The sequence below is a fragment of the Adiantum capillus-veneris genome, chromosome 22, assembly GCF_014529385.1.
Source record: "Adiantum capillus-veneris isolate H3 chromosome 22, ASM1452938v2, whole genome shotgun sequence".
Classification (NCBI taxonomy): Eukaryota; Viridiplantae; Streptophyta; class Polypodiopsida; order Polypodiales; family Pteridaceae; genus Adiantum; species Adiantum capillus-veneris.
Window position 1 is genome coordinate 105,947,275 of NC_140952.1, and position 72,089 is coordinate 106,019,363.

Consider the following 72,089-nt stretch of genomic DNA (forward strand, 5'->3'; position numbering starts at 1 on the left):
TGACCATGATAGGTTTTACATGGGGGTTTGATTCCAAGGTCCACCACTTGTCCAAGCTAACTCTATTGAATAATAGAGAGAAGCAAAGGTCCACCACTTGTCCAAGCTAGGGTCCATTGAAACATGGAGAGAAGGATGCTCCACCATTTTTCCAAGATAGGCTCCATTGAAACATGAAGAGAAGCAAGATGCACGATGTCTCCAAGATGCTAGGCTCCATCAAAATACCTTAAACCCACGATATTTCGTAGATGGGGGGTTTACTTTCAAGGTCCACCACTTTTCCAAGCTATTATCGCTAGTAGCATGGTTTGGTCTCAAGATTCACCACTTTTCCACTCTATGTCATTATATGAAGAATATCTGGGTGTTAAGGTCCACCACTTGTCCAACCTATAAGGCTATATCTTAAATGATATTGTTTTTGACCACTTGGAATGTGCATGATATGTTTTACATGGGGTTTTGTTCCAAGGTCCACCACTTGTCCAAGCTAGATCTATTACATATATATTATACATACAATATTCAACTAGATTCCCTACCTATCATGTCCAGTAGCATGGATGCTCTAGCTTGAAGGTCCATTACTTGTCCAACCTATACTCTCTTATGTAAGGGAGATCTCGCTATAAATTCAAAACCTTCCCGCCTAAATTTAAAATATCCCTCCCAAATCTTAAATATCCCGCCTAAGTTTTAAAATATCCCGCCCAAATTTTAAAATTCAAACTTTTTTATAAAAATTTAAATTTTACTACTTAAATTTAAAATATTCCACGCGAAATTGATTTTAAATTCAAGTTTACCACAAAAAGATATCATTATACCACCTAAATTCAAATATGCAAACCTCAAATCATTATATTGTACATAAATTCAAACAAATTCAAATTAACAAGCCTAAACTGATATTAGTTTGCATAGATATGAATTTATCACACCTAAATTATGTCACCATGTTAGAGAGAGTGGTTAGAGAATTTGAACAAGGTCCACCACTTGTCCAACCTAGATACCAAGAAGGATTGAGTGTACAAGGTATTGTTTGGAGGTCCTTATAGTCCACTGGTCTCAAGGTCCACCACTTGTGGTAAGGGTCACCAAAAAGTGTATATATTCATCCAAAGAAATACACGTATTTTTGGTCTACATGTCCTAGTTTAAACCATTTATGTCCATTAGGTGTATCACTAAACAACACTACTATTTTTGAGAAACAGAAGTTACAATCATATCTACAAATGGATTAGAGGAAAATCAGCTCAGCATACATCCAGAACTCGCTACAAGAATCGACTTTAACAGATCACGCAAGTAAGTCTTCCATTCAATTTTACTAGTATTACAATGTGTTAGTTATTTGTGATATTTATGTATGTATATATACTATGTGTGCATATCGTAATTAAGTGTAATTGTGTATCTGCATTATGTATGAGTATTACAATGAAATAACACAAATATACATACATGCACATAGATAACACAGACGCACACATACATGAGCATGTATTTTCAAGAGAGAGATAGCAAGATACAGAGATAGATAGAGAGAGAGAGAGAGAGAGAGATAAATACCTGTTTTTTAGAGAGAGGAGAGAGAAAGATAATAAATTTCACTGTGTTTATGTATGTGGAAGAGAGGAAGACGATGTATGGAAATATGTGCACGTATTTTCAAGAGAGAGACAACAAGATAACAGATTTCATTGTGGTTATGTATGTGGAAGTGAGGAAGACGATGTGTGGGAATATGTGCATGTATTTTCAAGAGAGAGACAGCAAGATAACAGATTTCACTGTGGTTATGTATGTGGAAGAGAGGAAGACGATGTGTGGGAATATGTGTATGTGTGCGGGGATACTTTTAAACTATGTATCTCTGTATTTTGACGAGAGAGTGTGTGTGCAAGAAGAGTTACAGAGAACCATCTTCTCTATATGGAGAAAGACAGAGAGTGAGAGAGAGAGAGAGAAATACCTGTTTTTTCTCTATTCGTGAGGTGTGCAATGTCTCCTGAGAAGACTGCCCGATCCTGCCCTTCTGGAAAGCGTTGTGTACGCTGCTGTTTCTTTATCTTGTGCGCGAACTTTCAATCCTGTGCACTCCACCTGTGTGTTGTGTACGATGCCGAGCTTGCTCCTCTACGCGCGCGTATACTCCAACTGTGTGCGATCCGTGTGCGCTTTCTATGTGTTTGCTGCTCGCCTGCTTTCTCTGTGTGCGTTGCTCGTGCAGTCTCTGTGTGCCTAATCTTGATAGGGTTTATTAGAATGCCACATATGCTACAAGTCCATGTTTTATCATAGGATTAAAAAAAACAAAAGCAATATAAAAAATTAACCAATTCACACGGCCAAAATTAAAGAAATCATGGTTGAAAATATGAAAAACATGCGTAACTCTATACTAGGAATTCACTTAAAAAAAAAAAAATCTTTGGGCGCTGCCCCTCGACCCGCCCCTTGACCCCGCCCGGGGCGCTGCCCCGGACCCCGCCCAGAACAATATCCCAAAATCAACCTCCCAAGCCCCGCCATCGAGAGCGCTATATTCCACATCCCCATCAAGAGCGCTACCCCCAAACCTCACGTGGAAGCGCTGCCTTGTCACCCCATTGTGGCATTGCCCTAAGACCCCGCATCTGGAGTGCTAAATGGGAACATTCTTCATTAGTGAAATTTTGAACATAAATTATATTAGCATATACTTAAATATAATAAAAATATTAACATATTAGCTATACTACTAATTTACTATAGCAGTTCTAGATTATGTCCCATACTATATTTAAGGTGCCAAAGGTTTGGCCTTATGGTCCTAGATTTAGCCAAGTGGTCAACACATATAGGACCAAGTGCACACTGTGCCACAAAACTTGGCCACCACTTCACTTGCCAAAGTTTAGGCCACATGGTCAATCCTAAGTTTCCAATGTTCTTATTATGTCACCTTTTGCCTCGTGGAAAACCTAGGCTTGTTTTCACATACTCAGGCACTTCAAGCCACAATAAATTGTCATTACTCTTCGGCAACCCTTTTGTTCAAGTCTTTGAAAAAACATTGTTTAAGGCCACCCTAAACCATTTTCATTTAGGGGTGTCTAAAACTAGCTTTTTGGCAATTCGAGAAGAAAATGGTCAAAGTTTTATACTTAGTTTTAACCACTTGACCAATTCAAATATTGGAAAGCAAGGTCTTGTAATACTTTTCTTTGGACATCACACATTAAAACTAGGTCCCTCACTTGTCCAAGCTATGCTCTAATACAATAAAGGGCTTTTGGTTTCAAGATGCACCACTTTCCCAACCTTGATTCCATTAAAGAAGCTAGCTCTACTTAGACATTTAATAGCAAGGTCCTGCAGCAGTTCAGATTGAACATTTTCCATGGCAGCTAGGTCCACCACTTATCTAAGCTATGCTCTAATAGAGTAAGGGGGTTTTGGTTTCAAGATCCACCACTTGTCCAAACTTGATTTGGGAAGCAAGGTCCTATAATAGTTTGCTTTGGACATTCACCATTACAACTAAGTCCACCACTTCTCCAAGCTATGTTCTAATACACTAAGGAGGTTTTGGTTTCAAGGAGAACCTTTTGTACGACTTTGTTTTTGGAAGTAATTTCTTTACATAGTTCACCTTGGACCTTGGACATTGGATACTACAACTAAGCCCACCACTTGTCCAAGATATCCTCTATATATAGACAAAGGGTTTGGGTTTCAAGATTCACCACTTTTCCAACCTTTCTTCCATTAAAGAAAGGAGGGGCATTATAACTAAGTCCACCACTTGTCCAAGCTATGCTCTGATATAGAAAGGGGATTTTGGTTTCAAGGTCCACCACGTGTTCAACCTTGCAAGACTCAAGGGATACTTGGACATTGGAAAGCATAGTCCTATAGTAGTTGATAGGTGGCAGTGGGTATTACAACTAGGTCCAACCTATGCTCTCATATAGCAAAGAGGCTTTGCTTTCAAGGTCCACCACTTGTCCAACCTTGCTTCCATTAAAGAAATGAGGGGCTACGTAAACATTGGCAAGCAAGGTAGCAAGGTCCTAAGGTGTTTCACCTTGGATATTGGGCATTATAACTAGGTCCACCACTTGTCCAAGCTATGCTCTGATAAAGAAAGGGGATTTTCGTTTCAAGGTCCACCATGTGTTCAACCTTTCTAATATAGAAAGGGGATTTTCGTTTCAAGGTCCACCACGTGTTCAACCTTGAAAGACTCAAGGGATACTTGGACATTGGAAAGCATAGTCCTATAGTAGTTGATAGGTGGTAGTGGGTATTAAAACTAGGTCCAACCTATGCTCTAATATAGCAAAGAGGCTTTGGTTTCAAGGTCCACCACTTGTCCAACCTTACTTCCATTAAAGAAATGAGGGGCTACGTAAACATTGGCAAGCAAGGTAGCAAAGTCCTAAGGTATTTCACCTTGGATATTGGGCATTATAACTAGGTCCACCACTTGTCCAAGCTATGCTCTGATATAGAAAGGGGATTTTTGTTTCAAGGTCCACCACGTGTTCAACCTTGAAAGACTCAAGGGATACTTGGACATTGGAAAGCATAGTCCTATAGTAGTTGATAGGTGGCAGTGTGTATTACAACTAGGTCCACCACTTGTCCAACCTATGCTCTCATATAGCAAAGAGGATTTGATTTCAAGGTCCACCACTTGTCCAACCTTGCTTCCATTAATATAGCAAGGAGGATTTGGTCTCAAGGTTCACCACTTGTCCAACCTATGCAAACCTTTTTCATGTTGTAGCATGATTTTTTGTTTGAAGAGTATTTTTCTATAACTATGGATTTAACAATGTAATCTTTTTACTTACAGGATGGACTTCGAATCTGGGGAGAAAGTACATATGATACTTGACAATGAAATCGTTGGTATTGGTTGTGTGTGTAGAACAGATCCAGATTCCACTTGTGGTGGTACAAAGATAGGGCTGGGAAATGTCTCCATACTAGTGGAGGAATGCCTGAAGGATGTGGTCCTACCTTTTCCTACAATGGATACTTCATCTCTCCAAGGCTCATTATGGAGTGCTGTTCGATGGTCAAAGCTTCTTTTGCAATCTTTTGTATTAAATGGGAACTTAATTGATCCACACGAAAGCTACAATGGTGATGAAGAACATGATCATTCCGATCCTCTAGTTACAGATGCAATACCTATGACAAGCCCAGAATTTGAAGCAATGATTCGAGAGTCTTGGAGAAATCAGAGGGTCCTTTTAAAAGATGACACAATGATGCAAACCATGAATGAAGGGACCATCTTATATGTATTTTCACATGATTATGTCAACTTTCAGGAACTTGGTCCTGATTGTGTGGGTGTGGGTATTGAAAGAGAAAATGCAAGCATTGATGATGTGGTTGAAGTGGGTAGCATCACTTTGCTAAAGTGGCCCATCAAGCAGACAACAATGTTGAATGGGATCCCATTACAACGCTTTGTTCCTGTTGATGGCATGCATGCTACATATGAGGATGTATCCAACGATGGCAATGTTGGAAAAAAACTTGATGGGAGTAATGTTGTCCAGTTGTCAAGGAAGAGACGATACACTTTCATGAACAGGACTCAAAAATCAAAATCAGCACCAGCTTCGACTTTTTACCTTTCAAACAAATCAATTCAAAGGGTATCATGCATTGATTGTTGTGCACAAAAATGCTGCCAATTTGCAGATCGTGATATGGTGACAAGGTTACGACAACAATTTTGGGGAGAGTCTCAAAAATCACGCACTAATTATGTTTATGATGTTCTTTCTATATGTTATCAGAAAGATGAGAAGTCACGATACCAATTCAGGCTAAATGGCTCTATTGTTTGTTGTAGAGCATGGTATGAGCTACATGGAATACCAAAGACATCATTTTATCGATACAAGGAGAACTTTGAAAATGGTGTGCGCCAATATGTACATGGGAACACATGTACATTGAGAAGGGGACTTCAACATACTAGTTTAGCAAGAGCACTACTAAATGAGTTTGTGGAAAACAACTCTGAGAAGATGCCACATAGAAGTAGAACACTGCTAGATGGCTCAAGAGAGACTCAATTGGTGATTCCATCAACATACAAACAAGTGGATATTTTATGTGAAATCAACACGACACTTGACCAAATGGGCTATGAGAAGAAGCTATCCCAATCTTCTTTTGGTAGAATTTGGAACAAAGAGTACCCACATGTCACTTTAACAAAGACGAGTGAGTTCTCTAAGTGCAATATTTGTAGCTCAATCAAGGCAAGGTTAGAAGCTAAACCTTCTCTTGAAGAGAGAGCTCTTCTCTTGAGGGAGAGAGAAGTTCACATGGCACAACAAAAGAGTTGCAGAAGCCTATATTATGCATGGCGCACGTATTCAGAAACTCAACCACAAAAATATGTATGCATAATCCATGATAAGATGGTTCAAAAGAAGACTGCCATTCCTAGATTACGCATTGTTCCCAAGGGTGTGGATTCAGGATATAATCTGCAGGTGGCATTGATTGGCATGATCACTCATGGACATGGAGAAGGTCATTACGGACACTTTGTCTTGAATGGTTTGTGGCCAGATGATCCAAATCTTACAATTGGCTCAATTGCTAATTGTTTACATAACCTCGAGAGAATAGATAAGCATCCTCTTGGTGATCTAGTAACAAATGGACTTCCAAGGAGCAATATTTCACTACTACATGCTTTGAACTCAAGGGATGCTTTGGACTACCATAACTTGAGTGATGGAAAAGAGCCCATTGTGCAGTCGTCAGAAATTGCAGAAGAGGAATTGGGGTCAACATTTCGCAGATTGTCAGAGAACTTGTTGCTACAATTGGATAATTGTGCAGGGGAAAACAAAAATCGATACTTATTTGCCTATTTGTCAATGCTTGTTGCAAGGGGTGTTTTCAAAACCATCCAGCTGGGATTTTTAATGGTTGGGCATACACATGAGGACATAGACGCCATGTTTAGTAGGTTTTCAGAGAAGTTGAGAGTTACACAAACCTATACTTTGCCACATTTGATGGATACATTACGAAACAGCTCATCTTCATCTCCAGCTCCATTTTTTCTCACAAAGATCCCCGATTTCAAGAAATATTGTGATGGCTATCTTTGTGATGGACAAGACATACTTGTTGGACATTCCAAACCGCTTCAGTTCAGGTTCTTTATGCAGGACGAGACACCAATGATGCAATATAAGGCACATGTAGGTGTATCAAGTTGGAGTGGAAGTATTCGCCTTTGGAAAATAGACGCAGAAGGCAAGCCAATGTTACCACATGGAGATCCACCTCTAGTACAAATGGCGGAGTATGTCAAGGTCCACGAAGAAGTCATTTTGGGGCTAAAGAACTATATAAAATTTTGGAAAAATTTAGGGAATGGTTCAAGTATTCCGCGATATTATAGACCCGTGATAGATTATTGGAGTAAGGTAATTGAAGAGATTGGAAAAGCAATCATATCAGAGGGAGTCTTGTATGAAATGTTTTGGCCAAAAACTCAAGAATATTCTCACCTACAAAGCACTACAATGAATTTGCAACAAGGAGCAGAAAGATTCCTAGGCCTTGAAGAGTTGAACGATCATTTTTGTGGGCCTCAACGAGATAGGCCAAGGGAAGAGTTTGACCCTATGTCTGATGTGCACCAAGGTGACTTTCTTATGCTTGTTCCGAGTGACACAGAAATCTATCCAGTGTGGCTTACAATGGCTTTATCTGACATTGATAATGAGCCTACATCACCAAACTACAGAAAACTCTTGATTCAATAGTGGGCACCTTGCGCGAGAAAAAGTGGGATGACAGATACTCAAGCTTACAGTAATTGTTGGAAGGGTTATTGGGCTGTCAACTATATAAGGACCCACAAGTTTGGGAAACTATAGATGCAATTGTTTGGTCCTGGAGACCCAACAAAGAAGGACCATTTTCTAGAATAAAGATTCCAGAAAGACATGCTCTAAAAGCCAAAGAAGGCCTCACTCGTGCACATCAGCCACACTTGGATCAAAGTTCAGATATGGTATCAAATGTGGAGTAGAATTATGTGGAGCTTCTATTGTGACTATACTAGTCAATTTGTAAACAAAATCTTTTTTGTATCTTCCTTTGTTTTATGTAATTTATAGTTATTATTCAAATCCATGTGTTGTACATCCTCTTGACTTTTGGTGTTTATCAACACCACAATCCTATGAGATTTTCACTTTATTTACTAGCCACACACCTCAATTTTTCCCACTTTAAGTGGAAAATTCCCAAATTACATGAATTCGGTCGATTTGGAGATTCCCATAATGTGAGATTTTTACCAAAATACCTAATATGGTCTTTTTAGTAGAGTTTCCTCCTAAAATTTTAGTAATATTTCAAAATGTCATCAAAACCGCATAAAGCATGAACAAACACTCAATGTCTCAGTAGAAAGACCACATATGGTAGACAAAAATTACCAAAAATAGGCAATGTAGCTCACGTTTAACCAAGAGTTTGTATGGATGATTGTTTCTATACAAAAAGCTTGTAAAACTCTAATTTTTCCACTTGTAAGCTGTACCTAGCTCAAATTGTATTTGCATATGCATACATAGCATAAAATATCACAAAACCATGCTAAAAACACTCTTGCAAATGACCACATAGTCATACATGAGCACAACACCTAGGCTGCATAGTCTGCACTAGAAAAGGATGTGCAACCTCTAAGCAAAATAGTAAAATGTAGCACACACTACCTCGTTGGTTTTAAAACTCGTCAATAGAAAATCAGACACATAGCACAATCATCCATTTGTGCTTCTAATCATCATCCAAGAGCCGATCTTGCTCGTGGGAATCCACTCTGAAATAGTCTATCAGAGCTGCTATCTGTCAATGTATGTCACTTAAGCAGGAGATGGAGAACCTTCGGAGCCAAAATTGTCATCAAGGTGGTCACCAAGGAGACTACATCAAAACCGAGTCACTTCGGATGCAGGCTACATGACAACTGATCTCTCTCTCTCTCTCTCTCTCTCTCTCTCTCTCTCTCTCTCTCTCTCTCTCTCTCTCTCTCTCTCTCTCTCTCTCTCTCTCTCTCTCTCTCTCCTAAAATTGAGGTCAAGATGCCAAGGGGAAGCCATCAAAGAAAAACCCCTCTAGAATGGGCGTGGGAGGGAGCCGATGCCGAGGCTAAAGTAGAAGAGAGCAAAATTGCTCTTGCTAAGAAGAACTCTCGATGCTGACTTCTGTCATTGTCGGAAGCATGCCCAATGCCATAGCCACCAGTGCTCAAAGCCGATGTTGACTTATCGATGCCGAGAAGAATGGTGAAAGTAAAAAACCATAGTCAATGTTGTATGCACATAAAGGGGAGAGGATACGCTCTCTCTCCCTCGTGCTATGCAGAAGCCACCGGAGGATATTGGGTCGATGCCGGCAGCTGTCAAGGATTATTCGTCGAATCTCACACACGATGCATGTGTGTGTGCATGCACATGCACCGAGAGCACATACTACCTCTCTGTTTTCTCTACGTTGTCAATCAAAAACCGTGTGTGTGAACACATTCGTAGAGAATTAAAAAAGGGCTCAATTTTTTAATTTCTGCTCAAACTCTATGAGAGAGAGAGAAAGAGAGAGAGAGAGAGAGAGAGAGAGAGAGAGAGAGAGAGAGAGAGAGAGAGAGAGTGCAGTTGTTTTAACTTATATAATAAGACATAAATCAACTTTTACATTTAAAAGACAGCTGTCTTCAGAGAAAATGCAAAAATTAGTAAAAAAACAACTCAGTCTTAGAATTATCTTTGTACATGGCATATGAGAATGAAGCCTCATTCTAGTATACAAATGATAGTGATCCAATAAAGAATTACTTCCCAATTGGTAAGAGCAGGTGCACTATCTGATAGACAATAGCTTTAAGCCAAAAAAAAAATCCAAGAAAAAATAGAGTCCTCACCTGCATTCATCCAAACAAGACAACAGATTCGTTAGCCTTCGTTGTGTATTACAGGTGTCAATGGACTATATCAGTTATTATCCATGTCCAACTTACAACTCTTTTTAACTCAAAACCACTGTCCAAAATGTTCATGTCTTTCAGTTCTTAAAATTTTAATGTGAAAAAAAGTTTATTATCTCATTTATATGCAGTAGTTGTATTGATCCAAGTGTCCTACTTTAACCCATCGGTTAGCTTTTCAAATATTGTTTTGCCATATTGTCAGGCCCAAATTCCTAAGTACCATAAAGCATAAATTAAACCTGATTAACAGCTTGATATATGTACCAATACTAGAATAACTTTGCCAATTTTTTCAAGCACCGATTTGACTAGCTTTACTAAGTACCATGAAGCCATAAAGTGTCCACAATACCAACTACAGATACCTCCCATTTTTGAAAAAAAAACTCAGCTAATGTTGGCAAGCCAAGTCAACATTCTCATACCCATTGGGGATTACTAATATTAACCTACCAGAGTTTGTAAGTTAATGAGAAAAAACACTAATGAGCCCAAGCAAGAAAGATTAGTTTAAAAAAACTATTGATAGCTTGTCTATCTAAAAGAGAAAAAACCCCATGGATGTTACCGAAACTGTCAGCGTTATGCTATATAAGCTAACACACGAGATCCCTTGCAAGTGTATCAATCCCAAAAATGGCATAAGAGAAGACAAAACCCCTTTACACTGCAAAATAGTATGCAGATATTTCCATGTGTCTAATACATAGTAAAACATCCCCGACTCTAGGCCAGACAAACGACAGTATCAAGTATAAGATCCCCCATTTTACTCGGTCCGAATATTGCCACATCAAGCACCACTATATTGGTTGTGCATGGGTTTCTGCAACATCCTCATCCAAAATGAAGTACAAGCGTTGTTCAAGCTATTAAAAAAGCCTTTTGTCACAAGAAACTAGTAAGGCAAGCTCTTGCTGATACTTTATTTTGATACTGTATAGAAAGAATAGGCAATTGCGCTATGTACTGGGAAATCATATTCACCCCATCTTTGGAGTCCTTGTCCAAGGTAGCCAGAATTTGACCCAGTCATAAAGGACAACATGTGTAAGATAGACAACTTTTTGTCAGAAGATAGAGCCGAATCATATATTAATTGAGAAGCATCCAGACTGCCAATACATCTGAGAACAAGAGAGGTAGCCATAGAAAGGGGTTTAGAAGATAGTTCCAAGCCTTGCGAGAGAGAAAGGGTCTGCAATAGACAAAATTATCTAGTAAGTCACGGATTATTTTTGGTAGTAAGTAATACAATGTTTGGCCGATCTAGCCAAAAAAGGTCTAGTTCTAATAGCTAGGGCATTTTTAGGAGTCTGGTCTTTTAGGTAAAATCTATTTTTTTCTAAAATCCTTCTATGTTTTTTCGAGTCGTGGTTTACCCTCATGCGAGCTATCTAAAATGTTTGTGATCCTAAAAGAAAGTATATATAAGATTAGTCTAGTAGTTTGGGCTTGCAATTCTTAAACCGGCAAGGTCAAAGACCATGAAAGCCATGAGCAAGAAACCAAAATCTTAGCCTATGTAGGACCACCTAACACCAGCCAACCAATCAAGGATTTCAAGGCAGTGGGTCCAAGCATAGAACCAAGATTCAAGATAGTCTCTAAAGCTAGCATCCCGTTCTTTAAAAAAACGGAAAAAAACTTATGTATAGGACATGTATGTAGCTGTTTTAACTTATATAATAAGACATAAATGAACTTTTACATTCAAAAGACAGTTGGCTTCAGAGAAAAGGAAAAAACTTATTACAAAAAAACTCAGTCTTAGAATTATCTTTTTACATGGCATATGAGAATGAAGCCTCATTCTAGTATACAATGATAGTGATCCAATAAAGGATTACTTCCCAAGTGGTAAGAACAAATGTACTATCTAATAGACAATAGCTTTAAGCCAAAAAAAAATCGAAGAAAGGATAGAGTCCTCACCTGCATTCATCCAAACAAGAAAACAGATTCGTTAGCTACCTTGGATGTGTATTATAGGTGTCAATGGACTATATCAGTTATTATCCATGTCCAACTTATAACTTTTTTAAACTTAAAACCTGTCCAAAATGTTCATGTCTTTCAGTTCTTTAGTTTTTAATGTGAAAAAAAGTTTATTATCTCATTTATTTGCAGTAGTTGTATGCATGGTTTTTATATAGCCCAACGTTTTATAAGACCTTGAAATAGATATTTAACATATATATCATTTTGATCAAAAGGCCATTACCCCTTTTGATCCAAGTGTCCTAATTAAACCCGTAGGTTAGTTTTTCTAATATTGTTTTTCCATATTGTCAGGCCCAAATTCCTAAGTACCATAAAGCATAAAGTAGTCTGATTAACAGCTTGATATATGTACCAATACCATAACAACTTTGCCAAATTTTTCAAGCACCTGACTAGCTTTACTAAGTACCATGAAGCCATAAAGTGTCCACAATACCAACTACAGATACCTCCCGTTTTTTGAATAAAAACTCGGCTTATGTTGACAAGCCAAATCAACATTCTCATACGCATTTGAGCTTACGAATATCAACCTACCAGAGCTAGTAAGTTAATGAGAAAAAACACTAAATGAGCCCAAGCTAGGAAGATTAGTAAAAGGAAACTATTGATAGCTTGTCTATCTAAAAGAGAAAAACCCCATAGATGTTACCGGCACTGTCAGTGTCATGCTATATAAGCTAACACGCGAGATCCCTTGCAAGTGTCTCAAGGAAACTATTGATAGCTTGCCTATCTTAAAGAGAAAAAACCCCATAGATGTATTCGACACTGTAGCGGCATTCTATATAAGCTAGCACGCGAGATCCCTTGCAAGTGTATCAATCCCAAAAATGGCATAAGGGAAGACAAAACCCCTTTACAGTGTGAAATAGTATGCATATATTTTTGTGCATCTGATACATAGTAAAACAACCCTGACTCTAGGGCAGACAAACGACAGTATCAAGTATAAGATCCCCCATTTTTCTCACCACATCAAGAACCACAATATTGGTTGTGCATGGGTAACCAAAACATCCTCATCCAAAATGAAGTACAGGTGTTGTTCAAGCTATCAAAAAATTCTTTCGTCACAAGAAACTAATTATTCTAAAGTAGCCAAAAAAACCCAACATTAATCAGCAAGATTAGTTCCAATTATCATCATCAAAAAAATATGTACTGCAAGCCATTAAAAAAAAATCACCATCCATCTTCAATCAATTAATTCCAGCATAGTTATGCAATTGCAAAAAAATATAAAAAAAACTCAGGTATAGCCAGTCGGTGACTGCGCGATTTAGCAGAAAACTATAACCTAACTTTCATGAAGGAAAAACCATTAATGTATGTCATCAAGGTACTATTATCATGGTGAGTACCGACCTACGATGGTAGCTCAACAACCTCCATAACTACTTAGTATCAAAAAGCCCTCACACCTCTCCTTAAAATACACATGCAAAGAGAAAAAATATCCACAGACTAAGTGAGGGGCCAGCCAGCCTATTGTCACTCCCATGGAAACAGGTTTGAAATTGAGTCTTCATGATGCTGGTGATTCTGCAAATGTCATTCTTTACCAAAATGTTTTTAGATGCCTCATTTATGTATGCAACACGAGGCCGGATATTCAGTTTGCAATCTCACAGGTAAGTAGATTTATGCATAGCCCAGGGTCTAAGCCTTAACAGGCTGTCAAGAGGATTTTTCACTACTTGAGTGGCACTTTACATCTTGTCTTTTTCTTATCCCAAGGTGGGATCATTGCCGCCAGACTTACATGCTTTTTTGGACCCAAATTAGGTTGGTTGTTCGACACGCGAGTGTCCACAAGTGGTTTTTGTTTCATGGTTGGTAGTTCATGTATATCATGGTTGATCAAGAAGAAACCTACAGTGGCCACTTCTAATTGTGAGGCTGAGTGTAGAGCAATCTTCATAGCTACGGTTGACTATGTATGGCTTAGACGCCTTATGGCTGATTTGGGTGTTGGACATGACACTGCCAATACTATCTACACTAAAAGTTAGAGCGCATTGGTAGTTGCAAGGAACCCAGTTTTTCATGCTCGCACAAGTTGTCATACTACTTGTTTAACACCAAGTTGGAGCAGGTTGGATTATTGTTTGAAATATTTACTACCTATTTGACACCACCATCAAGTTGGAATAGGTTGAATAACTGAAGTATGTAAAATATATATCGAAAATCATCCCAAATCACTTGAGCTCATGTGAGTGGTTGTATAGTTTCATGACAAATCATCTTAGTAGAAGCTCCAATCGATGGAAGTACAAGCCATGACATTAGAGATAATTGATTTTACAATTTCTATCTATACTAAATATGAAGCAACTTAAAATTTTCAAGGAAGGAGACGGTGTCCACGTGTCACTCCTTGGTTCATTTCAAAAAACACCTTTACAAAACATCTAATCTAAAATGCAAAAGTGAAGGGTAAGATTGTAAGAAATGACAGCCTTTGCAGAATGTAAGAACTGAAAAATCTTTTCAAATCTAAAGTCAAAAGAATTTCTATTCTACAAGTGACAACCTTTGCAGAATGTAAGAACTGACAAATCTTTTCAAATCTAAAGTCAAAAGAATTTCTATTCTACAAGTGACAACCTTTGCAGAATGTAAAAACTGACAAAGCTTTTCAAATGTAAAGTCAAAAAAGTATGATTGCACTTAACAAAAAAGGGATAACTTTAGTGGAGGTTTTGTTACTTAATGTGAATTTACTTTTTGAAGATATAACAAAAAAGAAAAAAAATTATCTCCTTATTCTTTATACATAGAAAGAATAAGGAGCTCTCACTTATTTTCACATTGTGCTCATACACAGTGAGATTTGGGAGCTCCATCCCACATCCTGTGTACTCTCTCTCTCCCCCCTTCTCCACACATGCACCGCATTCGTGCACTCACAAACACATCCTAGTGTGACACCGTGAAGCCGTCCCCATCCGAAGAGAGAGTGGGTGGGAATCATAGTATGATAGGGGCCTTAGTGTCATAAACTGGTGAGCCTTATCACTATCTCAAATGGACTCCTTCCGGAGAGATCTATGGCTCTTGTTGTTCAATGCAATGTTGGCTGATATTTTGAACACATCCTAGTGTGACACTGTGAAGCCAATCCCCATCCAAAAAGAGAGTGGTTGGGAGTCCCAATATGACATCGACCTTAGGGTTGTAAACCGGTGAGCCTTGTCACTATCTCAAACGGGCTTCTTCGGGAGGGATCTATGGCTCTTGTCATCCTAGTGTGACATTGTGAAACTGCCCCCATCTAAAAAGAGAGCGGGTGGGAGCCCTAGTTTGACAAGTATGACAGGGGCCTTGATGTCATAAATTGGCTAGCCTTTTCACTATCTCAAATGGGCTCCTTCAAGAGGGATCTATGGCTCTTGTTATCTACACAGTCCAATCATCAAGTGAACTAGGGACAAACTAGAGATAAACTATGGTCGAGGGAAAAAAAAGTGCAATTCATTCCTAGTTCACCATCCACTCCCCTTGAGAGATTCGAACCGATGATACCATGTTGCAGAGAGGGGGGCTTACCATCACACTATCACGTGCATCATGCGATGGGAGGTGTGGCTTCCCACATAATCTTAGTTCACTGCCCTTCCTAGTTTACCCCTAGTTCATCTGACAACCAGATTGTCTCTGCCGTGTGTGAGTGATGATAGCCATAGATCTCGTCTTCTATAAATGACACGAGATGGCCGTCAAGGGATCTACGGCAATGGTGCTTTATCGGTGTGGCGGGGGCCTTTGGGCCGTTGGATCAATGTAGTAGGGGGGACAGATTTATATAGAACTATCCTCACTACCCTTTCAGCAAGTCGTGATAGGTGGGTTGGATAGGGAGTGGGAGCGCTAAGTGGGAGGTCGGGGGTTCGAGTCACGTCGCGTCAACAGGAGCCTATAATTTTTGTCAACATGGAGATGGGATCAACGGTGGATTAAATCTCCGTTGTAGATTCCTTGACTTTGGCCCGTGGCCTTTATGGACGAGGATAGAGCCCCCCGTGCTCAAAAAAACCTAGGTTTAGTGTAATACCACCTACAAATTTTGAGATTTACCTCTCAAATTTATATTTGAAGGTGAGAAAACGCACAATTTTTTAAAAAATTAGTGTAATTTGGCATGAAAACCTTGATATTTAGTCAATTTACCTCTATTGCTTCTCATATTGTGGTGTGCTCACATGTGGACAAGAGTAGAACCCGAATGAGCGTGCCTTGCCTGGAGCAAGCACCTCCTTATATTATGCTAGAGAGTTGGTTACAACCATAATGTGTCCGACCACCCTAGGTTGCCGGACTCTACCCACACGAGCACACACCACACCTCCCCCCTTAGGGAGAAAAAGATGGACATCTTTTTACAAGATTGAACTGAGAAGGGACACTACATGATTGAAGGGACTGCATCAACTCCAACGCTTCATCTGAGGGGAGTGATCATACAATGGCTAAGGGACTAGGGACTGAACTTGGGGGCTAGACTCGACATCATGCCGAACATCATCAAGGCATGGAACTCGTACATCTCGCTTATGCAAACACTAGGTCGCTATCCCAATGAAATGGACAAGACGAGGAATTTCTATAGGAGCAACAATAAAAGATACAACTTTTTTGTGCGACATGCATCATCTCCAAAAGGGGCTTGGTGTGTGATGATAACAAATACTAGATTGCGAAATGAGCTGCAGGTGAAAAAACTATCACTAAAAACATAAAAAAAGGATGAACTGTGTGGTTCTGTATGATAACTATGAGAGCATAAAGAATGGGCACCTCTGCAACCAAGATGGAGCAACTCCCGTGTCTTTGATCATGCTGGAACCAAGAACATTTGAGAACCAATCGTAAACTGAGAGAACAAAATATCCCAAGAGAATGGGCTGCGTATAGTACATTGATCGTAGGGTGATGTAAGAAACATCTACTTCCATCCGCTCTGTCTTGGGAGTTGCAGTAAAGCCACCTCGTTGTATGCAACTTTCAAAACATTTGCTCTTTGGGGTCTTCTGTGTATTAGGCCAAGTGCAGAGTCTTGCAGAAATGTGAACTTCTTCTACAATCCCTTGTTGTCGGCATCGATTTCCTAGCCAAGTGTGGATTTTTCTTACGCTGCAAAAAATTGTACCTTTTGGCTTTTCTGTGGCAAGAGCAAGAGCACTGTACTGAGATTCAAGAACCGGACTTGTCTGCAGAAAGAGGCTGGCTAGGTTAGCTTGTGGGACACGAAGCAAAACGTGAGCAAACGAGAGAAGGTAATAGGTAGGATTGGCTGCTTGGAAGGATTGTAGCATTGATGGCGAAAAATCAAAGCTTAACGAAGATTCTACCCAATTTCTAAGCTGCGCTAACAACAGTTTCTTGAAATTAGCAAGAAGGACACCCTTATACTTAACGTCTATGTATTTGGCCATGGTGTATTGACTAGACCTAGACCTCTCCTTCCATGCAGGAATCGCCTCCGAGCTCATCTGAAGATAACTGGGGTCAGCATATTCCAATTTGCTCTTTACCGTAGCAGATTTCGCCTTCTTGGGAGCGCCCAACTTTGTCTGATGTGCACGGCTTCCAACACAGACGTGACCTTCTGGTGCCACAGCGCTGAGAAACAAATAGAAAGCCCAGGCCAAGGCCAGTGCGCAATTAGGAAGGGGGCAGCTATGGGGTTGGCGAGTTCCATGGGGAGCTGCAATCAGGTGGCAGCTCGCCTGTGTCAAGGAGGAAGGTCGCCATGCTCGTAGAAGCAAACCCAAGAACTTTAGAAAAACTAACCCACCCAATCAAGAAAGTGCCTGTCTCCTCCACCAATGTACTGGTGTGCTCACATGTGGACAAGAGTAGAACCCAAATGAGTGTGCCTTGCCTGGAGGAGACACCTTATATTATGCTACAGAGTTGGTTACAACCATAACTTTGTCCGGCCACACTAGGTGGCCGGACTCTACCCACACGACCACACACCACAATATGAAGGTTTGCCAAGTTTTTGGAAAAACGTTTTTTTAGAGCACTGATCTGATCCCCCCTTGGTAAGGACCCCGTGTGATATAGTGGGAATTCCATTTTCCCATTCGTGTATTTTCTTTTAAAAGTTGGGACCACTTTTGGATAAAATCATTATATTCTCTCTCTCTCTCTCTCTCTCTCCCAAATCATCGATATCGTCAACATCGCTGCCAGGTGGTGCTTTGCGAGCACGCGGAGCCGTCCTGTGCATTTTTATGAAAGCCGTCCGTTGCTTACAACGCTTCAAGAGATGGCAGCAGAAGGAGACGGAAAGCAGGCTATGGAGCTCAACCCTCCCCAACAGTATCCAAGTAATTTTCTCCCCAAGAATGGCCTTATTAATCTCTCGTATTCTCTGTGTGTGTGTGTCGCTGTGTGTGTGTGTGTGTGTGAGAGAGAGAGAGAGAGAGAGAGAGAGAGAGAGAGAGAGAGAGAGATGCATCTGTAGGCCGATCTTCTGCATGTTTTGTGCAGCATCTCATGGCAGATGATGCTTGGGAACGACATTAGGCAGATGATGTGCCTGTGTCCCTCTCTATCTCCGTCCCTCACTCAGACCACGTGGCAATGCAAGCACAATATGCATGGTGCATGTGCATATGCATGCATCGAGAGATTGTGTGTGTGCGCGCGTGCATGCGCATAAACATACAAGGAGTGTGTTTGTCCATGCACGTTACCGCAGTTTCGATAGTGCCATGTATCGGGATTTGTGGAGGCAGAAAGGTGTAGGGAAGCCTTGTTTTGCAAGCCCAGAGAGAGAGAGAGAGAGAGAGAGAGAGGTTTTAACATCTTTTAGGAACAACAATCCCATGAGACCTCAGAGATCTATCCACCAAGTCTTGAACTCAAGACCTTTAATTCAAGAGGGGACTGAGATAACCAATCTGAGAGTGAGAGAGAGAGAGAGAGAGAGGCAATGTGCTAACTTTTTGAAGATTCTGAAATTCACTTCAACTAGGCACAAATCCGGCAAACATTTTCCAAGTGAATACGGGCCCACAGAAGATATGGCCAGAGCTAGTTGGATTGTCAGGAGAGGAAGCCAAAAGCAAGATTCTGGCTGAGAATCCCAATCTTACAGTGCAATTGGTGCCGGAAGGTTCCTTCATGACCATGGACTTCCGCACAGATAGGGTCCGCATTTTTGTGGATGCGGCTGGCAACGTCAGCAGAGCCCCTGCCATTGGTTGAGAAGGACAAGGAAGCCCAGTCCCTCATGGAGTTTTGCAAGTTGAGGGTTCTTATAATATATGTATGTATTGCTGTGGGGGAGTGATCCCTTATGAGGGAACCCTCATGGACTTTTACTGGTGAGGGTTCTTCTTTATGTATTTATGTGCAAACTTGCCTTGTTGATATTTGTGTTGATGGTCTTTGTCATGTAGACCATGAGGGTAGGCGAAGTAATGCTTGAAATAAATCTAGATTTAGTGCAATCCGACCGATAAATTTTTCATTACATTTACATCTAGATTTCGTGTAATCCAACCAACAAATTTTGAAGTTTGCCTCTAAATTTTTCATTTGAAGGTAAGAAAACCTGCCAAAGTCTAGAGAAAGTTAGTGTTAAAACCTTCGAATATAGCCGATTTACCTATTATTTTTTCATGTGTAGAATTCCAAAGTTTGCATAGAATAGTCTATTTCGAGCTATGGAGTGAACGAGCACAGGTAGTCCTCAATTATGCTCTCCTATTTACCTACCCGTGATGTAAACTTTGCCCATGTATGATATCATAATACTGGGTTTTGTTGTCTCCAAATTTCATGTACATGGTAATCACAAGCTAGAAGGCTCCAATGCTCGAACTAAACCTGGGTTTAGTGTAGTCCCATCTCTAAATATTGAGATTTACCTTTAATTTTAAGTTTGAAGGTGAGAAAAGCCGCAAGATTTAGAGAAATTGTGTAAAATCCTTCACAATTAGTCAATTTACCTTCAAAATCTCTCATATGTAGATTTTCCAAAGTCCATGGAAAAAGTGTCTTTTGAGCACTACTAGAAGTTTGTTAATATATGGTGGTAACGAGTGAGATTGAAGAGTCTCTAATCGTCGAGGCAATGCTTGAAATAAACCTAGGTTTAGGGTAACCAGTGCTATTGAAGAGACTATTTATGCTCTAGGCAGTGCGTGAAATTAATTTAGGTTTGTTATAAGTTAACCTCTTAATAAATTACATTTGACGGTGAGAAATTCAACAAAACTCGAAGAAAGTTAGCGAAAAAATCTTCAAAAATAGGGTAAAGGAGCCAGTTGTAACACATGTGCCTTTTAAAAGTCATGCACGCCCCAATTTAGAGACAAAAATTTGGAATATGCTAGGAATCTTGCTTATGTGTCAACTTATGATTTGTTGAAAACTGTACCACTACTGGCCCTTGGGTGTTTCTAACCCCTAAAAGACCTCAAAATCTAAACTTTCTCAAATTGACTGCCCAAATTAAATCAAAAAAATATCAATCTTCGTATTACCTAATCCGCCTTTGCATGAGGAATCTCATGCAAATTTCAAAATTCAAATCTGACCAAATTTGCAAAATCCCACTCAAAATTACACTTTTTTTCTTGAGTGTCTTTAAACTGGCTCCTTTACCCTAGGTAATATACCTTTTAATTTTTTCATGTGTATTTTAAAAGTTTTTATAGAGTTGTATATTTCAAGCTCTAGCTTGAGGAGATCCTATTGAAGTTTTAGGTGGCCTATATTGTATGCGTGTGCGCGTGCACACACATACACACACGTGGTGTGCATGCGCACTCACTTAGCTTTAGCCTTTATACCATCCATTTATCTCAATACAAAATTCACAACAAAATTGACACTCATATTAGCATGTGTCTAGATGCTATGTCAACAGAATTGAGAAAATGAGTCATGATCTAGGCTTCAACATGATTCTATATTTTTGTTTGATAATGAATTTTGGTTGATGGAATCCATTAAAATTAATATACTTGTGGTGCTAAAGGTTCTAGTTTAAAGGAAGTTCTCTCTCAAGGCCAGATCTAGTTTAATAGGGTTTGCTTGCATTCATGGGTCATGCTCGACCATCAATGCAAGCAACTCATGAGGTACACACCAAACATTCTTCCACACATGATGTACACCTATTTGTCAAAATGCTGATCACCTCCATAATCTTATGGAAAATTAATTGGCCCTCTTAGACCCCATCCTCTTCTTAATGACCAAAATGTCATAACTATACTCAAAATTTATGTGTAATCACTTGCATATGAGCTCCAAGAGTTTAAGGTGTTTCACACGCATGTTGGTTAGTGTTTGTGTCCTTCCAATTAAGTCCAAAATTCATTGCAAAGGCACTTAGAACCGACTAATTGATACTTGATTAGCACAAAACACCAAGGTATTCTCGTAATTAAAGCCTCTAATCATAAGAATTTCAATGTGGTGCAACCAAATGCTAGTCCAATTAGGAAAAACTTTAGTGTGTAAGTTAGTCACAACTAGAAAATTTAGTGAAGGTTTAGAATGCGTGTAATCAAAAAATTAGATGCATAAGGGGTGAAACGAGGAAACATTAAGCTCAACACATCACCGCACACACCAAACCCTAATCTAATTAGAGTGAGAATTAGACCTACACAAAATTTCTAAATTCCATGATTACACTATCATAAGTCACCGATCCTTGGCAAGTACAAAATGTTATAGCCTTGTAAAGCAGCAACTAACTACACATGTAGTGATTCAACAATTTTATTAATTTGTGGATATTTGGCCTAGCTAGGGCATGGAAACACTTACGATCAATGGCAATATGAAGAGGTACACTCTTTCATGAGGTACTCAATGGCAATGGGAAAGTAAAGATATATCTTGGCATTCTCCAACTCACTTCTACTAACTTTATCCTATGTACATATAGCAATAAAGTTCCACGAATCTAAATTTTTTATAATCTTGCTAAACGCATAAGCACACACAGATGGATCTAAGAAGTAAAGCATATACTAATCAACCATAGCAGCAATTAGCCAAAAAATCATCATGAAAGTCCATGCATACTCATTTTAATCAAATCAAACATGAACGATGCAAGACAATATAACCATCAGCTCAATCAGGGAGATTCACAATGAATCTCGAGAAGAGATAAATTTGATTTCTATCTAAATTAAGGGCTAGGTCGCATAGCCTCTGCCCTCTAGCTCTTTACCTGGTTGCTTTTACTAACAGTCTCCCATCAAATCATACTTAATGAGCAACAACCCATGAAAAGTCAAAATCTCCTCTATTGTCTTTTGCATGATTCCAACAATCGTCAAGCTTTTCTAGAGGCAATTATTTATGTGATGATATTTTGAGTTTTTGACCTATCATTTGACCGCAATCATGATGCGGCCTTTGCCTACTACGGATAACCAAATGCTAACACAGGATCACTGGAGAGCAGCCTGCATGTGACCTAGCCCTAAAGAATATGTGCATGCTTCTCTCTTCAATGTATTCATTCTCACCTTGGTTGTGGCTTTAATTCTTCTTGAAAAACCAATGACATGCTTTTCATGCATAGTATCTGATGCCCTGTCATGAACCACCAAGCCATGGCTTCAGCTTTGCAAACGTAGTTCAAAAGAAATCATGAAACCCAACCGCCATGATGACCTTAGATGAAGGACACATAATAGTCAAAGACAAAGCGTGAGTTATGAGCATAAGAAGCCATAGCATGAGGCCTGTGACCCAGGGGCCTTTGCGATAATGGTGTGTGTGCACATGAGAGAGAGAGAGAGAGAGAGAGAGAGAGGGGGGGGGGGGGGGGGGGGGGGGGGGGGCTACTGACAAGAAATCGAGGTGACAAAAGAATGAGAAGTGAGACAATTTAGAAATGCCCACAATAGGGAAAGAGGCAATGTAGAGAGAGGGGGCTTTGATTGCAAGTGCGTACGAAGAGAAAAAGAGAGAGAAATATCCATTATCAAGATCTTCACAAGAGAATCTAAGGCAAAGAATAGCTTTCATTTACCGTCTAAAACACTCTCAGTCATTTTCAATCTTGAATGCATCTATTTAAGTATTTCATCCTCCATTATCGTGGCGGGTGGTGTATTCACTTGTAGCAAATCATTCAGTCTTTGATTTGTGATGCACTAGGACTACTATAGACTTCATGTCTGTTTATAAATGGTTTGTACTCGAGGTTATTTCTATCTTAGATCAATATGTACACAAAAGTAGCTAGACTAGACGCAAATGAAGGCCGTTGTCCAGCTAAATTGTCCCTCACCATCAGGGCAACAAAAATTATCTTAACTTTTGTAAAGGTTTTCCTTTAGGCTCCTAATTATTTGATTGAGAGAAAAGCTATGAGCAACTTAGCAAAAGAAAAATCCAAATGGGCGATGCATTGAGGGAGGTGCACGGCTTGGAGGCCAAGGCAGCCTGAAGCACAATAGTAGCTAGAAGTCTCCAACTGAGGAGGGTGCATGAATGCTCTTTCAAAAACATCTTATGCGCATGCGCGCGTGCACACACACACACACACACACACATACATAGAGAGTAGGTTTAATTTTCCTTATGCCTTGATAATTATAGGAAATTGATTATCTACATTGGAGTTCAATGTTATCTCAAGAGCAAGTATATGGGAAGACATGGGATGGACGATGGAGGTAACAAGAGTGAGGAAAGTATCCATGATTATAGAAGCTCCTTCTACACCACCATGTCCTCTTTTGCATGTAGGTCTTTTACTTATCATCCCCCAGACTCAATCTCATAATTTGATCATCAATCTTGAGACTCTCTCTCTCTCTCTCTCTCTCTCTCTCTCTCTCTCTCCTCTTTTTAGTCTCCACTAGTAGTAGGCAGGCCTCGTGATTTTATTACTTGTTCTTAGATATGTTAATTTGGTTGTTGTGCCTACTTTTTAACAAAAAAATCAAGATTTTATGAAAATAATCACTAAACTAGGAGCATTGTAAATTTTTATTTCACATGTCAAACCAGCCCTATCAGCATTGTAGAGTTGAATTGTAAATGGCATGAGGTTATGAAGGAGGAGATGGATGCCTTGTATGGAAATGAAACATGGGAGTTCATGTCATTGACTAAAGTGAGTGTATTGGATATAGATGGGTGTACAGAGAGTGCAATAGTGACGACAATGTGAATAGATATTAGGCTAAACTTGTAGATCCAATGGATATGCACCAATGTATGGGATTGATTTTGAGAAAAAATTTGCTTGGGTTATCAAGATGGAATTAACCGTTAGAGCTGTTGTTGCAGTGGTTGCTGCAAAGGCTTGGTTTTTAGAGAAAATGGAAGCGTGCCCATATGACGAGTAGGACAGAAGCAAGTATGGATTTTGAGGTCTCAAATTATGATGTCTTCCTCTTAATATCCTAGAGCCTTGAGGTTATGGTATAATCAAGAAGGCAAAGGTGCAAAAGATACAGGCCCATTTTAACAAGGTAAATGTTGTAAATATCTTTTTATTTCCAAACTCACAATGGTAAGTAGGTAAATGTATTAAAATCAAGAGCTACACAAAGTAGCCTCAAGCTCGTATCGAGCCTTGAGGTGTACCTTAATCACTCCATTACAAACGGCCAAGCCAAAACTAGCCAACATCCATAATTACTTAATCCTTGTGGCATCAATGTTTTGAATCTCTTATCAACACATCATATGGTGATCGATGTATGCACCCCTTATGACCAAGAGGGGAGCCTTCAAAAAAGTTTCTTCAAGAGCCTCTTGAGTAGTGCACCTTGAAAGAATGGTTCTCTCACGTGGAAGCAACAGTCTCACACACCTCACACATGAATTATCATGGTATTTTAAAACATCACTTTTTTTAATGTGGTGTGGAATATATATATATATTTTTTTAATAGAGAGTACAAGATCTTTGAAACACACGCACACACCCTATGTACAACGGCCTCACGGTAGACTACCGTCTTCCCCTAAATCCATGAGTAAAAGCTGTGTTAATGGTGCAAGCTCTCATTCAACTACATTATGAGGCTATTAACAAAAACTGTTGTTCTAAAAGTAGTGTTGCTAATCAACTTCAGAGTTATTCATATGCGTCTGGGGCCAGCCATGGTAATCTTGTCTCACCTCAAGTATCTTACCATGGTTGCTCATGTGCGAGGGCTTTCAACTCACATTATTGATTTTTTAGTATATAAGGCCATGTGTGCATCTATGTGTATGTGTTTCAAAGAAGGAGTTTCTTGCTTCGTTTCTCCGTGTCTTCTCATGACAATCCATCTACGCAAATAGAGAATATCAATGCCTAGGGAAATTGTTGGAATACCTACACGTGGACAATTTAGAGGTATATTGAGTAGTGACTACATTTGAATATGGTATTTGCTCTAAACTTTTCAAAATTTTGTAGGTCTTCTCACTTTCAAATATAAAATTTGGTCAAGAAAACAAGAGATATTAACCACTAATTAGCCTTAGATCTAAGCTAATTACATGCATGCCTAAACACTAATAAAAATAGAAGAAGTCAAGTAGTGGGAAGGTGAGTGAGCACTGCATTATATTATCGAATTACATCATGAGCATGAAGAAGCTCAAGGAATTCTTAGCTAAAGCCACACACACAATTATGAGTTCTCTACAATGTACTGCATAGTCCCTTATATACCTAGGGTTTTGCTTATGCATTGTCCGAATGTCCAGGGCCTTTAGGGATTCACATAAATTGTATATGCTACATAGGTGCACTACGTGACATCCTCGTTACAATTGTGAACTGTTAATGAGTTCATATCATATTTTATCAAATTATAAGATTATATTGCACAAAATTAGTTAGGAAATTTATGGATGAATCTCATTGCCATTTTGTGAGTGTTGGACTAAAGGCCATAGTGGCCGCCCACCTTGACTAACCCTACACCATTAACTACTTACTTACTCTTATATCAGCAACAAGGAACACAAACACACTCTCCTTTTGGTGTGTATTGTTCTCCCTACCTCTCCCCTTGTCTACCATTCCTGCATGCATCGTGCACCCTTAATTCCACTGGTATCAGAGCGAATCAATTGTGGGGAGGAGGATGGCATCGAGGTAAGGCTTCATCCACTCTGAAATCTTGGAAGATCCACAGATATATGAGTAGTGAAGAGCCTTTGCAAGCAAAAGGGAGTGCTTGGAAAATTGCAGATTTGGGAGTAAGGGGGATATTGGAGATCTGGAAATTAACGCAAGGGCATGGCGCTAGGCAGCTTGATTAACGAAAGCAACCCAAGGAAGGTAGATATGCAGTGGTAGCTGAATTTCAAAATCATGCCAAGACCGGTAGCATTGCAGTGCAAAAGAGCAACGTAAAGCATTAAGGCTGAAAAATTAACGCATTGTAGCCATATGAAGTAGGGCAATAGAGCTTGTGGGGACAATTAATGCTGAAGAATGCAAGGTTTTTGTAGCACAATCAAACGAGTCTGTGTGTGTACACACACAGTACATGCACGTGCGCAGCAATAGGAAGTAGCAACGGAAGGTGTGTATCCACACAGGCCTTGTAGCAAGATCCGCAAGAGAAGCTTGGAAGGGTGTGCACATCGACACACACGGGTTTGCTAAGAGAGCATAATTTCCTCCTGTTCCGGCATTGTCTTCAAGAGAGAGAGAGAGAGAGAGAGAGGAGAGAGAGAGAAGACATCTCTCTGGCTTTTCATCGGCGGCATCCGGCCTTGCTCTTGGCATCACCCGCGGGCCCAATTTCGACAGCTCACGCTCATAGCCTATGGATGAGAGAGAGAGAGAGAGAGAGAGAGATGATCGTACTCTCTCGAGCATCCCCTCAGGACTAACTTACACGGGGTCTTAAGTGAAGGGCGAGCGGTGGGATCAAGGGCAGGGAAGCCGGGCACGAAGGGAGAGGGGATCTCGACGCTCCACGTCAGCATAAAAAGTAAACGCGGGCAGGCCTGTTGATGTGGCGTGGCTGGGTGGCATGGCGGGGCTGATATAGAAAAAAAATTGGATTTGCGTTGGGTGCGGGGTACATTATTGAAATTGCGAATGCTATGCGCACCTGCTTCTGGTGCTGGACTACCCTTGCTTGTTGCAGCTCAGGCATCTTGTGCACTCCTGCTTCTAGTGTAGGACCACCCTCCTTGCTGGTTGCAAAATATGGGGCTGGATGCAAAGTGTGCCTATCAAAGAGAGGGCTGTCCAGTAAGGCTGCTGATGCTCCACAGTAATAGCCATTAAGTTTTAGCCTTTTGGGAGGGGCACCATCTGGGTGATTGTTTAGGGTCTGAGAAAGAACACAATGGAGTCCGATGGGCATGTCAACCAAGTTCTATTTTGATCTTTTTGTCTACAAATGTCTCTCCCTTGTGTGTGCATTGCAATAAGCATCTAATGTCTCCACTATTTTGCATGTCTCTTTGTCTACCAAAGTCTCACTAATTTGTGCATGCTAATATCAACAAGTTGGGTTAGTTGGATTGCGTGCAAGGGTTAAAATCGTCAGGCTTGCATTGTTATGCTTGATGCTCCTACAGGTGCATCAAGCCAACAATGCAGTCAATCTTTCGTTTAAAGATTACCTTGGTTTTGCGACTACTACGGAGGGCGAATCAAGCGCTGATGATCTAGATCAATATGGATTTTTGGAACACCATAATATTTGGGATGAGATGGATGTTCGTATGGATCCATTGTCTGATGTTGAGGACTTGGGGGATTCCTTATATGCATTACAATACTTCTCAAACACATTCTTCTCATTTGATGAGAAGATGTACTCCTTAATGGTGAATAATTTGGTTGGGACAGTCACAACGTCACTTTCAATTCTAAAAGCACATGATGGGAGAGGGATGATGAATCTAAAGAGGTGGAATAGAATGAGAGATGATCTCTCCCTTTGCCCAATTGCCACCTGATCACAACAACTCTACTTGCAGCTGAAATCATCACGCCTAAAAGTCGCATACATAGAAGATTGGGTGCACATTGTACGTGCAGCCCATTGTCTCTCAAGGCATGAAAAACACTTGGGAGTGGTTGCCACTATTAACGCAATCAAGACCGAATGGTGCATTGACATGAGAAAACATGGGATACCTCATGACTACATAATAGATTTGGTAATTGCGTGTGGTTGTTTGTTGGAAGAGAAACCTATTTCCCATGATGTCTCCTCTTGGCATGCTTGTAGCTGGTCTACTACTACTTCAAGCACATCGATTGAGACAACCCTTTCCCAAGTGGAGCCACAATTGGCAAACATCATGATAAAGCATCATACAAGGCTTGTCTTGGTTAGATCAACAAAGAAGCATGGATTAAGCAAGTGGGTGCAAGAATACATGTGTCATCGATGGGGTAGCATTCAACGAAAAGCTGCACATAAGCGACGAGATCGAAAATCCAAAAGGCGCGGATGTGGATTCAAGGTGGTGGTCCAAAACTTTGAAGAATTTGATAAGGTGATTATCAAAGTCCAAGGTACTCACGAGGGACATGTACCTGGCTCTCGTGCAAACCTTTATCACCTGCCAGTGCATCCATCTGTAATTGCATGTTGCACAAAGGACATGTTTGATATATGCACTTGCCAACATCTTGCAAAAATATCAAAGTCAAAGGAACACCTTCACATGGATCATGTATCTACACTTGACCGTGTGATCTATCGGTTCTTTATGATACCAAAAGAAGTGCGAATGTTGCTACACCGGATGCGCACACAAGGTATTTTACTCTCTCCCAAAGCATCTCAAGGGTTGAATTGTATCGTTTTACAAGTAATTCTTTGCAGATCTATATTATGTTGTATCTCTTGGCCTTAATGTAGGAGAATATGAAGAGCATGATTGGATTGCAATGCTTACGGAAGCTCTTCGCTTGCAAGATTTGAAGAAGGTACCATTGAGAGCTCAACCTCTGGTCACATTTTGCATGCTTTTTTGTTCATGGGCATGCGCTTGATTGTAGGTCATATTTGTCCAACCATACAACCCGAGGGAAGATGATGAATGCAAGAGACCGTTTATTCTTGTCATTCAAGATGAGGACATGCTTGAAATTGCTATTCGTTTCTCTCATCATAACTCTTGGGCAGTGGATAGCACATTCAAAACAAATGACTTTGGGTTACCTCTTTATGCTGGAGTCTTGCCCTACCAAATTGGTGTAGGGATGCCAATATGGTTGATTTTATGCACGAGCGATGTGGGCACTAATCACGAAAAAGTGTCTTTGGAGTTGACCTTCAAGCTGGTCTTTGCAAGGCTAGGCAAAATTCGTCCTGCAGCTATTGTCATTGACAAGAATCGACAAGAGCTGGAAGCAATTCTTAAGGTGGTCAATGTGGATCCTCATTGTTGGAGAGAAGATGAAGACGACAACCCAAAACAAGTTGCATGCCATGTGTTACTATGCTAGTTCCATGTCAAAAAGTCATGGGTGGGGAACTTATTGCCGCAGGTATATGCAGTTGTTGTGGTTGCTGCATAGCTTTCCGTTCCTTTGGTGTGTCAAGGGCTGCTATCAATATTAATAACCATCTTGTTGAAATCATTTCATAGGTCCCTAAGGACAAGCGAGCTGATGTCTATAATCACTTATCAAATCTAATGCAAGCACCAATTGAGGAGATTTTTAATCTGGGATATAGACAGTTGTTGGATACATATTTAATGCATCAAAATATCCAGCGTTACGTGGCAAACTGTTGGTGTGGCAGCACATGCGTGTGGCGAACAAGGTGGCCAAAGTTTGGGTGTCTATTTGTACATGGGAATGTGGACACTACAAACCTGGTTGAATGATTATGGCAATATATCAAGTATACTTTGCTTGATGCGAAGAAAAATAGATCGATACTTTTCCTTTTGCATGCACTTGTGGGTGATTCATTGCATGGAACCTACATCGGAGGAACCTTTCTTGAGTTCTTTAAGAAAAAGCAAGAGATTGGTAAGAGTCGATTGGTTTTGGAGTTTGTAACTAGTATCGTATTCTATTGTATACGCCAAATCCTAAGTTCTTGTGTTTAAACTTGTGACAGCTGATTCCAAGAGTTTTAAGTTTGAGGCTGATCCTACCACCCTTCGAGTGATAGAGGAAAGCACTTTGTTGTTCAAAATTCTTAGCATGTCATCTCCTTCCCAATGGTATCATGTGAGCGTCCAATCTAGCTATTGTGATTGTCCTGACCAGGGTTCAGAATGCAAGCATCAGTACGGAATCCGACTAATAGTTCAAAATCACTTTCCTCAACTTCTATGTATTTTCCCAATTCTTAATAGCATACATGCCTTCAACCATGTGGTTCAGGAGGCCAACGCTCAAGCAAGGGAGCAAGATGCAATGACGGGGGACCAAGATATGTCAAGCTAGCTACCCACCATGGCCGAGGAAAGTGTATCCATTATTGATAACCAGATTCTTGGATGCATCTCAGACTTGAAAGGACTTTTACAAAGCTTTGAAGAATAGTTGGGGCAGTGTGATAGTGACCTAAAACTGATCCTCTTTAATCAGTTGTGAAACTCAAGGGATTTCCTCTTCACTCTGATTTTCCCAAAGCGCATCGACTTGCTAGCCTCAATTAGACAGATCCAAGCACATGTAATACAAACTCGTCTTGGTCATGGTGTGGCACGAGAAGCCGATGGATGTGGAGCTGAAGCTGGGCTGGTCTCAGTTGTCCCTCCAAGGGCCTCAACTACTGACGTTTTAAGACGCAAACATCAGTGAGGGAGGAGCTGAGCACGCTTTGAAAAGAGACGTAAAGTGTTTTGCTTCCATTGTTGTAGCAAAAGTCTTTTGCTTGATCGAAGAGAAAGCCACTCATGCCATACATGCCATGCTCTCTTGCCCTTGACACTTGAGCAAGCCCCAACTGGTTCAGAGTCTCCTCTTCTAAATCGACATGTTATTCTCTTCAATGATGTCATTCAGAGGGGGCAAGTGGTTAGATGTGTACATGGAGATCTTGGTACAGAGGAGAAGAGGTTTACGATTCGATGTGGGGACGGCTCAATACTTGATGGGGTCCTTACATCCCAGCAAAACGAATGGTTCTCATAAGATGAGAAGCGAGGCTGCTACCGCTCTTTGCCCTTCAAAAATATTGCTATTGGATAACAAACTAGTACATGCGGTGGTACACCGTCGAGCCAAGATTGTAAGTGGCTCTTCATATTGCGTGTTTATATTAATACTACTTTGACTAGGAGTTTTAGTGATGCAGTGCTGTCTTAAATGGTCATTGCTAGGCAGTACTGCTGGATGTTGATAGTTTTTGTCTTCCTTTTTCTTTGAACATGCAAGGATTGCTTACATACCAAATTGGTGGACAACCAACAATGCAGTAATTTTTGGATCAATATTTGGAGCTTTTAATGCCTGGTCGTTTATTGCATATATTGATGTTTGCATCGATATCTGTAGCTTTGGAGGCCTTCTTACATACCAAACTTTTGGGCAAATGAGCAGTGTTGGGTCCAAGGTTGAAGTAGTGGAGATGGGTTTGGAGGTTGCATCGATTTTTGGGTTGATATTTGTAGCTTTCAATGCCTGGTCACTTATTGCATCGATTTTTGGATCGATATCTATAGCTTTTAAGGCTTGCTTACATACTAAACTTTTGGGAAAATAAATAGTGTCATGTATAAGGCTGAAGTAGTGGAGATGGGTTTGGAGGTTGACAGAAAATTGCAATTATAGCATAGATTTTTGGGTTGATATTTGTAGCTTTCAATGCATGCTTATGTACCAAACTTTTGGGCAAATGAATAGTGTTGTGTCTAAGGCTGAAGCAGTGGGGACGGTTTTGGAGTTTGAACATTAATTTTTGCATTGATTTTTGGGTTGTTATTTGTATCTTTTAATGCCACTTCTCTTATTGCATCTATTTTTGGATCAATATCTGTAGATTTCAAGGTGTGCATACCTTGCCTGGTCACGTATTGCATCAATTTTTAGATCGACATCTCTTAGCTTCGGAGGCCGTACCAAACCATTGGGCAAGTGAGTAGTGTTGTGTCAAATCGATCCATCATGTCTCAATGTCTCATGCATTGAGGAGTCAAGGTTATGTTGGTGACAATAGCCGTAAACAAGTTCGAATCCACCATGGTCAAGTTCCGGTGACCATAGCCAATGACAAGGGCTGACGCCATGCTGGCTATAATGATTATAACCTGTAACGTGGAGAGTGACCAAATATCTATTGAGAATGCTTGCATAAGAGACTCAAGACTTGAAATAAAGAATGAGAAAACCATAACCAGTGACTAGAGAAATGATGATCATAACCAACATATTGAGACTTAGCAACCTTAACTAGAAAAATCAAATGTACTCAAAGATGGCGATGGTTGCAACTTCACTTGTTGAGGACACAACTACATGCTATAACCTTGTTGCATACCAAAGCCTTCAATAGATTCAAAGGCCATGACTTCAACACATTTCAGTTTTACCTTTACAGAATGCATTCGCAAACCATAACCTTCAAAGCATAGCCATAACCAGCAAAGCCGAGCACTGTAAATTGAAAAAAGAAGTTTGAAACCACAGACAATGACCTTGGTCAAGGCACAGTTTGCGTAATCGATGACCATATTCGAGACATAATGCTAGAGACAACACAAATGATCATAACCAGCATATAACTAGAAAATTCAAATGGGCGCATAATGAGACGACAATGGCTATAACTTGTGAGTTCGAAGATGGAGATGATTGCAACTTCACTTGCTGAGAACACAACCGCATGCCATAACTCATCGATTCAAAGGCCAGGACTTCAACACATTTCAATTTCCCCTTTACAGACTGCATTCGCAAACCATAACCTTCAAAGCATAGCCATAATGAGCAAAGGCGGGCACTGTGAATGCATATAAAAAGTTTGAAATTACAAGCAATGACCTTGGTCAAGGCACAATTCGCGTAATTGATGACCATATTCGAGACATAGTGCTAGAGACAGCACAAATGATCATAACCAGCTTATAACTAGAAAATATAAATGGCCGCATAATGAGGCAACAATGGCCATAACTTGTGAGTTCGAAGATGGAGACGGTTGCAACTTCACTTACTGAGAACACAAGCACATGCCATAACTTGCCGATTCAAGGCCAAGACTTCAACACATTTCAATTTCACTTTTCAATCGACGACCATATTCCAAACATAATGCATATAACTGATAGCCCGGGAGAAGGCAACCTAAACCATAAAAATCCCCAACCGAGACATAATCTGGGATGACAATGAGCATTAAACCATAGCTTTTCTAGAGTGAAACCTTTGCGAGATAACGAGTAGACCAGTAAAAGACCAGCAAAGAAAGTATCGATTCAAAAAAAAATACATATAGTCATAGTCACAAAGCATCTATTACAGCTGAAAACCCAAAATCACAAGATGTAAAGCAAATCATATATTATGTCGCTTATACAAGTTGTCGTAGTCATTGATGTTGTTAAGCCTAATTAGAGCTGGGACACAATAAGCCTATATCGAGGACAAGCACTCCATACACCAACCATGGAGCTGCTTCTTCATGTTGCATACTTCGTCGTGCTGAAACCGTGTCTCCACAAACTTGAGCTCAAGCTGTGACTCGTTAACCAAGGCACGTTGAAGGGCTGTATCATGCACCACTTGAGCAAGGCTCCGAAGGCCATTACAAACATTCATGGCACGAAATGGGTTAGTTGCTTGAGGTCATGTAGAAGAAAGGAATGCTCATACATAGGTATCAAGAATACTGACATGTGCATAGCGCCAAGGCACTCAAACGGACTTGTGAGATGTAAGGAGTCAAAATACAGCAAATAGTTCTTTTTTTTCAGGCAAGCGAAGGATCTTTGCACCTCTATTAACATAAATAACAAACAACGACCAATGGTGCCTAAAACAAGAAGATCACAACTGTGAATAAGAGTATTTATTCTTGAAGCATTGCACGATGTCTTTCTTGGATGTGACCAATACCTGCAAATTAGTGGCCAAAAACATAATACCATTTCCGACAAGTCAAGGCTAGCAAACTGTGTTGAGAGAAATTTCTCGAGAAGGTGGCGAGACATTGTGTACCATAAAGCATCAACAAAGCAAACCTTCTTTAGAATAGAAGGCGGCAAAAAATGTTCCATGCACCTGCATGCAAACAACAACCCTGGAGATAACTAGAAGAACAAATTGCCAACAAAGAGAGAGAGAGATAGAGAGAGGGAGAGAGGAACCTTACTGGCCAAACAAGTCTATAGTCCGAGAGCTAGCCTCTCCATACAATATAGCATTGACTAGGGGCTGATCTACATTTGTGGACAGTTTGAATCTTGTGGAATTGAATGTGATGCTAGCATTAGAAGCAAGCCTAAAACACCACCATGCAAGACTTAGAATAATGTGAATTAGTACCAACACTCTTTAAAAATGCAAAGCTGGGATATGAAATCACCTGGCTTTCGCAATATTTGCCCGCGTGGTGACGACCCTACCGCCCCCCTCCTGAGAAACTAATACTCGGCCATTCTCGATGGTGAATTTAAGAGATACATGGGTCTCATGGCTCGGTGATGTGACATCAATAACCACACTTGTCTTTGTAGATGACCAAATTGGCAGCTTTTGCCGATGTTCCATTATGAGTCCCTGCATAAAGTTCCTGGAACGATTAGCCCAACAAAAAAATATAGCCATAATCAGCCCATCGAAGAAGCACAGCCGCGATCAGTGACAACCTCAAGATCCAGCAAAAACACATAGCCATAATTAGTGACAACCCAGAAAATCGGCAAAAACATAGTCATAATCAGCTTTACCTCATTTTGAGAAATACCGATGTTCAATGTCATGGAAGAATATCTATCAAAGGTGTCCACAATGTGCTCATTGTTGGGTTCATCACATTGGTGACCCTCAGCCTCGACCATTGGAAGATCCTTGGCATCATCATGGGGCGGCATCTCGTACAGTGGCGTATCTCCAAGGCCATACTGGGAGCTAGAGCTAGTAGACCTGCTACTAGTTGCAGCCTCACCTTCCTTTGCCTTGGAACCTTCTCCCTCCAAGACCCCTCCATCTTCCTTTTTTGTGTCCTGTATTCCCTTTGTGTAAAGGGGGAGCTTTGGAGTGTGTGTGTGTGTGTGTGTGTGTGTGTGTGTGTGTGTGTTTCTCTCTCATCCCCTACTATTAGGGCTTGCCCCCTCCTTCCTAGGGATGTGGGAAGACTTTTTAGTCTTCCCATGACCAATCAATTTTCCCCTACTTTGGCCTTTGGATAATTGAATTAAATATAGGAACCTTAGCCTATGGAAGTCTTAATGGAGATGAACCTTAGGTCTTTTAAGCCCCATTGAAGCACATTGCTCTTTTGCATACTTTCCCCCTTTGGATCCCTATTTTTCCTCCTTTGAATCCCTGAAGAGACTAGTCTGACAGCCTTACCAATATTCTGAATTTTACTCTCCTGGTATTTCCCCATATTAAATCATCAGTTGAACATGAGAAAATCATTTGGGAGAATTAGTAATTAGTTTTTATGACACTATTTCTAGCTCAACTTGTACCCTATTGTGGATGTGCAGTCCCACCCAAATAATGTACTCGCACAAGTCTCTCTGAGCTAAAATCTTAGGAGTGGTTTGTTGGGGTAAATGTGCATCACGTTGTGAGCGGGATGAAAACACACACAGAGCCTCTATAACGACCCGACACACACTCTTGGGAAATACACACACACACACTATGGGGCACCACTCGGCTTAGACAACACACCTGGCCGAGACACGGAACACACCTCTGGAGTGAGAGGAGAGAGACTATCCACTTGCCCACTCCACACAGACACACACACACACACACCCAAAAAACTCAGCTCAAAAGAGGAGAATTTCTGATGTTTAGATACAATTGAGCTTGGGCCAACACCAATGGGGCAAATAGCTCACACAATATGGGTAAAATAAGCCAGATACAATCACAAACTAGAGCAGAAACTTTGCTCATAGGAGAAACTTACACAGAAAAAAAACAGAAAAAGAGTGAGGAATTTGGCAAAATGGACAGCGCCATCGCGTCCGGAACGGCCCAAAACCCCAGTCTACAATGTCAAAGTGCTCAAATCCGACCTCGGATGAGCAGTTTAGGGCCAAAACAGGCTCCAAAAACCCCAAAAACACACCTGCGGCTGTTCCTCCTCTCTTCTCCACGTTTTTTCTGGTCTTCTCTCTGTTTTTTCAGTTCCGACACTTAGCTTTATTATTTGGGCACCCTTGGCCTTTTAGATGACCTCAAACGGACCCCGAACATGCCAAAAACTGACCTCGCAGTGCATAGTTGTCACCCTGCTGCATCCATACGCACACCTGGCACTAGACTTTTTTTAATAATGCATCCCGACACCACGTGAAGTGGCCCCAAAAAGTGGTCCTAATGATGACCTTTCTGCATAACTCTCACAAGAAAACACCCACGTTGTGTCCTTCCTCATCCGCGTGCAAATATTGACCTCGTTCGCCCTCCTGACGCCACTAGATGCCATCTGACGCACCTGCTGACCTCATGTTGTCGGCCCGCGGATAGCTTCCTCGAGAAGTTTTAGGCGCTATAAACTCCTCATTATTGTAGAAAAAACATACTGGTACTGGTGATAGTGAAAATCGATGCACTATGTACATGCTGTCCTACCTGTACACATGTGGGTCCCACGTAACCACCTGGCTATGGAAATTGGGCAATCCTTTATTCGATGCACCATGCATGTGTATGTACATATGCGCAATCCCTTGCTCCAAAAAACTCCTGACATAATTTGCCCATCCCCTAGCCTGCTAGATCATTCATGATCAGCAGCAGCAAAAAGAGATATGAGACTCGCCGCATCACAGGTCTCCTAATCCCTCACCAACACTCCTTGATCCACATACAGCTCATCCTGCTCGACCATCATCAACCTGGTATGATACAATTTAAGACGCAATCCATTTACCCTTGACTTATGTAGAAACCCATCCAGGTTAGCCAACTGATATGTACCATTCGGGAAACACTCCACTACCTTGAAAGGGCCTTCCCACTTAATTTGAAACTTGTTTTGGAAGGTGTTATCCAGCTTACTGTTGTAGCGCAAAACCAAGTCATGTTTCTTGATACCCTTACTTTTTACCTTTTCATTTATCTTTGCTAAAGCCTTATCCTGCATCTGCCCATAATGCTCCAATGCGCTCATCCTATCCAACTGGACCTCTTGTAACTGCAAGAGCCTCTCTTTGAATGCATCACTAGGCGGCCCAAGCAACTTCTCTAACATCTTGACCGCAGGCAACTCTACCTCCACAGGCAATAGTGCTTCCTTTCCATACACCAAATGAAATGGAGTAAACCCAGTACCTGTCTTCACCGAAGTACGGTAAGCCCATAATGCACTAGGCAATTCCAAATCCCAATTCTTTCCTTGGTGCTCTGTCACTTGAAAAAGAATTTGTACCAACTCACCATTGAATCTTTCATTTAAGCCATTACACTGCGGGTAATAAGGAGTGGTATGTTGGTGCCTAATCTTCATCTTTGTGCATAAGAAGTCTAGCAACTTAGCTCTAAATCCTGGCCCCTTATCTGAAAGTAGCTCTAATGGCACCCCAAACTTGCAACATATTTCATCATACACAAATTTTGCCACATCCTTTGCAGTGATCTGTTTTACTGCTATAGCCTCTGCCCATCTAGAGAGATAGTCCACTGCCGTCAAGATATAGCTTTTGCCCCTGCTTGTGATAGGTAACGGGCCTATTGCATCAATCCCCCACTTTTCAAACACATCAAACGCCATAATGGTTTTTCGTAGCTCTGGCTTCAACACTCTCTTCCCAAATGCTTGACACCTATTGCAAGACCTACACCAATGGTGAACATCCTTGTGCAAACTAGGCCATACATACCCCTCTTGCAAAATCTTATGCAAGGTGACCTTTAGAGCAAAATGGCCACCACATGCGCCTTCATGATTCTCTTCCAACACTCTGTAAAGCTCCTCCCGCCAAGGTACACGTCTCAACACGAGATCAGCCCCTTTCATGTATAAAAAATCACCAATCAATTTGTACCTGTATGCTCTACGCACAAAGCCATACTTCTTAGACTTCTGAATCTCCTTTGGAATGATTCCTGTTAGCAAAAACTCCTCTTCTTGAGCCAAACTTTCCCGGCCATGATAAAGAGGTAAAGTGGTCCTCAACACGAATAGCTCCCCAATCATGCCTTGAGCTGCTTCATGTGCCTCTCCATTTAGAGCACGTTCAATGTGTCTGATGCTCCATGCTTCAAACTTTTTTAACAGGCCTTTAATTCTGAAGCACATTTCCTTCAATGAGGTGTTCTTGCTCTTCCACACACCCAGCACTTGCTTCACCACTAACAAGGCATCACCTTTTATGCTCAACCTTCGAACCCCATGCTTCAAACAAATGTGTAATCCGGCTTCCAGAGTAGCATATTCAGCCTCATTGTTACTATGAGCATCCAATTTGAACCCTCTCTTGCATACTAGCTTCCCCTCTAGATCATAAAGTGATATACCCTGTGAAGCTGCATCATGGCTCTTTCTGTATGAACCATCAAAGAACAACACATGTGCATTGCTGATCTGTGGCACTTCTTCAACTACCTTTCTCACCACCTCTTCCTTAACAATAAGAGGATTCTCCTTGTAGGTCAACAAATCATCTAGGGTAGCCCTTGTACTATCTTCCACTAGAAAAGAGAACTCAAACTCCTGCAGCTCAATTACCCATTTCTTCACCACATTTGACATGTTAGTACCATTAATTAACTGTGGCAAAAAGGCATAACTCGTCAAGAAAACAAAAGGCCGTGGTAGCAAGTAATGACGAAATCGTCAACAAGCAAATATTACACTGGCCATCACTAGCTCTACTTCCGAGAACTTTCTCTCCGCTACCAAATTCACTCGGCTTGCACAATACACTGGCCTCATGTAATGGCTGCCCTTCCCTTTTTGCAATAGCATGGCTCCAATGGCATCATCCCCTACTGATGGATTTACATAACAAACTTTCTCCCAATCAGGAGCCTGCATGGCTGACAAACCCCCTAACACCTCTTTCACCTCTTGAAACACTTCTTCACACTTGTCATCCCATTGCAATGGATCATGCTTTGCCACTTACTGTAACGGATAAAGAAGCTGCGAAGACAATGGAATAAACCGTGCCATGTACTTCACTTTGTGTATAAAAGTTGCCAATTGCTTCGCACTCGTAGGTGATGGAAGAAGAATAATAGACTTAACCTTATCTGGATCAGCCTCAATGCCATTTTCTGACACCATATGGCCCAATAACTTCACCCTTGGCTGTGCTAGATGACATTTCTTTGGATTTAGTTGTCCTCCACATTCATCATATCGAGTCAATACCATCTGCAGCTTCTCATGGTGTTCAACCCTACTGCTATAAACACAGAAGTCATCCATAAAAGCTTTAACACAACTACCAATGAATGTTCCAACACCCAATTTGCTCTCTCTTGATAGAAGGAAGGTCCATTTGACAACCCAAATGGCAATACTGTGTAGCAATAGCAGCCCCATGGCGTAATAAAAGTTGTCTTTGTGCGGTCTTTAAGAGCAATCTTCAATTGAAAATAGCCTGAAAAACCATCACACACACTGTACCTCTCATAACCTGCCACTGAATCCAAGATCTGATCGATGAATGGAAGAGGATATGGGTTCTTCTTAGTGGCTGCATTTAAGGGTTTAAAATCCACACAAATTCTCCACTTCCCATTCTTCTTTGGACTGACTACAACTGGACTCACCCATTCTGTGGTCTCCACAGGGACTATGAACCCTACCTTCAATAACTTGTCCACCTCTTCTCGCAAGGCTTCCATTTGCTCTTGACCCATCCTTCTTAGCCTTTGTCTCACTGGCTTAGCACCTTCTTTCAGCTCTATATGCATCTCTTTGCCCTTGAACCCTCTGATCTCTTCATATGAAGTAATGAACAAATCAGGAAAACTAGCTAGCATGTGCAAATATATCTCCTTCTCCATAGCTGAGAGGTCTCCACTGATCATTTGTGTCATCAATTCCTGCTTCTTTGACAACTCAACCTTGGTTTGCATCAGCCCTTCAATCACTTCATAAGGCCCTTCACTTTCATCTTCAACCTTATTCGAAAATGCAACTAAACCAAACTCCTGGATTTCTTTGTCCATCAAAAGAAATGCAACATCAGCATCCTCATCACTGCTAGTAGTGCTATCACTGTCCTTATCTGCCATCGTGGAAGAGTCTTCATCACTAGACTCATCCTCATCTTCATAAAGCTCCTCTAATCGTTTCCTTGTGTCCATATTATAAAGCTTCTTGGTACCTGTCTTTCCATAGAGGCTAATCGTACCATGTCGCCAATCTTGAACAGCTCCCACTGCACGTAACCATGGTCTGCCCAGTATAATAGGATATGCTCCCAACCCTGCTGGCATCACATGAAAATCAACCACTGCCTTTGCATCATATGCCTCCACTTCTAAGCTCTTTACAACACCCAAGCATTTTACTTTTTGATGGTTTGCCAATCTGATCCGAAACCCTGACACCCCAGCCACTGTGAGACCCATCTTCTCAACGCATGAGTGTGTTATGACGCATATTTGGGCTCCGCCATCCACATAACCTTGTCCCAAATTTTTCCTTTTATGCCACACATCTACTATTGGACAAATGTCTGGTAGCCCATCCATTGCCAACACCTTTACTGAACCTCTCTCTGGCTCTTTCTCCATTGGGCTAACCATCCTCTTCCACTGTCGCTTTAGCTTAGGCACCATCTCTATAATCAGCCCAAAAGTAACATATGCCTTCCTGCTCGTCAGATCCTCCCTCAAGTCATAGCTTAATTGCCCATCCCCTAGTGGAAAATTTGAAACATGAAACTTTCGACGAGCTCTCCTTTTCCTCTTGGCCTTGACATCCTCGCCTTCATGGCTCTTTCCCTTCTTCTTGCTAGGACCTGGGACACTTCTTCCTTCCTTTTCCTCTGTCGTCCTCTTCCCAATAGGCATCACTAATGTATCCTCTAGCTTTGATGCCTTCTCCAAGGTGACTACACTTAGCACTTTTGTCTTTCCCTTTTCCTCCTGGGTTAATCTGCTGGTTCCTTCATCTCCCTTAATTTCGATGCCATAATCATGCGACCTAGTTAGCACCTGTTTTGGCAATGGATACATGTCTCCCCCCATCCTTGGTGGCTTATCACATTGCGGGCTGATGTGGCCCAACTCTCCGCAATTATAACATGTGGGCGTCTGCCTCCAAAACCTACTATTACTTTGTCCAACACCATTCCTAGGTCTTTCTTCACCTCCTGGCTGATTTGCAAACCGCCCTTGACCTCGATTATTTCCCACTTGACCTAGCATGTTTAGGCTGAGATTCTTCATCAAATCAACCACTTGCCTCATGTCTTGCCTTAGGCCATCATCTTGCATTGCTGTAGTGACCACTGCTGGCATAACCTGAGTAGTAACAGGAACCACTGGTTCATGATGAACCCCTGACATACGACCTTGTAAAGAGTCCATAGGCTGAAATTCAGACCTCATGGGCAAAGACTCCACCCCTAACTGGCTCATTTTCCTCAGCTTCCACTCTTTGTTCCTTGCTACCTCTAGTGCATCTTCATATGTCCTAGGCTTCTTTAGCTCCACTCTCCAACGTATATTCTCCCAAAGACCAGCTAAGAACCTGTCCTTCTTCATCATGTCAGGCGGGGGTACCTGTGGTGCTAAGGCCTTGCACATTCGCTCCCATGCCAATGAAAACTTACGTATGTACGCATCTACTGGCTCACCTTCCTTTTGCACCAAAGCCTGTACTTCTTGCCACACTTTGTCAGGATCTTCTATCTTCACAAACTCCACTTCCAACCCATGTCGTAGATTGTCCCAACTCAACCTTACAGGTGGATCATCCACACGCAACTCCTCTTCAAATGCTTTAGATCAAACTCGTGCATCACTCTTCAAACAAATTTGGAGAAGGCGTAACATCTGCGCACGGTCATGAATCTAGTTGCTAATGCAGGAAACCTCCATCTTTTCCAGAAAGTCCTCCACATCTTCATCACTTCTTCCATGAAACTCCGGATAAGAGAAAGCCATGGCTACCCAAATTATGATGCTTTGAGAATCCCTTCGAACACACGTGCAAGAACCCAAAACTTTTCAATACCCAATCCCCAGAAACTTCAATGGAGCTCAGCTTTAGATAAGGACAAACACATGCACATCAAATGAGTTTTCATTGTTAATCATCGGAATGACACTAGGCAAAGGACATTCCAGGATCTCTCTCAATCTTCTTGGCCCAAACATAAAGACTATGCGCTGCTGGAAAAAGATCTTCCTGGACACATGAACATTAAATCTGAATTCTTTGAGTTAAATGAAAAGGAGTGAACTGAGGGCCATTTTGATCATCCATTAAAGCCAACCATGAAGCTCCCAAGAAGGCACACCTGACTCAACCTCTGATTTTGCCAAAATTTCAGCAGCATAACAGCATAAATGGCTCAAAATACCAAAAAACCAGCCATCATAACTTGGGAAAATTTCGACAAAGTTTCCCCAGAAGTAGAGCAGTAGGAACCCAAAATATAGACTGTCTATGTATGCATAAACTGCCAACAATAGAACCCGAGCATCAATTAGGAATCACTAGTACATAGCCTATGACGAGGTCACAAAAAGGGTGCTCCAGCTACCTGTATCACCGAAAGGATCTCTACATTTGAGAATCCCCCAGCTCAATAAAAACCTCACGCTATCGACCCTCACACGAAGGCTAATGCAAATCGCGTATAGTCAAGTCTCAGAAATGACTATCTTCCAGACCAAGTCTCAGAAATGGCTGGGACTGCCAAATACAACCAAGTATGGCTCCACAAATGCGTACAATGGCAGTTTCCACAAGTAACGTACAATCCAGCAGACAATGCGCTCAAATAGGCGCCAAGTGATGCATACCCACAACAACTGCAAGTGACATCACTGCTAGTATATCACTATACTCCAGCTACCTGTACCTGTGTGAATCACCTGTACCTGTACCTGTACCTGTCCCTGTAACCTGCAACCTGTAACTTGTAATCTGCAACCTGCAACCTGTAATCCCGAAGCTCGAAGCTCGAAGCTCGAAGCAGAAGGTACTCGAAGAAGATCCTCCGTGGGGGCGCCAAAAGAATGTGAACGGGATGAAAACACACACAGAGCCTCTATAACGACCCGACACACACTCTTGGGAAGATACACACACACACACTATGGCGCACCACTCGGCTTAGACAACACACCTGGCCGAGACAGGGAACACACCTCTGGAGTGAGAGGAGAGAGACTATCCACTTGCCCACTCCACACAGACACACACACACACACACACACACACACACACACACACACCCGAAAAACTCAGCTCAAAAGAGGAGAATTTCTGATGTTTAGATACAATTGAGCTTGGGCCAACACCAATGGGGCAAATAGCTCACACAATATGGGTAAAATAAGCCAGATACAATCACAAACTAGAGCAGAAACTTCGCTCATAGGAGAAACTTACACAAAAAAATAGCAGAAAAAGAGTGAGGAATTTGGCAAAATGGACAGCGCCATCGCGTCCGGAACGGCCCAAAACCCCAGTCTACAATGTCAAAGTGCTCAAATTCGACTCGGATGAGCAGTTTACGGCCAAAACAGGCTCCAAAAACCCCAAAAACACACCTGCGGCTGTTCCTCCTCTCTTCTCCACGTTTTTTCTGGTCTTCTCTCTGTTTTTTCAGTTCCCACACTTAGCTTTATTATTTGGGCACCCTTGGCCTTTTAGATGACCTCAAACGGACCCCGAACAGGCCAAAAACTGACCTCGCAGTGCATAGTTGTCACCCTGCTGCATCCATACGCACACCTGGCACTCGACTTTTTTCAATAATGCATCCCGACACCACGTAAAGTGGCCCCAAAAAGTGGTCCTAATGATGACCTTTCTGCATAACTCTCACAAGAAAACACCCACATTGTGTCCGTCCTCATCCGCGTGCAAATATTGACCTCGTTCGCCCTCCTGACGCCACTAGATGCCATCTGACGCACCTGCTGACCTCATGTTGTCGGCCTGCGGATAGCTTCCTCGAGAAGTTTTAGGCACTATAAACTCCTCATTATTGTAGAAAAAACATACTGGTACTGGTGATAGTGAAAATCGATGCACTATGTACATGCTGTCCTACCTGTACACATGTGGGCCCCACGTAACCACCTGGCTATGGAAATTGGGCAATCCTTTATTCGATGCACCATGCATGTGTATGTACATATGAGCAATCCCTTGCTCCAAAAAACTCCTGAAAACGTAATGCGCATCATCAAGACTACTTATCACGTATGAATGTGTCATGGCTGACACTGGGATGGCTACGTCCTTCTCACCCATAGAAAAAACTATGTGTCCTGCCATCAACTCATCACCCTCTAGCATGACCATATCAAATAACTCTATGTCCATCATCTCTACATGTGTCTCTAGGAAACAAACCAGGTCTACCTAGGTCTGCACACTGACCAAACATGTTGTGTCTCACTAGAGCATTGTCGCTCTATCTCCGTCTCTACAAAGTCCATCGGCATCTCTTGCACAATGAAATTCTCTATCTCGTGAGCTTGGTGGATCTCACTCATGAAGGAGGCATGTCTCGTCTCTCACTCAATGCATGCCAGCAACAAAACCGAGACTATGTCGTCTCTACATGTATAGGTTATACCAAGCCACTACAGCTCCCTTGGAAATCACTAGGGATCTACAATGCATCTATAAAGACCGCTCTTTGAGCACTATCTGACACACACAATTTGCTAGATGTCTCACTAAGGTCAAGCTCTATCTCAACTGAAGAACACAGCGCACATGTTGTAGCATATAGGATGCACCATTGGGAAATGACAAGAAACATCTGCTACATCTACAATGGAAAACACTGAATGGCATCGGCCAAGTGCACACAACCAAAGCTCCCACTAGACAAAGTGGTAAATCATTCATGATGTGTTGTGACGTGGAAAGTTGCATCCTCACTTCTCCCCAACGGGGAGAAGTGTCACCTCTCAAAGACATGTAAGCATGAGGAACGCTAAAGGTAAACATGACATCACTATCACTGGCATATGAAGCCACCGTTCTAGTATGTTTTAAAGCCTCATTTTCATCACAAATACATCTCTACTACTACCTCATACATCTAAAACAATGACGCCTAATGTGCCCTGTGTGACCACAATGCCAACATCACATATCTAGGCAACTATGAGACCGTCATCTCTCACAAAATCATCACTATTGACATTGAAATTTCACACATATCAACAATATGGATGTCAAGAAATGAAAGTTATGGCAAGAAAACCTAGGAGAAAACTGGAAGAGTCTCCCCTATAGCCTGAGAAAAAACTCAAGCAAGATCCCAACCAAAGACCATGTCAAAATGGCAACAAAGTGGGATATCACTCAATCACTACACAATCATTAAAACCATGATCAAATGCATCAGAACCAATGCTTGCATATGCATAAACATCTCTACAATCTGCAAAGAGTAAATAGCGTCACTAAAACAAGTGAGCCAAATTTGGGACAAACATCTCAACCGAGTGTAAATCGCAAAACCATATAGGGAAGTAGTGAGAAAACACGCTCAAAATGCATCCCAAAAGAGAAGATCTTAAAAAACTTGTAAAACCTATGACTGTTTGTAATCTGTAGCCACACAAACATATGCAATTGACAAAACCTATCAAAAGTGAGAGTCTTAACTTGATCATTGCAAAAGTGGGAATATCTACCCAAGAAGAGGAATCTCTCTCTCTCTCTCTCTCTCTCTCTCTCTCTCTCTCTCTCTCTCTCTCTCTCTCTCTCTCTCTCTCTCTCTCTCTCTCTCTCAACGCTTGAAGCCCTGATAGAGCCTTCCCTCACTCTCATCGGTCTCCGCCTGAGAAAGGGGCAGCCCCAAGGGGAGGTCTCAAACAAGCCATAGTGCCGCCCCCCCTTCTCTCTTGCCAGGTAGTACCCAGACAACCACACCTGAGCTCACCACTCTCTGCTGTAGTTGCAACCTGCTCAAAACCCTTCTCACTAGTGAATGCCTCAAGTGCACCAAGCCCTGTTCCTAACCCTTCACGCCCATCTACTCGCTCCAAAACCGTTTTGACTTGAATTCTAGAAGCTTGCCAATTTACCCTCTCAGATGTTGAAATCCATTAAGGCCCCCATTCCCCCCCCATTCCCGACTCTAGCGAAGGACTCTGAACCTCCAACTCACTTATTCAAAACAAGATGCAGCAAGGGAGGTCATCCACACCAATCAAGTGCACACGCCTCTTTGTGTCTACACCACGGGTGGATCCAACAGATCTTCTACGTGCGCAAGTTTGACAACTCAAAGATGAAAACACGAAACTCAAGGTGCGTTTTGCGACCTTGGAGACCCGTCTCACCATTTTGGAGTCACAAAAGTAAGCAATCACCAATCATATTCTTGCCAAAGAAAAGGAAGTTGAGTGAACGCTCACCACAAGCGTGGAAAACCTTACCACTAAAGTCAATGAAGTAACTACCGCCATCTCTTCCAAGGTAGAAGAATGCATACAAGAACGTCGTCAATGGGAAGGATTGGTGCTATCCCTCCACATTGGTGGCTTGCCCTCTACCTGGTGGGGGGAGAACGATGATTACACAGCGACCTTTACCAAGCTCAGTCAAGCTATTCACCCGGCCGATAGAGTTTGATCCCAACACAATCGAGAAGGTCTATCATGACCACCACACCAACCAAGGCACTCTTGTCTTCAAAAACAAAGAGGCATGCGTAGCACTTCTACAGCAAGCTTGACTACTCAAAGGCTCCAAAGTGTGGATAAGCAAGGCCTTGACCCCCCATCAACTCAAAACCAAGAAAAAAGGACTTCAAAAGGTGCAAGATGCTCAAGAAACATGTAAATGGGCCATCTACTGAGGTGGTAGGGCCATTATTGAGGAATTTTGGGTCCCAAGAACTCCCATACCATCCTCCCCTACCCACCATCCCCCCACTCCCTAAGTGACATATGTCACAATTTTGTTGTATTTGCATCTAGTCATTTATCCAATGTACCCTCTTGATAAGAGGCCCCATGTATCTTTCTTCGTCCCATAGGTCATATTTGACCTTCGACAATGATAATGAAATCTCTCTCTCTCTATCTCTCTCTCTCTCTCTCTCTCTCTCTCTCTCTCTCTCTCTCTCTCTCTCTCTCTCTCATCGCTTTTCATTGATGCTAGAGCTAGTGTGTATGTGTGTGTGAACACACATACACACCCTTAGAGAAAAAATTGAATTCTTCTTCTCTAGTAGTCGAATAGCTATGTAGCCCTTGCTCAATTCTAAGCACACAGTCTTGCATATGGTCTGCAAAATCCATGGCCTACATAGTTATTTCTTTCCAATTCCCCATACTTAGTGTTGCTTTGTTTGGGTGTGTGTGTGTGTGTGTGTGTGTGTGTGTGTGTGTGTGTGAGAGAGAGAGAGAGAGAGAGAGAGAGATCACACACACACCCAAGATCCTTTTACTGCTTGATTAAAAGCTGCTTTTGATTCAGCTACATAGGTTCCAATATTTGCAGCTGCCCTTGATGCCTAATTCTCTGCAATTCGACCTGCTTGACCTTGGCAACGCTGACTTCAAGTTTTCCTCAATGCAATCCCCCTTGCTCCCCCGTCAATTGCTTGTTATAGACCATGAGCTACAAATTGTGTGTTACAAGCTGAAGGCAGTGTGTATATGTGTGTGTGTGTGTGTGTGTGTGTGTGTGTGTGTGTGTGTGTGTGTGTGTGTGTGTGGGCGTGCATGCATACACACTCTCCCACTCATGCTCCTTACAATGCTATAGAAGGCTTTAAATTTACTACCTTTAGTTTCCTATTGATTTCAAGCTTGCAATGATCTACCTTCTCACTCTTGCACATTCAATAGAGCTTCCCAAAGCTCTACCTTATGCAAAACCTGATTTGCTTTCCATAGGGAAGGTTACACATGCCGAGTGCTCCGAGATCCAATGGAGCTCCTCCCAATGCCATCGATCCTTTCCGGATCCGCGTTGGACCACCTTCAATCCGATGCCACAAAGCACCCAATTTTGTCACCACTGCTCATTTTTGCAGCTCTAATTGAAAGATTGTGTAGTGCACGGATGCATGTGTACATGTTGTGTATGATTCTTTGAAACATGCTAGTCTAGTGTCTTCATATGCCAATGATGATGATTTCACATTTACCTTTAGCATTCCTCCTTGTTACATGCCTTTAAGAGGTGAAACTTCTCCCCTTTTAGGAAAAAAAGGAATGTGATTTAATCCTTTTTCCAAAAGACTCTTTATGGTGCATTCATTAATCACACATAGGTCACAAGTACAGAGATGTTGGCTAACTCACCAAAGTCTTTAAAAAAAGTATTTTAATTAGTTCAGGCACAATTAGGGATATTACCATGTCTAAGAAAATCATTGTTGTAGACAAGATTTTTAATTGGTTGTTGATAAGTCCAACCGACTGCAACATTGTCTACTAGTTTATGGTTACCAAAAAGTAAGTCAAAGCACTCACAAATATTTCCTTTGGGAAAGACCAATCCAAAAGTTCATTTTGGAATAGACAATGTCTATAGATAAGTTTTGATGCCGAGGACTTCTTTGGGAGTTGCTTCCTTCCACAGGGGCCAAAAAGTACCTGCAATAGTATAGAAGGCTACAAGTCAAGGAGGTGGCGGATGGGAGTCACTCTGCCTCTTCCTCTAGTAAAGCTGTGAGATTTTCCTCTACTAAAGTTATAAAAAGAGTTAGGTGTAAGGAATGCAGTGAAAGAGTTATTGGGGGGTAGTTACAAAGTTTAGTCTTTTCAAATAGGGAGAATCAGCATCCTCATTGCATGGTTTGACCAATGCATTGATGATTTTGATACCTTTGTAGTTGGCATAAGTTGTAAGATATGTGCCAGGTTCATCAAATTTGAGTTCTTTAAGAATATCCATCATGAGACCTTGAAAGATGTTGAAAGCAATTTGAGCTATAACAAGCTGTTTGGCTTGCCCACCCAACCAAGAGCATTGAAAGAAAGATGAGAATCCACAGGTTTCTCTGGAAAGATTTTTTCTAGATGATTGAGAATATACCAGATAGCATGGTCAAACCACATGATACTAGACTCATAGGGGGCTTTAGGGTCCATAAATTTGCATGGACACTTAGATATGGCCAAAAACATTCCAAAATGGATTTTGTGTAGAAGTCTGGGTTGCTTTTGGACAACTCCATATTTCCCTTTGTTCATATGTATAAGCCAGTGGTAGAGGAATATTTAGGCTGGTCAGCAAAGTTGAATCTAAAAGGGGCTTTGATAAGTTCTCCTTTGTCCAATAATAGTCCTCCTTTTAAAACCTTGAGCTTGCAATCCTCCATTGTGGAAGCCGGTAGGTTGGCTATGTATACCCATGTTTCACTAAGGATAGGGGCCAAGAAGGCCTTGTTAGGGAGGACCCAAAGTTGATGGTCTACACCAAACGATTCAACTTCAATCTATCTAACTAGTAAGAAAGGAAACAGTTTAGAAACTTTAAGAACCATCTCCAAAAGGTTAGCACCATTGAGAAAGCAAAGATTGTTTTGAAACTCTTTGACATCTTGCAGAGTAGAAAAAGATACCACTTGTTTGTGGGATAGCAGGGGTAGAGGAGCACTAATAAAAGTGGGATTGAGCCCACAAAGCTTTTTGAGAAAGTTGGATAGTTGTGCTCCAGATGAAGAAAATTGCGCTACTTCTTGGTTATATTGTACAGAAAGTATAGGCAATAGAACAATATATTGGGAGATCAAGGCTATCCCATCTTTGTCATCTTTGTCTAAAGTGACCAAGATTTTGACCCAATCATTAAAAGACAACATATGTAAACTAGAGGACTTTTTATCCAAAGCCAAGACTAATTCATTAATCATTTGTGATGCTTCCAAATTGTTAATACATCTTAAGACAAGGAAAGTTGCCACAAAAAGGGGTTCAGAGGATAGTTCTAGGCCTTGAGAAAGGGCTAGGGCTTGTAACAAACAACATGTAAGATTAGAAATGGATTACTTAGGATAGGGAAAACAAAGTTTTTGGCCTTTGTGGCAAGAAAAGGTCTAGTTCTAAGGGTAGGGTTTTTTTTTGGGGGGTGGTCCTTTAAGTACATTATGATTTTCTCTAAAACTTTCCCATGTTTCTCCGAGTCTTGGATAACTCTCATACAAGATATCAATTTGTAATATGAGTGTTCTTGAAAGAATGTATATACATCAAGGTTAGTAGTTTTGGATATCCATGCAACCTTTAAAACAGCCGAGTCCAAGGACTATGATAGGCATGAGCATGAATCTTGAATTATAGTCTCAGAGGGACCACTAGCACCAATCAACCTAAAAATAGGATTTATTGACAGTGGGTCCAACTTAGCTCTCTAATCCTAATTAGTCTCTAAAGCCAGTGTCTTGGATTTCCCAAACAAAACCTAGGAAAGACTTGTGAGTAGGACATGTGCGTAGCTGTTTTACTTAAATACATAAGCACAAAAGAATCATAAAGTTCAAAAGGCAGTTGGCTTTAGACAAGTGACTAGGGGTAGCATAAAAACAACTCAGTACTAGAATTATTTTTGTACATTGCAATAAGAATAAGGTATCATTCTAGTAACATAGTAAAAAGGAACAATTGTACTGTCAGCTTCAAAAAGTGGGATTAGTAGAACCATAAAGTTCAAAAGACAGTTGGCTTTAGACAAGTGACTAGGGGTAGCATAAAAACAACTCAGTACTAAAATTATTTTTTTACATTGCAATAAGAATAAGGTATCATTCTAGTAACATAGTAAAAAGGAACAATTGTACTGTCAGCTTCAAAAAGTGGGATTAGTTTGTTGATAAATGAAGGATGGAGGACAACAAAGCCAAAGAGATTCCAAGAAAGGATAGAGTCCTCACCTGCATCCATTAAACATGACAACATGTATGTTAGCCTTGAATGCGTTTTGTAGGTGTCAGGGTAGAAGCATGTTAACGTGTCACTGAATATGTTGTCTCGGACAATGCTAGTTACTTGTGCTTGTTAGCATATACTGAAAACGGATGGGCAAGTCCTTTGAATTTCAAATGTTCCATAAAAAAGATTATTTTCCCTCCTCATGTGCTTCTGTTCCAGTTACTGAAGACGATGTGGGGAGTCTCTCTCTCTCTCTCTCTCTCTCTCTCTCTCTCTCTCTCTCTCTCTCTCTCTCTCTCTCTCTCTCTCTCTCTCTCTCTCTCGTTCCTTGCTCCGGGAATCCTACCTGAGAGATTAGTTGTCAAAGCTGAGCTCTTTCTCTCGTTCTGACACAGACCTACAGAAATGGAGAACCAGCAGCCACATTATTTCCACTAGCTCCAATGCTGGAAATGGAGCCCTACTGTAATCTGATGGTAAGCAAATCTTATGTGTAGCCCACCTACTCCAAATGAAGTCATTGGTTTTGTTGGTCACATCTATATTTTTACAGGGCATTTGTTCATAGTATGTGTATATTACAACATCAAGTGTTGACATCTATAAATTTAAGTGATTTTAATTACGTAACATATTATGCACGTCTACAGTTCTCAGGAAAAAGTAGAAGAGAGCCACTACAGGCAATGAATTACAAGTCCCAAGATCTAGCTCTTTCTATAATCAAGGAATATGAGAGAGTAAGAAAGAGGAAACAACGGGAGCAGCAACAAATGAAATTTAAGCGACAACATCATGCCCTCAACGATGAGGAGAAAAAGAAAATCTCCTCCGAGATTATGAGAGATTTCAAGAGTAGGACTGAAGGTTTTATTACAGAATCAAAGTGGGAAATCTAAAATCTTGTTCCTCAACATCCGCATGTTCAGGCGATCCATGATGAGTCTTTCGAGGAGGAGGCTGCTATACAGACCGCAATTGTCTCCAATGTTCGCAGCACACTGGCTACCATCAAGCATCTAGGTTCCAATGAGGAGTTGTTTTTGAAGAATGCAGCATTGCAAATGATGTTGAACTCAAAGGAAAATATGCCTATTGAAAAAATTGCCAGGGTCCTAAATGTCAATCGTCGCACCTTGCACAAGGCGAGACCACGACAGGTGAAGCCCGATGTTGATGGTCCATTTTTTTCATTGGTTGCATGTCACAAGAAACACCGTCATAGCCCTATCACAGATGAAATTAAGGAATTGTTCTACACATTTTGGAAAGTGGAGACTCGTGTTTCACCGAACAAGAAGGATGTTTGTCGAAAGAGGATGGGGAGGAAAAGGTACATAGAACACCCAGTGCACCTCCTAGATGAGCCTCAGGTGATCAATCAAATACTTGTACCATAACTTATGCATTTTATGCATTGCATCTCTAATGCTTAGTAACTTGTATATGCTGATCAATAGCATACTGATCTGTAGACTTTTGCTAGTTAGCATATGGACTGTGTTGGTTAGCATATTTACTATGTTAGTTAGCATATGGAGTGTGCTAGTTAGTATGTCTTGGGTTCCAAATAGCATACAGAGCTAGTTGGTTAACACAATATGTATGCTAATTAACATACCTGGTATGCTAGTTACATACCTAGTATGCTCAACTGCATGATAAGTACGTTGTCTAATAAAAAGTGATTCTGCTAGTTAGCATATGGAGTTTTCTAGGTAGCATATAGAGTATGCTAGTTAGTAGGTCTTCAGTTCTAAATAGCATACAGAGTTAGTTGGTCAACACAAAAGGTATGCAAGTTAACACCTAGTATGCTCACTAGCATGATGGGTATGCTATATAAGACAAGGGTTATGCTAGTTAGAACTAGAAGTTGGGTTGGGTATGCTAGTAAGCATATGGAGTATGATGGTTGGCATAAGGAGTATGCTAGTTAGTATGCCTTGTGTTCTACCTAGCATATAAAGTTAGCTAGTCAGCACAAGATGTATGCTAATTAACATCATTTATGCTAGTTAGCACCTAGTATGCTCAATAGCATGATGGGTGTCCTAATGCGTATACTAGTTAGCATAGTGAGTATGATAGTTAGCATATATAGTATGCTAGTTAGCATATGAACTCTGCTAGTTAGCATATGGACTGTGCTAGTTAGCATATGGAGTATGCTAGTTAGCATGCTTTGGGTCCTAAATAGCATATAGAGCTAGTTGGTTAACACAATATGTATGCTAATTAACATACCTGGTATGCTAGTTAACATACATAGTATGCTAGTTACATACCTAGTATGCTCAATTGCATGATAAGTATGATGTCTAAACAGAAAGTGAATATGCTATTTAGCACATGGAGTTTTCTAGGTAGCATATGGAATATGCTAGTGATGGGGGCTTTTCACAAGCCAAGCTCCCATACCCCTCTTCTCTCGTCCCCACCCCATGGAAACCTCCTCTTAGGGAGGGAGTGATAAAAGGCATTGGAAAAGTAAGAAAAAAAATAAAGTATGATTATGTAAATATATGAGAAAGGTAAAATAGGCCACCTCATGCCTGCGGGGTAGCCCATCCCCACCTTGCCTCCTTTTTTCTTCATTGTTGCCCCATCGTGTGTCCCTTTTCCTCTCCTCCACTCAAAAGGTCAACCCCCTCTCTCTTCCCCTTGTCCTTTCCCCTTTCTCTCTCCCCTCAAGCTACCCCACCTCTCACCAATAATGCATTATAACTCACCAATAATGCACCCTAACTCACATGCAACTTATGCTATCTTCCAAAACAGTATACCCCACCCCCCTTTTCTCTCTCCTACACTCTCCCATGATCCAAATACCCCCCTCTCTCTCTAAAATTCGTAATCTCTCTTGTCTTGTAGCCAGATGGCCTCCCCCACACTCACACACACTCAGTTTCACTGAAAAAGGTGCCCACAGACCCATCCCCACACAGTGGTTACCTGATTTTCTTGTGTTCACACACATCTGCACACAGATTCACCTCTAAACACACTCCCCTCTCTCCCCTCTTGTAATTATTTTATTCTCCATGTCACCTCTCACTTTTTTTCATCAACCCATCTCTCTCTCTTAGTCTCTCTCTCATGAGACTACTGTTCTGGCACATATACACACAGTCAGACAAGTGGGGCCCACAGTCACATGGCCTATGTAGATAATGATTTCTTCATTTCTAAATTCTAGAATTTCTCCCCCCTCCTCCCCTATATAAAGAGGGGTCACCATCACAATAAAGACACACACAACATCACCAAAGAACACACTATGCACTGTGTGTGCCTAGTGCACACACACACACCCACACCATCACCATCACCATCACCGCAATCACCATGTTTGTCTTGAGCATGACCTCTACACCCTTGGCTATGGAAGATGAAGGGCAACTAAATGAAGGATGATGGCCATAACCCTCGTGCGAGTCTTCTCCATCAACTCCCACCTATCCGCCATGTGCTCTACCACTCTCTCCCTTCTCATTCCCCTACCCTATGCTCCCCATTTCATCGCCTTATTCTCTAAATAAAGCTTGAGGTTTTGTGAGTATGTTTTCTTGCAATGTTTTGCCCATGTGAGGTGTGCGGAATCGCCACCTAGTCTTGTGTTTTGGAGTGAGCTTGTGTATGTGTGAAGGGTGTGCGGATTCGCCATCCTTTTGTGATGCCTAAGTACTAAGCCGCTATACCCCCTCCCTTACTCTGTCTCTCTCTCTCTCTCTCACTTGATCTCATTCCCTTTCCTTTTCATCATTACTCCCAAGCATCCATCTCTCTTGGATGAAAACTTTGTTATGGTGGTGTGTTGTTTGCATCCTAGCCATTGAAGCTAGGTGGTGCCCCCTGTTTGCTTTACCATGACAGGCTCGAGGCGCGCCATTCGGTCCCCGGTGTTTTAGAGGCCGTCGGGGTTCGGGGTTCGCTTTGCTCCCGTCATTTGGCGCCCCCACTGAGGAGGGCTTTCTAAGACCCTTCAGTTTACAATGCTGAAAGTGACGCCCAATATCAATCATGGACGAATGGCTGAAGGAATTTTTTAACTGGAGGACGGAAGAAGAAGAGACGAAGGAGGCACTAGCCGCCTTCATTGAGGTGCTACTGCCAGGCTACAGTGTCGTCAGCATTCAAGAGGTAAATTCTCCATCTCGTGTCGCTCGTTCTAACTATAAATTGAGAGCATCAGGTGGGAGGTCGGTGAAGTGCCATCACTGTTGTCAACCAAGGCACACTATCAATGAGTGCCAGCAACGAAGGCAGTGAAAGGGCTGAAGTCATCTACATCAACATTCATCGCAAAGAAGTCATTCACATCAAGGAAGGGAAGCAAACGGTGAGACCTCTTTTCCCTAAAGAAACTATAGTCAAAGTTATAACTCCAAAGTGGCCTAAAGGGGCTGCTCGAGCCAAAGGCAACGAGAAGATAAGCCAGTCTCGAAACACATGACCCCGAAGGGAGAAGCATCTGGCCAAGCAAGTGCTTCAAGCTCAGAAAGCCGGGTTGTACCCAGTTTGCCAAAGAGGAAGTCGTCCGAAGCTAAGCGGCGAAAGGTCGCCTACCGGTTTGCACGACGCATGCGAGTGCTACCAATCCACTTCGACAATCCGGAAGAAGAAGTGGTAAGAATATTCCCATGTCCTAGAGAAGAGTGGTTCAGCTACTGCTCTCGCTGTTTTGGAAAGAGAGTGGAGGATCTTCCTCCTCTCCCGGTACAACTTATCTTGAAGAAGCTCTCTACCACGGGAGAAACCCAGTGGGCTGGGGACGAGTTGCAACTGAATGGAGTAGAATTCATGCAACACGCCGACTACGGAAATTACCTGCAATTGTTGTTAGCCAAGAGGCTGGGAGTGGTCAGACGCGTCGCCATCACCCCGTACGTGCTGAGCAACGAAGGAAAGGTAGAGCCCATGAAAGGTGACGACCTCTTGTGGATGTGCCGACTCATCAACATTGGCACGATAAGAGTATAAGTAAGTATTTCATCCTCTGTGCATGATGGAAAACGGGCCAACGGCATTCCCGTTCAGATTCTTGTAGCATATGCATGTGAATATCTATGTAGATAGGAAAGTCTTCTACCAACAGAAGATCGTACACCTATTCGGTGCGGCGGTACTAGGAGAAATCCTCAATTCCCCGAACCCTATCATTCTCCCCATATTAGATTACCATCATTCCTTTAATGTTTCTCTCTTTATCTTGTTTTAACCTATACACCCACCCTTGTAAAAAGCTGCTATGAGCCGCACTGTTAATGTAATGTAAAAAAAAAAAAGAAAAAAAAAAGGTTTGTAATTTCTTGAGTCACTACCATGGCAAGTGTTTCTTTCCCCACGTTCAGTGGAAAGAAGGCAGAGGATCTCACCACCGACTTTTTGGATGATTTCGACATTGCTTGTATCGTCTCCAACAAAGATGACGATGCTTCACGACTTAGAATTTTTCCTCTACTGATGAGAGTAGAGGCCAAGTCCTGGTATAATGCATTGCCCCAGGCCACCAAGAATGCGTGGGATGTGTTAATGGCTACTTTTGTAAAGAGGTTTGGTGGAGGCACAACCTCGGAGAGGCTATGGCAGTTACTGACAGAATTAAAGCAGGGAGGCCTGCTGGAGTATGCCACCTACGAGTCTAAATTTGTGGACTTATGGGAGCGATGGGTTGCCTCGCTGGAGGAAGGTGAAAGAGCGCCTAATTTCCTAAAGAAGGACCGTTTCATTGCTGGTCTATGGTCGCCGCTTAGAGAGAAGGTGAAGGGAAGGTTTCCTGCAACATATGAGTTGGCAGTCGAAGTAGCCCGCCTTAAAGACAAGAAGCTACGCATGCAAGCAAGAGTAAATGAGTCAGAGGAAACAAGATCGATACAACCAACCCCAGTGACTGCAACAGCCAATCATAGAGTCCAACCATAGGAGGCATCAAAAGAGCAAGACCTGCTGAGTCGCATCACCACCCAACTAGAGAGTTTATCTATGCATCTGGTGCAACAAGGGCATACACCTGGCAGGAACCCAAAACAAGGAAGAGGACAACGAAGGCAGAACCCAAAACAAGGAAGAGGACAACGAAGGCAGAACCCAGAGTACCACTGTTACAACTACGGGGAAGATGGCCATGAAATGTACTACTGTCCACACCCGAGGAGGCATAATTTCAATAGAGAGGGGAGACAGAATCAAATCTCTCCACCAAGAGCAAGACCTTCGCCACTCAGGCAACCAATCCTACCTGTTCAAATCACACCAGCAGTGGTGCAACCACAGCTGTCCACACCAATTCGACGCCAGTCACCAATGCAACCACCACCACAATCACCACTTACAATCATCCTACGCCCACCACCAATTGGTACCCGCACACCAAGTATCATTGGTCTTGAAAAAGAAGGATTAAGTAAGAAGACTATTCAAAGAACTGAAGTAGTGGAACAAGAGGTTAAAGAATCAAAAGATGCTACCCAGGTGGGGGAGGTAAGTCAAGAAAATTGTGTTACAAATGTGAGTACATCTTTAACCTTGAATGAAATAGGCACCAAAGCGATCAATCGACAGCATTGGGAAGTAAGGGTAAGAAGGTGTAAAGTCTTGATTAGGCCTCATCAGAGTAAGAGGAATGCAAAGGGCATGAAAGATACAAGAGAAGAGGAAGACCAGCCTACTAGCAAGGCTTTGCAGAAGGTGGACAACATATCAAGCAAAGGGGAGGGCTTTGAAAACGGAAGCCTATGCACCACCATGGACCCAGGACAGTGTAGCAAGCTAAAGGAATCTTGCATCAAGGCAGTTTCACTTAAGGACCATAACGAAGAGGTAAGTATGACTGAAGGTTTGGAGTTGGATATTTCTCGAGAGGATTGGCAGCAGAGCAAGACTTTATTGTGTAGTGTTATAGACTTAGAGATGGGTAATGCCTCTAGTCTACTGAAGGGTGTTATAAACTTGGAGATGGGTAATCCCTCCAGTTTATGTGAGGGTGTTCAGAGTAAGTTTGATGATCAATATGCTGCCAACCTTTTAAGGATGTTCCAAACTCCTCCACAACACAGCATTGTGTTTGCATGGGATGCATCAGACTTATGGCTATGGCTAGCTGCTATAACATATAGAGAGAAGATCAGCATGGAGATAAGAGCAAAGGAGCCATGGATAGACAAAAGCCTAATAGAATGCAAGAATGAAGATCTCATTCGCAATTTGGTACAATTTTTTACAAATAGTGCATCCTCTCTTTGGAGAAAGGTAAGTGGATTACGCTTGAATTTAAGCCGCAAGGTAGGTGGCTTGCTATTAGCATCAATAAAGGAAGCTGACATGTTTGAGCACACCCAAAAGAAGCATGATATGCTCGCAGTTTTTTCTAGTCATGGCAGTAAGCAGGATTCTGAAGACAACTTGAGCTCACCACACCAACAAGGCGGCCATATATGGTGGATTCTTGGTACACTCTTGGGAATCATAATTTTCAGTTCTGTCTTTGCAGGAGCCAAGATGCTCATTTCCCCTCTCGCTACTGATGGTTACAAATTTGATCCAATTTGGCATGCAAATTTTATTGTTCAGACACTGCAAACAATGATCCTATTTTTCACTTGGGATCCAGGAGGACATTGGCACAAAGTTCTGGAAGCCATGGGCTTCCCCTTTAATCAACCGACACTATTCCAAGGAACAAGTTATCACTCGGACCTGTTACAGATTCATGAATATCCCAGAAATCTCACCAATGGCCAAATGGAATGGCTAGTTCAAAAGGCAACTCGATATCGGATCCTACAACTAAGCGGAAGAATAAACAGAGCTAGAGACATGAATGCCTCTAGCCAAAAGGGGAGGGCTAATGATGGGGGCTTTTCACAAGCCAAGCTCCCATACCCCTCTTCTCTCGTCCCCACCCCATGGAAACCTCCTCTTAGGGAGGGAGTGATAAAAGGCATTGGAAAAGTAAGAAAAAAAATAAAGTATGATTATGTAAATATATGAGAAAGGTAAAATAGGCCACCTCATGCCTGCGGGGCAGCCCATCCCCACCTTGCCTCCTTTTTTCTTCATTGTTGCCCCATCGTGTGTCCCTTTTCCTCTCCTCCACTCAAAAGGTCAACCCCCTCTCTCTTCCCCTTGTCCTTTCCCCTTTCTCTCTCCCCTCAAGCTACCCCACCTCTCACCAATAATGCATTATAACTCACCAATAATGCACCCTAACTCACATGCAACTTATGCTATCTTCCAAAACTGTATACCCCACCCCCCTTTTCTCTCTCCTACACTCACCCATGATCCAAATACCCCCCTCTCTCTCTAAAATTCGTAATCTCTCTTGTCTTGTAGCCAGATGGCCTCCCCCACACTCACACACACTCAGTTTCACTGAAAAAGGTGCCCACAGACCCATCCCCACCCAGTGGTTACCTGATTTTCTTGTGTTCACACACATCTGCACACAGATTCACCTCTGAACACACTCCCCTCTCTCCCCTCTTGTAATTATTTTATTCTCCATGTCACCTCTCACTTTTTTTCATCAACCCATCTCTCTCTCTTAGTCTCTCTCTCATGAGACTGCTGTTCTGGCACATATACACACAGTCAGACAAGTGGGGCCCACAGTCACATGGCCTATGTAGATAATGATTTCTTCATTTCTAAATTCTAGAATTTCTCCCCCCTCCTCCCCTATATAAAGAGGGGTCACCATCACAATAAAGACACACACAACATCACCAAAGAACACACTATGCACTGTGTGTGCCTAGTGCACACACACACACCCACACCATCACCATCACCGCAATCACCATGTTTGTCTTGAGCATGACCTCTACACCCTTGGCTATGGAAGATGAAGGGCAACTAAATGAAGGATGATGGCCATAACCCTCGTGCGAGTCTTCGCCATCAACTCCCACCTATCCGCCATGTGCTCTACCACTCTCTCCCTTCTCATTCCCCTACCCTATGCTCCCCATTTCATCGCCTTATTCTCTAAATAAAGCTTGAGGTTTTGTGAGTATGTTTTCTTGCAATGTTTTGCCCATGTGAGGTGTGCGGAATCGCCACCTAGTCTTGTGTTTTGGAGTGAGCTCGTGTATGTGTGAAGGGTGTGCGGATTCGCCATCCTTTTGTGATGCCTAAGTACTAAGCCGCTATACCCCCTCCCTTACTCTGTCTCTCTCTCTCTCTCTCTCACTTGATCTCATTCCCTTTCCTTTTCATCATTACTCCCAAGCATCCATCTCTCTTGGATGAAAACTTTGCTATGGTGGTGTGTTTTTTGCGTCCTAGCCGTTGAAGCTAGGTGGTGCCCCCTGTTTGCTTTACCATGACAGGCTCGAGGCGCGCCATTCGGTCCCCGGTGTTTTAGAGGCCGTCGGGGTTCGGGGTTCGCTTTGCTCCCGTCACTAGTTACCAGGCCTTGAGTTCTAAATAGCATACATAGTTAGTTGGTCAACACAAAAAGTATGCAAGCTAACACCACTTATGCTAGTTAAAAACTAGTATGCTCACTAGCATGATGGGTATGCTATTTAAGACAAGGGTTATGCTAGTTAGAACTAGCAGCTGGGCTAGGTATGCTAGTTAGCATATGGAGTATGCTAGTTAGCATGCCCTGTGTTCTACCTAGCATACAGAGTTAGTTGGTCAACACAAAAAGTATGCAAGTTAGCACCACTTATGCTGGTTAACAAATAGTATTCTCACTAGCATGATGGGTATGCTATTTAAGACAAGGGTTATGCTAGTTAGAACTAACAGCTAGGCTTGGTATGCTAGTTAGCATGCTTTGTGTTCTACCTAGCATACAGAGCTAGCTAGTCAGCACAAGATGTAGGAACATTAACATAATTTCTGCTAGTTAACACCTAGTATGCTCAATAGCATGATGAATGTCCTAATGAGTATGCTAGTTAGCATATGGTATGTGCTAGTTATCATGCCTTGTGCTCTACCTAGCATACAGATTTACCTGGTAAACACAAGATATATGCTAGCTAACACTCTTTATGCTAGTTAACATATGTTGTTGCATGCACATTAGGATGTTGATTGTCACTATGATTTGTTTTCATGAAATTGTTGTGGATGTCTGAGTTAGCAATCTGAATATTTATCATCATTTGGATTGCACGTTGAGTTCTTTCATAGATTCAAGGAAAAATATCTAGATTGCAAGATTGGCATGAGAGTGTTTGAGATGTTGAAGCCATTCTTTTGTAGGCGGCTGAAGGATAGATACACATGCTATTGCAAATACCATGTGCAAATGTCTTTTTTGAAGGACACTCTGAACCACATGCACTCTCATGCTTTTGGGCTGCATAGAGCAGGTTGTGACTATATATGCAGTATTTGTGCAAGGGTTGCTTGGCTTCACATCACACGCTCAAAGGTGTCACACATATGTAGGAGTTTGTTCTCTGTCCAAAGCCCGCAGATGCAGTTTTCCGTAGAAGGGAATGCCTGATGGGAGAGTGTTTGACATGTGGAGTGAATACGTTGGAATTATGATGCTTGGAGATAGCAAATCCAAGTAATAGTATTAATGTGAAAATATTTGCATATGTACAAGCTCAAGACAACCATGGAAATAGTAACAAAAGAAAAGATCTTTTGCACAAAGAAATGCAGTGTTAGGAGTTTCTTCAACACTTGAAGACCAAGTTGGAGCTCTTTATCACCATAACTATGTGGCTCGATGGCAAGGACAAAAATTCAAGGATTGCCTTCTTCGGTTTTTGGACGATGTCGTTGTGTCAGTTGTTGATTTTGTAGAGAATTATGCCTTCAAGGAACAAAATGAGATTCAGTCAATGCATTGACACTCTAGTCAAGTAACCACTTTTGTACACATAACATACTACGGCAGGGCAGGGGAGGTAGTCAAAATCATCCACTTCTTCATATCGGATGACAAGGCGCATGCCACGTTGTTCGGGCAACACTGATTCATGCTACAGCGTGACTAGTTACAACAAGAAGGTGTCACTCCTAAGCAACATTGGGTGTGGTATGATGGTGCGGCCTCACAGTTCAAGGGAGCCAGGCCTTTTTACTTCATTCCAAGATATGGTGGACTCACAGAGATGGGGATGAGCTAGTTCTTCTTTGGATCAGGGCACCGCAAGGGAGAGCATGATGGTGCAGGAGCAGTTGTGAAAAGGACCTTGACCCATGAACACCTAAAACCTAATGGAGCTATTTTGCGGTGTGCAGCTGATGTGGTTGCTTATTGTCAAGCCAACCTGTCGCAAGGAGCACCTTCACACTATCCTTCAAAAGCAAGGCAATGTGCCCGTGTGTTCTGCGAGGTTATAGAGGGGGAAGCGAACTGGGAGGTGAAGTGGAATTGTGCCACTGTGGCAAAACTCGCTCTCTGCATACTTTTCATGTCCACAACCGTGGGGATCTAACTGCCCTTGCAACAAGAGCCTTGACATGCTTCTGTGATGCATGCATGCACGGAAGATGGAATCGTTGTGTCAATAAAGGTCACATGCAACCTTGGGATTATCATACTCTACTGTCATTACCTGATGAGGCTGTGTCAGATTCAAAAGATGAAGCAGCCGCCTACGATGACTTCATATAGGAAGGTCATCATGATGTGTTGAGTAGCGCTCTATGTGTTGGCGACACATTTGCTGTAAACCCAGATGCTTCGACCAACGTCGAGGATGTGGATTTCTACCTGTTCAAGTGTGTTGCAACAAAGGAGAAGGTGGAGAAGGGGTACCTCGATGAGTGGGGAAATGCATTGATAGCGGCCCATATGTTGTGCAAGGAGGCTATATTACAATCAATTGGATGCATACACCTTCAAGCTAGACCACAAGCAGCCCATCATCCACGTATTTTCACATCTGGTACAATGTATCAAAATACCCATGGAGCACATCCCAAGGAGACGGCGGGTGTACACAATAACCCAAAAATCTATGAAGCAATCTATAATAGCATGCCTTTTTGCTTTTAAGTTGTAATCACTGCATCTTCAATATACTTCTTTCTCGGAGATAATGCAGTTTTATAAAAAACTTGGGTATCTTGTGTCTCTTGTGTGCTTTGTGTATACATGGCTTTGGTGTCTATCACAGAGGGGTCTTAGTTTAAGAGAGATCATTTGTACAACCTGTCTCATTGTGTTCTAATTGTGTTTTGTGGGTATGCTAATTACATAAATGGTATGCTAATTAGCATATTGTTAATGCTAGTTAGCATACAGAATGTTCTAATTAGCATACCTTTTGCTGGTTTTCAAGGAGAAGAGATGGCAGCTTCCTGTATACTATGTATGCTAATGCTAATTAGCATATTTTTTATACTGATTAGCATAAACTTATATATGCTAGTTAGCATAAACAGTATGCTAATTAGCATAACTTTGTTGGTTTTCAAGGCGAAGAGATGGAAAATTTTTGTATAATGTGTATGCTAATTAGTACACTATGTTGTGAGTGGAATGCTAATTAGTATATTGTTTATGCCAACTGGCATAAACAGTATGCTAATTAGCATACTGTTTACCCTTGTTGGTTTAGGGAAAAAGAGATGGCAGCTTTCTGTATATTGTGTATGCTAATTAGCATACCTTTGCTCGTTTCAAGGAGAAGAGATGGCAGATATCAGTTCTTTGTGTATTCTAATTAGCATACTATTTATGCCAGTTGGCATAAACAGTATGCTAACTGGCATACCTTTGCTGGTTTTAAGGAGAAGAGATGACAGCTTTCTGTATACTGTGTGGTCTAATTAGCATACTATGCTATGAGTGAAAGCTAGCACAAACAAAAATGCACAGTATGCTAATTAGCATACTATGTATGCTAATAAGCATACGGTTTTTGCCAGTTGGCATAAATAGTATGCTAATAAGCATATCTTTGCTGGTTTTAAGGAGAAGAGATGACAGATCTCTACATCCCATGTATGCTAATTAGCATACTGTTTATGCCAATTCGCATTCTGTGGGTATGATAATTAGCATAGTTAACTGGCATAAACAGTATGCTAATTAGCATAGGTTTGCTGGTTTCAAGGAGAAGAGATAACAACTCTCTGTATATTGTGTATGCCAATAAGCATATCATGTATGCTAATTAGCATACTAAGATGTGAGTGGAAGTTAGCAAAAACAAAATCCACAGTATGCTAATTAGCATACCATGCATGCTAATTAGCATATTGTTTATGCCAGTTGGCATAGACAATATGCTGATTAGCATACCATTGCTGGTTTCAAGGAGAAAATATGGCAGCTTCCTGTATACTTTATATTCTAGTTAGCATACTATGGTATGCTGTGAGTGGAAGTTAGCACAAACAAAAATGATCAGTATGCTAATTAGAATGTATTCTAATTAGCTAATGTGAGTATGTTAATTAGCATACCTAGTATGCTAATTAGTATACTGTTTTGGATGTGCTAGCATAAACAGTCTGCTAACTAGCATAAACATCATGCTAATTAGCATACCTTTGCTGATTTCCGACGAGAATGTATACAAATTCAATGTTTACATGACGCCAACAGTACACATAGTATTGTCTTCAAAAAAAGAATAGTATAGGATCTGATCATTACTATCTAAAGTGAATGTCGAAATAGTTACAAACATTGGAAAGGCAATTTGCAAATTTCCTTCATAAAGTTACAAAACTGCAAAGAGCCTCCTACTCTGGATAAGATCGTGGTTTAGCGCGCGTGTACACTCGCTTTTGCCCAGTGTCCATTTTCTTTTCTGCTTGCTGAGCTTTTGGGTCTTGCTCTCTTTCTTCTTCTTGCTGAGCTTTTGGTTCTTGCAACTCTCTTTCTTCTTCTTCTTGCTGATGCTTTTCTAATTTTTCCCTCTATAGCCTCTCTCTCTTATGTCTTTCAGCTTCTTGATCAGCCTCCCTTTGTCTCCTATGCAAGGCCTCATTACGCTAGGCCTCGTTGCACCGGTGCATTTTTTATTCCAGTTTCCTGATCACTTGATGTGAAAAATATGGGGCAGTATCAACACATTTTCAGTTGTATACGCTGCACGATCCTCTAATTGCAGCCATAGGAATAGCCAGCTGCTAAAAGTATCTATCAAGAAGTTTTGCCACTATTCTTTGGTCTAGTCCTCTGTCTTAGGAGTAACAAGCCAGCTTCCTTCAGGGTTCTGGCACAATTTGTACATACTATCATCAATAATTAGACTATTTTGGGGCCCAAAGTTGCAGTTCTTCCAAAACAATCTCAAATCCTTCAAGAATACAGGCTTATTATCTATCTACCAAGGCTAGCCACTACAATGACTCTGTGTAAAAACACCTCTCACCTTATTCTGCTGCTCTTTGAATATTGTTTCTAATATTGTATTCACTTTAGGTGCCATGTTGGTGCTCCATATATACACATGGAAAAATAGTAGGCACCAATCCAAAAATTTGTGGCTATCTTTGCGGCAAAATACCAACCTACTATCTTGGACATTGTACTTTATCATTTCCGTTGCATGTTTAAGGGGAATGTCACCGTGCATTGGCTCTACAGCTTGAACAAGCAAGCCATTTAAATCAAGAACCAAAGCGCGCCCCTCGTCAGGAAATGGCAGTGCATACCACTCAGCAAAAATAACTTCCCTCGAGGGATGAACATAACTGAAGTACTCATATATTTTTGTTAAGCGTTTAAGATAGCTAGCCAGGCGCTTCTCAATCTCGCGGCCTTTTCTTTTTGTAGATGTCTAGCCTTGGCAATACGCCGTTTTTGTATGGTTTTGCATGCACTGGCATATTCAAATCATGCAGGGCAACTAACTGCAATTTATCTTGCCCTGTGACATAGAAATGGTATCGAATAAAGACATCATAAAGGACAAGAAAAAACTACTGAACTATTGCACAGTAAAATAATATTGAAAAGAGTTTTTCCATTATAAATATCTAGAGAGATACATGCCATAGGTTGTGGAGCTTGCTAACATTACATAACTTGGACACAATAGGGAACAGCTTCAGCATAATTTCTTGCAAGCACGTGAGCGAATGGCTTTCTTTTCACCTCTACTGCGTTCGTTTATGTCATCCAGGGTGCTCGGAGGGGTAGCACATTTCTCGTCCCTAGGTTCTTCCAGAATCTGTTCTAGGCCACCTTTTCTCTTTAATTTCACTTTGCTCACAAAACCCTGTAGGGGGCTGTCATCACCGGCGTCTTGCGCAATCAGCCCACTATCAATTTTGAAACCTTCCTCTTGAGCACTTCTACCTTCCTCTTGCACACTCCTAATTGTTTCCTCTGAGACGCTTGTTTGATCATTTTTAGGGGGCTTGGGTTTCGGATGAGTAATCATGATAAAATCTTCGTCATCATCATCATCTGTTTCTTTACCATCTGCAGCAGTCTCGTGCGTTGTCACATGCTGTGGCATTACATCTGCCCTTTCATGCTGTCTATCCAACTCATCAAATTCATCATTATAGAGATTCTCTTCTTTCCTTTGATTGACAGGTGTCTTGTCAGGTTTGCATCCTGCATAATTGATACCTGTGTATTCCATTCACCCGTTAATTTTCATCGATGCCATTATGATTGCTTGTATGCATAGTGTGACAATTAGCATTCCATGTATGGTAGGCATCTATATCCTATAGACATTCACATTGTCTATGCTAACTATGCTAACTAGTATACAAAATGTGCTAACCACCATGATCAATATGCTAACTAGCATACAAAATATGCTAACAAGGAAGTGTGAATATAGTGTGTATGCTAACTAGCAAAGAATGTATGCTAATTAGCATATATAAAATGTTAATAGGAAAAATTGTGTGTATGTTAATGGTATGCTTATTATTAATGGTGTGCTAATTAGCATAAATGGTATGCTAATTAGCATACAATGTATGCTAGCATAGATGGTATACTAACTAGAGGATAAGTTATGCTAATAAACATAAAATCTCTGCTAATTAGCATACCATTTTTGCTAGTTGGCATATTGTGCATGCTAACTAGAATACACATTACGATAACTAGCAAAGAGGTATGCTAACTAGCATACAAATTATGCTAGCTAGCTAAAGCTAGCATAGAGGTATGCTAACAAGCATATACATTATGCTAGCTAGCAAAGAAGGTATGCTAACTAAATTTTGAATGCTTGTTAGCATGCACCAAATGCTAGCTAGAATACAAGGTATGCTAGTTAGCATACTGAGTATGATAATTATCATACCTTTTTCTATAGTTATCATACTTGCATGCTAGCCACCATAAAAAATGTTCTAATTAGCATAAAAAGTATGCTAGTTAGCATATTATATATGCTAATTAGCATACCTGTTATCTAGTTAGCACACATGGCTAACAAGGTATGATAATTAGCATATATAATATGCTATTTAGCATACTTTTTATGCTAACTAGAACATTGTGTTTAGCCGTGTGTGCTAACTAGATTACAAGGTATGCTTATGCATGCTAATCAGCATACCTTTTTTTTAATTAGCATACTTGCATGCACTTGCATGCTAGCCATCAGGGTATGCTAATTAGCATACCTTGTTTGCTAGCTAGCACACTGTGCACTAATTAGGTTATTTAACATGCTGATTAGCATACTTTGTGTCTAACTGGGAAACTCTCTATGCTAGTTAGCATGCACAGTTTGTTAACTAGCATAGAAGGTATGCTTATTAGCATACACAGTATGCTAACTAGCATACAAAAAATGCCAACTAGTATTCACAATATGTTAGCTAGGATAACTATCTATGCTAACTAGCATACACAATATGCTTACCACCATGACAATGTATGCTAGCTATATCGCATAGTATGCTAGCTAGCATAACTAGGTTTGACAACTACCATACACAATATGCTAGACACCATACCCACTAAGCTAACTAGCATACCTTCTATGCTAACTAGCATACCTTCTATGCTAGCTAGCATGCCTTCTATGCTAACTAGCATAACTAGGTTTGACAACTACCATACACAATGTGCTAAACACCATACCCACTAAGCTAACTAGCATACCTTCTGTGCTAACTAGCATACATAGGGCTAGTGTAGGAATCAAGGCTGGATAAATGTTCCTTAACATTATCTTACCAAAACTCTGTGTGATCGGAGGTCCTTGCCCTGTGACCTTGCCACACCATTCAACTAGTATCCTCTAGTGGCAGGTGGAAGCTCTACATTCGGTCCCCAGGGAGCATGCAACAACAAAGCACATTAGGTGATAGGTATGCTCACATGGAATTTTGACCATTGCATTGATTTTGTGTACTTCTAGTGTGGCAGACCACAGCCAGTACACACGTTGCTTGTTGTCCCATCGCGTACCCCTCATATACACTCTGTAAAAGTGTCCATATCTATCTTTCATAGGGCAATGGGGATGAAGGAGCCTTGTATCATCCTACTTATTTGCATGAACAACTGCAATTGACTATCACAGGCGTGCACTTTTGCTTCCTGCACCTCCACATTAATTTACAAACCAATCAAAATAGAGGCATGGTAAGTACATAGGATAGTTGTGCACATATTCAAAACATAATGTTCAATCACAAAAAACATCGGCACTTACATGAAGATAGGTTATGTTAATATCAACGGCAATGGGGGTGTCCTCACTATGAGAAAACCCCAAACCATCCAGTGTCTCCTTTAGTGTCTCAATGTTTACCTTGAGCTCTATTTCTCTCCTTGCATCCACACTGTCAGTGAGGCCTAAACACCGCAATTCATTCTCAACATCATGAAGCGTATGTATCATAGCAAGTACTATAGGGCAGACCATATCATGGCTTGCTTTTAGAACCCTTGCAGCTTCAAGCTCCTGACCCGCATTCTTGAGCTGTTGTTTAGCATCCTGTAGTCCATTTCTAAGATGGTCATTTGCACTCATTATGTGCTGCAAATCAGAGAGCCCAAAATATGATAGGCTTGTTGTCACTTTGTGAGAGCTGTTAATAGAGAGGGGTGTTTCCCTGACAACAGAAACAACATTCGAAGCTACTTGACCAGTGCAATCTTCATTTGTTTCTGCGGATCCCTCCTCTGTTGTTTGACTTGAGGGGTGGGTATTACGCACCCTCCACTTTTCAACAAGGGCATCGTAGTATCCTTTTTCTCGAAGGTCCTGCAAATGCTAGACAGCAAACTCAACCCAATTGAACTGCATGATTGAGCCACTTGCAATTGCCACTGGACTAATTTTTTTTACAAAACCCTTCGCAAAAAAGCCAAATTAATTTCCATGTTGGTGGGGGGCTTCTGATACACCCTGTAGTGCAACTGAAGTACTTGATGATCATACATGTTGTTATGAATGCTACTGCATTTGAAGTGATATTTGTTGCGATCCTTTGCCTCTTTGAATACATTAAACCACTCCAAATCTATAATTTGCTCCCTTTTCACCAATTTGGGGTCGTCACCGTCCATGGAGAGGCCATGGACAACATTAAACTCTTCTGCTATTACACAAAACTTTTCTTGCAGTGGGATTTTAGCTTGGGAGTTTTCCATTGGCCTGCACACCACACAGGATTATAATATTAAAACCTTACAAAACCCCACTAGAATAGGGCTGTCAAGTAATTTCTACACAGGCAATTGTGCGGGATCTCCTTAGATGCAATCATCTAAACATGCACCTTGAATGCCTAAGGCAATGCACAAGCACCTGATCAGTGTGAGAGAATCCACAACTAGATTGCAGCCTACTGCAAAAACAAGCATATAAGCTGAATGCATAGTCCTCTGTGTTTATTGCAGCATATGATTAGCAACACAATTTTCTCATGGGTGAGAGGATTCACTAAAAGATTAGTAGTCGGGGCATGCTGGAGAAATGTGTCATGCTTTTGCTTGATTTACAACTTCCAAATGTGGCCCCCTCATTGAAGACAGAGAGAGAGAGAGAGAGAGAGAGTACCTGAGTCCTGCTTCCCTTTCCCTGCATGCATGTACTTTGACATTGGGGATCCTTGGGAATTAGAAGCATTCGATCTTTTGCAGGATGGAGAAGAAGCAACATAACCTTTGCCCCTCGACTTACTTCTCGGTGGAGTACTGTCAAGATTGCTGTCAGAGGTGGCTGGCTCTAGTGGTGAGCTATCCTCCACTTGGACTGACTGTTGGCCTCCGACTGCATACCTACTTGCAGATCGTAATCACTTTCCTCCCTCTCTCTGACCTGTGGCCCCTACGCTGTGCTTCCCTCCATGCTTCATGACTACACTACTACCTCAACGTAACGACTGAGCTTAACTGTTAGAGATTTTAAAAATATTACAATTCATTTTTTCGAAGTCCAAGTATTACACTTTGTATAGTTCATGATGGTGGCCCACACTTTTGAAAAAACATGACTGTCCTATCCATGTGTTATGCTTACAGGATGTGCTTGTTGGCATATGTTAAGTAGCACAAAAATCGTGACATGTTAACATGCTTTCACCCGTCAATGGACTGTATCAGTTATTATCCATGTCCAACTTACAATCTTCTTAACCTAAACCATCGTCCAAAGTAAAAAGATTGTGTTTTGCCAAGTAAAAAGGTGTGTTTTTGTTCTTTTTAAGTTCATTTTATTGCTTGTCATCAAAAAGGTTATCACTCCTTTAAGATGAAAGCAAATTATTATAGTTTTATAAATAAGGTTATTATAAAGCTCGATTTTTTGAATCATATTAACATACATATCATCCTGATTGGAAGGCCACCACCCCTTTTGATCCAAGTGTTTTATTCCCATTTTCAGGCCCAAATTATTTTGTACGTTTACATCAGTCCTAACATACTATACGAACTTTCAAAGCGTAGTGAATTAGTCCAAGAAATTATGATTATTGGTCAAGTGTTTGTGGTTTCATTCTACAAAATATAATTCAATAGCCCCTTTCTACTGTATCAAACAAGACTTGCATTATGTGAGAAAAAACTGTAGTTTTGAGCCCATTTTAGTCAAAACACCACCCTATAGATATCTCAAAAACCAACCCCAAGGGCCTCAAAACCCTACCTTATTTCTTTACATAATACAAAAAACCCTAAGAATGCGGTATATTAACCAGTCCATTGTGCATCATGGTCAAAATAGCAACATTAGTATGCAAACCACCTGATGGAAAACAAGTAATGCAACTAGAGCCATTTGGGTTGGCTGTACTACAGCTTAACTCAAGAAACTAGTGCAAAGTTCCACTACCTTGCCTATCAAAACTAGGGGTATCCCATTCTTAAACCCCCTTCTTTTACCACAAACTCAGGCCAGCCCCTTTTTTTTTTAAAAATCGTATCAAAACTAATCAATGCCAAAAAAAAAAAATCAAACACCCGTGATTATCAACATAAAAACGCCATTAGCTACCAACAATCGACACATGCAGGAACAAGCCCTATGTACCTTTTAAAAATTTAACAAACCATAAGCCATTGCATGGAGTGAAACCAGCAAAGTACCCTATACATTATGTAGAAAACCACACACAAAAATTGTAGAGTATGACATGAGCCAACCGTGTTGGTGACCTACCTAAATGAAACAAGATGCCAAGCCCACTATTCAAATAATAATAATAGTTTTGTAACATTCCTGCTCTGCACAAACTTACCAGAGTCCTATCGTAGTGCAAATATTACCGATCATTCAAATGAGTAAAAACAATTGTAGTAAATCAAGAACCAAGCATGTTCTAGTAAGGTATCAACCTAAGAAGCACCTTTATGTTCCATCAATTCCATAGCTACACAGTAAGCAATTGATCACAGAAAGCCTTAAAAGACACTCTCTTTCAATACACACACTATATGCAATAGACGAGGCTAAGTGAGAGGCATAGAGCAACCCTCACCTTGTTAATATAGTGAAGAAATCTTCCACCCTTGTTATAGTAGCG

At 41.4% G+C, this 72,089-nt stretch overlaps 1 protein-coding gene and 3 pseudogenes across 1 annotated transcript; 3 read left to right on the forward strand and 1 right to left on the reverse strand.

Annotated features, from left to right (window-relative positions):
• Nucleotides 1-18,241: 18,241 nt before the first annotated feature.
• Nucleotides 18,242-19,447, forward strand: LOC147429956 (subtilisin inhibitor-like). Its single transcript, XM_086496141.1, has 2 exons — nt 18,242-18,399; nt 19,050-19,447. The coding sequence occupies exons 1-2, from the start codon at nt 18,339-18,341 to the stop codon at nt 19,280-19,282; spliced, it is 294 nt and encodes a 97-aa protein (XP_086352267.1). The 5' UTR covers nt 18,242-18,338; the 3' UTR covers nt 19,283-19,447.
• Nucleotides 19,448-27,401: 7,954 nt separating this feature from the next.
• Nucleotides 27,402-29,470, forward strand: LOC147429957 (uncharacterized; annotated as a pseudogene).
• A 736-nt stretch (nt 29,471-30,206) lies between these two features.
• Nucleotides 30,207-30,812, forward strand: LOC147429958 (uncharacterized; annotated as a pseudogene).
• A 1,732-nt stretch (nt 30,813-32,544) lies between these two features.
• On the reverse strand, nt 32,545-34,739 carry LOC147429959 (uncharacterized; annotated as a pseudogene).
• Between the last annotated feature and the right edge of the window lie 37,350 nt (nt 34,740-72,089).

Coding starts and splice junctions, on each gene's coding strand:
- LOC147429956 (XM_086496141.1), top strand. CDS start 18,339: ATGGCAGCAGAAGGAGACGGAAAGCAGGCTATGGAGCTCAACCCTCCC. Junction 18,400..19,049: donor CCCTCCCCAACAGTATCCAA/GTAATTTTCTCC, acceptor CACTTCAACTAG/GCACAAATCCGGCAAACATT.